Raw genomic sequence first — 72,089 nt, forward strand, 5'->3', positions numbered from 1 at the left:
GGAACCGGCCATTCTCTGATTGCCTTCACCTTTTCCTTATCCACCCGAATGCCCGTGGATGTGACGACAAAACCCAGGAACAATATGCTATCAGTCATGAAGCTGCACTTTTTTAGATTGAGGTACAGTTTATTTTTAGTGAGCACTTGAAGGACCTTCTTGAGGTGTTCCACATGGGTGGTTTCGTCTTGACTGTATATCAAAATATCATCGAAGTAAATCACAATGAACTGCCCAATGAAAGGTTTCAGAACTTGGTTCATCAACCTCATAAATGTGCTAGGCGCATTCGTAAGACCGAAGGGCATGACCATCCATTCGTATAATCCTTCCTTGGTCTTAAAGGCTGTTTTCCACTCATCACCCGACCATATTCGAATCTGATGGTAGCCGCTCCTTAAGTCCAATTTAGAGAATATTTTTGCACCCTCTAGCATGTCCAGCATATCGTCCAACCGCGGTATAGGAAACCTGTATTTTATGGTGATTTTGTTGATGGCTCTGCTGTCGACACACATGCGCCAACTCCCATCTTTCTTTGGAGTTAATAGAGCTGGTACAGCACTTGGACTCATGCTCTCTCGAATAAGACCCTTACGGATCAACTCCTCTACTTGTCCCTGCAGAATCTCGCACTCATTCGGACTCATTCGATAATGGGGACGATTCGGTAAACTGGACCCAGGGACAAAGTCGATATGGTGTTGGATATCCCGCATGGGGGGTAACCCATCGGGAAGGTCATCGGGCCAGATTTCTTTGAATTCATGTAGCAGGGGCCTTAGTATTTCAGGGATGTTGGTAGGCTCGAGTTCTTCCCCTTTTACAATTAATGCATAAGTTTGTCCTGTTTCCTTTGATTCTTCCACGAAGTCCCGTATGGTTAAGAGAAAATGACCCTCCACTCTAGAAGTTACATGTGGTCCCTCTGGATCCATAGGGGCCAATATGGTCTTTCGGCCGTCCTTGACGAAGATATATATATTATCTCGCCCTTTATGAGTAGCATCACGGTCAGATTGCCAGGGCCGACCGAGTAGTATGTGACATGCTTCCATGTCGACCACATCGCATACTACTTCATCCTTATAATGTTTGCCAATTGAAAAGGATATGGTGCACCGTTCAGTTATCTTTGCTTCGTTGACCTTCTTGATCCAACCAATTGTATATGGAGAGGGATGACGCTCCGTTTTCAATTGTAATTTTTCCACCATGACCTTGGAGACGATGTTCTCGCTACTTCCACTATCAATGATCACCTCACAAACCTTTCGATTCACCGTACACCTAGTGTGGAAGATGTTATGCCGCTGTGGATGCACTTCTTTTCTTGGCGCATATAATAGTCGCCTCACGACAAGCGACTCGCCGTGATCTTGCTGAATCCAACCTGAATCATCTGCCTCGTCCTCGGTGGTATGCTCCTGTTCTTCAATATCTGGATCTTCATAAGCGTTATCAGCACTACCATCATTGATGGCGAGGTTTGCCACTTTTCGCCGGGGACAAGTATTTGATAGGTGGTCTGATTGGCCACGATAGCAATTATCGAGCCTTGGCCGAGCATAGGGGTTCGAAATTCTACTTGGACAGTAGTCGATACGCGCCTTTGGGGTCTAGCTTGCCCACTTCCCGATCTTGGTTCTCAAACGTAGGAGGTTGAGTGCGTGCTCCTACGGGCTCCTTCCCTTAGGTTGTGTAGTTCCTTGGGCAGACCTGCCATCAGAATCCTTGCAGTAGGATAGGTCCGTGTGTTAGGACGCTCAAGTTGCGCTTCTGCACGAGTAGCCAACTTGATCGCATCATTCATCGTCCGGATGCATCTTGACCCGATCCTGGATAGCCATACGCAATCCACCATTGAATCGGGCGACTTGCCGCGATTCAGCTCTCGACCAAATCGTTACGCGCCAAAGCAGTAAAATTCTTCTGCGTATTCTCTTACCGACCGACTACCTGCCGACAATTTTGGTATTGTTGGAATAATACCCGATCGTAGTCGCCTAGGGAGGAATCGCACGTAGTGCTTCATCCGCTGCAAAGTGCGGATTAGTGCTTTCGTCTGCCTGGTTCGCGCGAGTAGTTGTTCCCACCAAGCTCAAGCTCCTCCTTTCAACTTGTAGGACACAAGCTTGACCTTCTTCGCTTCAGGATGTCCATATAGTCGAAAAATCGCTCAACTTCATAAAGCCAATCGAGGAAATCCTCAATGTATAGTTGGCCATCAAGCTAGGAATATCAACCCTCATCTTGAATTCTCGATCCGCTCGATCTACTCGATCGCCGCCATGTCTGGGGTGTTGGAAGAGTATGTCGTCGATTTCCTCCTCACTGGAGCCCCCTTCCTCAGGAATGACCCTTGGATGCACCGTCGGTACTATCCTGCGTCATGGCGATTAATTGGGGGTGGAGGATTGCCACCGGGAACACGGAATCGCCTTAGGTTTTCCGCCAAGAGATCCGCTATGCGGTCGATAGAAGCCTGCAGCTGCATGGCTTGTTGATTCTCTCGTTGCGCTACTTCGAAAGCTGACGCCGTTAAAGGTAAATTCCCGAGCACCGCCCATGGGATTATTGCCACCTGTCGTTAGAAGCCATCAATCCGAGGAGAAACCTCGCTTTGATACCAAACCGACGCAGGGGAGGACGTGAGGTCGAGCACCGTCTTCCTCAAGAGTATAACTATACTGAATCCACGTAACTTCTCTTCTCTGGACTCCTCCTAGAGACTTCTCGAATCCACGAGGAAAGAAAGCAAAAAATAGAAATAAATTCTAATAAATTCGAAATTGATTAATGAATAATTAAAAATGAGTTCACAACCCTTTAAATAAGGGTATCAAGCAATGGGAAAGAAATCATAATCAAACTACAACTCAAATTCCTAGAATCCGCGACTTACTATAAATAGTAAACTTACTATTTATAGACGGTCGTGATGTCTACTAGTGCGCAAGGTTTTCGGCCAAAAATAGTAAGTGTCCTATTTGGCTTCACCAAACCGTTCTCCTAATTATTCTAAGCTCTTTTCACGTTGGGCGCAACTCCTAAAGCCCAACGGATGAAGAGTTATAATCAAACTAAAACTTACTATTTATAGTAAAAACGAAATTAAAACAGGAAAACGACCGTCGATCAAGGGGTTTTTTGCAATTCCGGGCTGCGCAAACCGGCGTAGCGGGTTGGTTGGCTAAAGTAGCTCGTTCTACCCCAAAATCATATATTTTACATCATATAACTCATTGCTGATTGCGAGATACGCTCGATTTAAGGTCCGATGGTCCGGATCACTTCTGTCGTCCCTTCCTCGATCCATCTTGGCCATGAAACTCTGCGACCCGCTCTACATCAACTTCATAGTCACTTCATGATTAATTCTGATGATTCCCCTTCACTCCATGGTCAATTCAATTCATTTCACGGTCAATTCTCTTTACTTCATGGTCAATTCCGTGCATTTTACAGTCAATTCCATGCATTTCATGGTCAATTCCGGCGATTCTCCTTCACTTCAAGTCAATTCCATGTATTTCACAGTCAATTCTCTATACTTCGCGGTCTATTCAATGCATTTCACAATTAATTCCCTTCACTTCACGGTCAATTCCATGCATTTAATAGTCAATTCCCTTCACTTCATGGTCAATCTAATTCATTTCACGGCCAATCCCCTTCATTTCACGATCAATTCCATGCATTTCACGGTCAATTCAATGCATTTCATGGTTAATTCCCTTCACTTCATGGTCAATTCCATGCATTTCTCGGTCATTTTTGGCAATTCCCCTTCACTTCACGGTCAATTCCATGCATTTCACGGTCAATTCCCTTCACTTCACGGTCAATTCCATGCATTTCACGGTCAATTCCCTTCACTTCACAGTCAATTCCATGCATTTCATGGTCAATTCTTTTCACTTCACGATCAATTCCATGCATTTCACGGTCATTTTCAGTGATTCCCCTTCACGGTCAATTCCATGCAAAAGAATTTATAATAAAAATATCATAATATATATGAATGTTCAAAATCAAAGCAAGAAATACTCCAACCTAAATTCAAGGGAAGCGACCCAACGTATGTTTGCCACAAGATACAAAACCATGCCAACTCATAGATAAAACATGGAAGAATTTACCACTGTGGACCCCACCTTTTAACCACAAGATACAAAATCAACTTGAAAATTGCAATGTAGGTTGAGTCATTGCAAAACTCGGCCTAATTATGTATGACATTTACATCTTATTCTAAATTGTCATTGAAAAGTCGTGAGTGTGTGTGAAAAAAATAAAAATATATATATATATATATATATATATAAAGGAGTTTGGCATTAAGAAAAGCCGGGGCTATGGTTATAAACGGTACCATGTTCATAAATCCAGGCAATAACTGGGTCTGATATGCAATATTTGACCCTCAACAGTGAGCCCACCCTGATTCGGGTTTGATTATTAGGGGGAGGCGTTTATGGCTATGGATTATGATATTTATGGCTACAGTTATAATTCGTAGCCGAAGGTCTGACCGTAGTATAAAACATTACCATGCTTCTTTGAACGTCTACCATTGAAACCCTTTTAGGGGTCACAGAAGTTTTGGATCATTATGAAATTTATTTTTCCTCTTCATCCAGGTCTTTGTGACCTTATGAATAGATTGGATGGAAAATAAATGTTATGGTGGGCCCTACAAAAATTTAAACGGTGAAAATCAATTTTCCCGCTGCTCTTTGTGGTGTGGTCTAGTTGATCTTTGGATATGATTTTTTTATTTGATAATGCTCTGAAATGATCTCGAAATATGGATGAACTTTGTGGATATAATAAATACATAACTGTGGGGCCCATGTAACTTTGATCCCTTTTGAACCGTTCGTACAACTCGGAGTTCAAGGAGCATCAGCATTCGTCTTCAAGCACCAGCCGATCCGCTTCCGGAAGGAAAAGCAAGGGCATTTTCGACCTAAGAAAAGTTATCCGTACAGCTGGGGCTTATTCTTGTAAGGTAAAAGCAAGTGGGCATAAAAAGGTTTGTGGGCCATATGTGGGTCGTACAGTAGGAAATCTCTCTCTCTCTCTCTCTCTCTCTCTCTCTCTCTCTCTCTCTCTCTCTCTCTCTATATATATATATATATATATATATATATCTCTCTCTCTCTCTCTCTCTCTCTCTCTCTCTCTCTCTCTCTCTCTCTCTCTCTCTCTCTCTCTATATATATATATATATATATGTGTGTGTGTGTGTGTGTGTGTGTGTGTGTGTGTACATCGAGTGGTTTTATTTCAATCACTAATTTTTAAGAATTAGATGTTAGGATTGTTCACTCAACAAGGATGGATACGAAAATTTAGCCAGTTCAATATGAGTTAATATAGTATAATATAGTGCACATGTACAGTTTACAAATGCATGCTTGTTAGGCATGTTGCTTTGAGTATTGGATAGTTTGAAACTCAAAACCAAAAAGTTATTGATTTTGAGTCAATATGTTGTACTTTTAAACATATGGTTAGGGGAGTGATTTTTATTAGGGCTACGGCATGCGAAACGGTGTGAAAGCATGAATAAACCTAGAAATTCAAATGGTTCGACCTTCTTATATTTTGATTAACTTAATTTTTAGAGCATCCCATTGACCATGAGGCCTATGGTTATAAAATGTATAAATCCTTGAAAAAGCCATGATCCAACCACTAAAATTCCAATGTATCTTATTACACACATGGAAATGTACAGCCACTCTTTTAACTTCTCTTGAGTAAAAGACTGTATGCATGACTTTAGCTGTGTGTCTTAATCTACGGAAGTTAGTTGAGCAACAACATTGGAGTAAAGAGATGGGGTCTATATAGGGTCCATGATTTGATGGGCGAATGTTGTTTTTTCATGGTCACCGTCTAATCATGGTCCGTAGCAACAACAAGATGGTTGAAGGTTAGTTACAACAATCCGTCCAACTGACATTCCTTGCCACATATTTAATGATGGATGTATGTTGGTGTATTAGTGCATAAAACATGGAATAGATTAAGCCAAAACACAGATATGATTCAAGGATAAGTGAATAAAGCAAGCGGAAGACTTATAGAAAAATATGTGTACAAGTGTAAATCCTCAAGTACATATACAAACCAGTCGTATGAAAGTGTTACTTATCAAAATTGTAAGTATCAAGTTACATCATTTAAATTCCTAAAAATAATCCCGAAATCCCGCGCATCCGACCGAGGCTCGCTAGAACCCGTTTGAGCATATAAGAGAACGCAGCCTCATCATCATCCATCTCCCGCTCGCCTCGACGTCGCATCCACATCTGCAACATCGAACCTAAGACAGAGTCCGGTGGGTGTTTAACACCACCCGTAACGTGGGAGTGAGTGATCAACTCGATGGAACAAAGTATAGGTTAACATGTTATCGTTCAATCAAACAGGTAATGATAAAGTAGAACAAATAAATAAATCCTAAGTACTCATAATAATGAAAGTAAGTAAGCAAAATGAAGCGTCCACTCACGCAAACACCCTCACAGTCATCAACTTAACTTACCAATGACATCGCCTCAAAGTGCGCCACATCTACAAACCACATGCAAATGCGGTACATGGATATGATTACCAAGTTGTTATTAGTCCATTTCACACGGCAGGATTGGGAAGCTAAGATACCTTCCTCATATCACCATCCAAACAGGATCCATTCTAGGGTCGTCAATCCTAGACATCTCATACGATCATGTATTTGAGGTCGTAGTAAAGGGCTCGTTACCAATCAATGCACGCCTTTCACACCTTTACTACCACAGTTCGGCTCGTTACCTCATTGCGGTATCCAGGTATGCTCGAGGTCACTACAAAGGGCTCGTCACCAATCAATGTAGGCCGATAGCACGAATATAGTGTCCCATACCACCATAATCGGCTCACGAGTTTAGTTGCTCACTGGTCACTACGGGGAGGCTCGTCACCCCAGCGTAGGCCGACAGCTCGACCACGGTGTCCCATACCACCATGTCCGGCTCATGAGTCTTAGCGGATCAAGGTACCATGGTTAATAGGATTTCACTGGTAAGTTCGGTACCCTAGATTCAAGCAATAGCATCCATACATGGTGAACATACATCAGAAAATCAGGTTACTTGACGAACTCGACTAGCACGAGCGCACGTTGAGTTGAGCGACATAGAGTGCGCAAACACTCCGCGTGGCCAAACCACTGCCGACAACTCTAATACGGCTCGGGTTCGTCTCATACGTCCTACGTGGCGAAAGCAATCTCAGCCACGAACATAGGGTCAATTACCGGTTTCCTAGACTAAGGCATAGTCCCAAACACCTTACACTACTACAGATACTTATATGGATTGTAAAACAGTAATGGAACAACAACTTAAATCATGGTACATAAGCACTTGAGGAATATCAACTTAACATAAATGTAAGCATAGGTAATGCTTGAATTTAAATAACATGGAATGTAACTTGCATAAAGAAAATCATGCGCATCAATAGGAGTGTTAAGAATCACTTCTCAATGCTCACAATTAGTGTAATAAATTACACTTTAGATCATTCATGCATTTCTACAAACACTTAGAACACATGGCACAACATACATGACGTATGTTGAAACACATGCATCTAGACAATTCCTTTTACCAAGGAGTTGTCATACATGCATCTAGCATACATACATGACAAATAATCATGGCAACCACAGGTGCATATTTTATACATATACGGTACTTTATAAATACACATAGAATACACAAATCTCAATATAACACATGCATAACAGGAAAGCAACGTAAACACAACATTTGGCATGCAGAATCTCATCCATAACAAGAATAAATCATTCACTGGCATTGAAAGCCTTGAAAACCATAACCTATACAGTTAAAGTCCGCACCTTAAGCAAGGAAAGAAACACCGAACTGATTTAGACGAGTTGTCTTCGTCAACGGCGATAGAATACCCTAAAGCAAGGATAGAAATGAGATACAACAACACCAAGACTAATCTATGCTCTAACACAGATTAGGGTTAGGTTAACTTACCTCAAAGTGAACTCAGAACCGTCAGAATAACGATTCAAAGTGAAGGTTCAAAGATGAAGAAGAACAAAGAAGAATCCAAGATGATTCACCAACTTATCTCTCTCACTTTCTCTCTCTTTTCCACTCTCTTTCCAAGCTAGGGTTAGAGAAATTCGTATGGAAAAGAGGGCTAGGGTTTAAGGACTATAAATAGGCCTAACTTTGATGGAAATAACCCCAGGGACAAGGTGTACTTAGGTTATAACCAAAACCCGCCTCTTACGATCCAACGAAGCACTTCTGGTGGGCCTAAAACCACGAAAATACGGACCTAAGCTCATTGACCATGGATCTAGGTCAGGCTGAGTTTTCGTACCGACCGGCTCTTCAGATCAACCGTGGCGGACCACACTCAATTCAACAGTCACGGAATCTCGATCAGGTCCACAAGCACTAGGATATGCCTGGGCCACCTACCCTGATCAGAGGGTGAAATTGGGTCAGAATCCAACGGTCAGATTGCTTAAAATCGTCGCGCACACGACTCAGATTTCATAAAAACTTAATAAATATCCAACCGTTCTCACACTCTTCACTCTGAACTCAATCAAATCGACCCAGAACATCACATGGACTTGATTTTCGAGGTGATGGTCAAGCCCAACTCAGTGACCGCAATAGCCTAAGATCATCGCTATCGGACTTTCAACGCGCGGTCAGTCCGATCCAGATCTTCCAAAAATTCTCCGGAACACACCTGGATTTAGCGATGGATCTCGATTTCGGAGTAACGTAGCGCTAACTAATCTACAAGTTTAGAGCCATGCAGATACAATTTAAAGTGATTGATGCGAATTTCACAAGCAATCGAGTATAGCGCTAATTACCCCAAAAACAACTACTTAAGGAAAGATTAGCACAAAAATTTCCAAGGTCGTTACATTTCCCTGCATGAATGCAAAGGCCTAGGTGACCCATGAGATGCATAGCAACAACAAGATGGTTGAAGGTTAGTTACAACAATCCGTCCAACTGACATTCCTTGCCTTGGTTTCATGTTCAAGATTTTGAGTAATTTTTGTCCTCATTGAACATTAAAAATTAATTTTGGTGTACCCTATCTTTTATCATGTATTTGCATATCATTCAACATAAGTTGATATAAGTAGAAGCATTTAGAAATAATTTTAAAATTATAGTCATGGCATAGAAGGTATTGAAATCTAATAATCTAAATTATGGTTCCAAATTGGATGTATTATGGACAAAAATTCAAAAGCTTGTTTAGTTTTCTGAGAATGGGTTATGGCTTTTAGTAATTGTTGATGACCATTCATTTGTGAATGATGATATCTCTTAATGAATAAAGTATCATTTAATTTCGAAATAAAGTTGAAGAGATGTAATTAATAGTAGAACGAAGCCATTAATGAAAAGTCGTGACCGTAAAAAATGATATATATAAATGAAAGGCATGTACTTTTTCTTCTTCTGCTTCTTCTTTTTGTTTAAAAATGTTCCTAGATAATCTATATAAACCATTCTTTGGATAATTTCGAATCAGAATAGTAATTTCAATAATTTCCTCTCCTTTTTCTTCTTCTTTATTTTCATTTTGATTGTTTTGAAAAGTTACAATTTTTTCATGCATTATATTGCAAACAAATTTTTAAAGGAGTAAACTGCCAACAAATTTACAGCGAGTAAACTGTAATAGCATAAAAGTCTGGAGTGTACACCGCAAAAGTGTGTTCGAGGTGTAATTTTTCAGTTTTATAAGTTGAAGCTCATGTTTCTCTGAATTTGAAGAATAGGCTTATTATATCCTATAAGCAATTTGTTGTAATCCTCTTACAATTTTATTTAATCACCAGTAGCATGAGAATATCACCTCAAAGATAGTGACATCGAAACACAACTTATAACTATCTTTTAAGTGTTTTTCTATCTCTCCACCTCTATTATTATATTTTTTTATTTCAATTATTATCATGCTAAATTATTAATTAATTAATTGCTTAATTACAGTAATAAAAAGTCTTTTCGATTAAAAAGCAAAAATGACAACTCATTAAAAGTATATACCATCTTTAGTAAATCATCATGTCTTCATTACACATGCTATATAAATGGTTGAACTGCCAAGTTCTCAATCTCTGGGTTTTTTGCGACCCTCAGGAACAAAGGCTTTTAGGTTCGAAACAAACCACATTAAGCTCTAGCACACCCAACATTACACACGCATAATACAACAAAATTTCGAGCCAAACAGTAGCCCACAATGTTTTTTGGCCCATATGATCTTTATGATGTAACCCACCTATTCCACAGCTCAGATCTTATTCAAAAGTGACGTATCAACAAGAAATAAAACCATCGTATACATCGTTGTACATTGACATTTCCCATATTTTATTGAAATTTCTGCCTTCGATTTCTCGGAATGAGTGAGAATAGAAATATTCTGAGCATATTTTATAAATAATAGGAATAAAATAAGACCTTATTTTGTAGTTTTATTGTCATTTGAATTGTATTTATGCGGTGGGGTTGTAGAGATGTGTACCGAAGATATCAAAACTTACAAGCTTTGAAGGGGATTTTTAGGAAGGATAGACATAATGGGCAAAGATAGGCTTCTTGGGAGCATTTTCGTCATTTTCGTTCTACTTGGCTGCACCTACGCACTAGGTCTGTCTCTCTCTATCTCTCTCTCTCTCTGACAACTTAGGCTGTAAATGAGTCGGATTCGGGTCGGGTCCCGTAGGACCCGTATCGCGGCTAACTGGGTTTTGGGTCTTGCCCGGACCGAGTCGTCATATGTCCGTTCTTGTTTTTGAAGACCCGACCCAGATCCAATAGGGTCCAGTATCCTCTCGGTCTTTAGATCTAGTTTCTACTTGTTGTGGTTCAAATAACAGTATTTACACGACCGGGTCCAGTAGATGGCCCACGGTCATGTTTTTTGATGGCCCACTATCATGGTTTGAGAAATCCACTCCATCCATCTGTTTTTTTAACTCATTTTAGGACTGAGAGTAAAATCGAATGGTATCTAAGACTCAAGTGGGCCGCACTAAAGGAAAAGGTGGGTGTGGAAATTCCTACCATTGAAACCTCTTTGGGGTCGACAGTGATATTTACGATACCATCCATACTGTTAATAACAATGAACTGAGAACAAAAATATTAGATTAATTCAAAACTTCTGTGGCCCCACGAATATTTCAACCATGGAGGTTCAATCCTCACGTTTTCAGCCCACTTGAGTATTTTATCCGGCTGATTTTTGGCCTCATGTCCTAAAATGTGCTCACAAAAAGGATGGACGGAGTGGATTTCTCAAAAACATGACAGTGTGCCCCACCTGGGTTCCAAGCGCAGGAACTTCTTGCTAAAGGCTTTGGCAAGAAATCAGCGTCCTCCTTGGACTTCACCCGACTCGGTTTTAACCGGGTCCTGGTTGATGGACCCGACTTGAACCTGACCCGATCTGAATTTACCGGGTTTAATGGCACCCGTATCCTGATCAATTAGGTTCGGGTCTTGCCGGGTCTGAGTCCTCTTCTTTCCGTTCTGTTCTTGTAGACCCTGACCCAGATCTAAGCAGGTTGAGTACACTTTCTGTCTTTAGATCTAGTTTCTACGGTCAAATAAGAGCATTTACATGGTCAGGCCTAAAGATGGATGGCTTTATATTACTCATACGTGTGCTACTTCGACACATATGGTGCCTGAATGCGGTCCCTTGCTAGGTGGATTTGACCCGACTTGATTTTAGCCGAATCCTAGTTAATGGACCCGACGTGAACATGATTGGACCTGAATTTAACTGGTCCCAAAAGCTGAGATCCGGATCCGACCTGATTACCTAACAAGTAAAACATATGGGACCTGCACCTATTAAAAATCGGGTCGGGTCCATTGGGTAGCAGCGGATCCAGGTATACACATTTGTACCGCTGTCAGGGCCCACCTGCTGAGATGGTTCGGAGATCAGAACCGTCGACGTTCTGGATAAGATTATCATTAAAGCTTGATTATCATAGCATAGCTTATCTATGGTAGTGCAGAGAGAATAGACGGTTCAGATCATCTGTCAATTTCAGCATGTGGGCCCCAACTTACCAGGACCATTAGTCCGTTGAAAAACCTCTATCGAATGGTTCTGATCTTTTAATTGTGGTGATATTGTTTCCACATGCATTAATAGATCCCTCCAATCTAATGGTTGAAGTGGGGCCCACTTGCCCCATCTAGAAATTCACTTCATAGTCCATACTCCATCATGATTCCATAAACACCTTTGAAGAAATCCCAACCGTTGAATCATCCAGATGTTTGATCTCATGGGCCACTCTCCCATATTAGAAGTTCCCAAACCCTTTCATCCTTGTCTACAAATGGACAGCTGATTAAAAAAAAAAAACGGTGATGGTCCATAAAAAGGCTAAAAATCTGGTGGACAGCGACTTCAATCTAGAATCTTTTTGGATCTCCCACATCTAGAGTGTCCCATAAGATCAAAGGGATTGGATCAATGAGAAATGGGTCCCACTTTATAGTTATCTTGAGATTTTATAACCCTAACTGAATTACCTAATTTATTTTTATTGTACAGATGGGTGTGGGATCAGACAGTTCACTGATAAAGATGACCCAACAGGCAACGTTAATCTAAGCCCGTTTCGGCAGTGGAGAAGCGCTCATCAATGCTTGAAAAATGTAAAATTATCTTCTCTTTTTATAATTTTTTTTATTTAATACTCTGGCAGAGCATGACACTTAATACTCAGCACTAAGAAATTGTACACGCAGTGCACACCAACTTAATTTAAATTGACTAAATTGTGTTAGCAAGTCGTAGTCCCAAAATCAGATTGGCTGAACATTCATGACCTCTGATTAGAGGACACTTGTTTGTTGAATTGGGACCGTTGGATATTATTCATTTTGAACCGTTCAATAAATCTCCAAATGATAGATAAGAATTTTTATTTTTATTTTTAAGATACGCCGTAGCATGCACATTTTTTTTCTAAAGTATTTGTATTCCACGTGTGCAATTTTTAAATAATTTCTAATCGCATGCCTATCATCCATCACACTTTTGCCCGAGCATCCAAATTTATACCTTTTACAAGGGAGCGGATTTCGTACTGAGTAGACTATGTGGGACCCATCGTGATATATTTATTTTATCCACTCCGTCCATCCATTTTATGAGATAATTTTATGGCTTAGGGCCAAAAATAAAGAATATACAACGCTCAAGTGGACCACACCACAGGAAACAGTGTGAATTGAATGTCTACGGTTGAAAATTTCTCGAGGGCCACAGAAGTCTTTGATCAAGCTGATATTTGTTTTTTGCCTTCCATCCATGTCTGTGTGATCTTATGAACATGTTGGATGACAAATAAACATCACTGCAGGCCCTAGGAAGGTTTCAACGGTGGAAATCATTATTCCAACTGTTTCCTGTGGTATGGTCCACTTGAGCTTTGGATATGGTTAAATTTTGATTTCAACCCTTAAAATGAGGTGGAAAAACGGATGGACGGCGTGGATAAACCACATATACCCACGGTGGGCCCAAGCGTACTGAGTAACTCAGTACGCAATCCGATTTCATTTTACAAATTACAATAGCGTTTCATCGTTTGGTTGCACCAAACACCAAATGACACTGATTAATCATGAAATATCGTGATATTTGATGCACCCAAACGGTAGGCATTCAATGCCCACTGTGGGTAGAGCATATCTCTAAAATAACACTAATCAAGCAACCCATACTACCCAAGTAATGGCTCTTAAATGGATGGCTAATAGTAAATTAGTGAGTGGTCCAAAATAAAAATTAGACGGCTAATGTTATCTTCTCACTGAAATTTTCACAATATACTCCATCCACAGTTAGGTCATAAATTTGATCGGTTTGGATCTCCCTACAATCATTCCCCTTGTGCGGTTGAAGAGTCTCCACCTAACATAGGAGTGGAGTACGTACATTGCTAAGGGCAATAGCGTCTTTTTACAGTGCCTATTGTAATTTTATTTCTTGCAGCAATCGTGCAGCTGCAGTGGAAAATTCAATCTTACTGAAGCGGGGTGGGTGAAAGTAGAATTCGGTGAGACCATGGACTACTGTACTAAAGGTTGTGCGAACCACACAAGAGCGGTGCTCCTCTGCCTCCATCGGGTGCACCGTCACTACGAATTTCTCAACGGAGCTACCGTGAATGATATCAATGACACCATAAATGATGGGTGCGATAGAGGTATAGATTTCTACGTATGCATGCAATCATGTATTTATGTATAAGGGCCGGAATGGAAAGATCTGGACCGTGTTTAAGCATGTCCAGGTCAAGCCCATGATCTAAGAGATTCACCGTAGAATGGTCAGATCGTAGATGGATCCCACTTATGGTGGTTTTTATCAGATGCATGTGAAGGTCCAACCTAATTTGTTACTGGGCTCAAAAGTCGAGCCCAGATACATTCATGGGCTTCATGGTCCAGATCGATCAAGCCCAATTGCAATCCTAATGGCAGGTGCGCATGCGCATGTGCACGCTCTACCGGTTTGTGCTTGCGTTCCAATGTGATTATGTTTGTAGACGAGAAATTGACCACTCTGTACGCAACCTTTTACCCAGGGTCTTTTCCAAACGCTCCCAAACTTACTTTTCCAGTCTAAACCTTTCATGTACGGACAGACTTATTTTGAGGACGAAAATACCCCTGCTTTTCAAAGAAATTTCGTCCTCAAATTGATGGTTCGTGTACACCCCTAGTGGTGGGAATGTATGTTTGAGATACCTCAGAAAAGACGCTGTTTAAAACGTGGGATTCACAGTGGTCAATATCTCGTTTGTCGACGACCTTTATGTGAGTTTTGCACCATTTAAAAGAGATCCACACATCATCCTCAGTTGCGCGGCACTGATGTAGAGGTATGTCCACACCATATAAATGGTGGGTCCCATATTGGACAGGTGCATCTCTGAAATCACATTGATCAAGCATTCCTAACCATATATCATTGTTGAGAAGGAAAACACAAACGGTCCACATCCAAGTAAATGAGAAAGGCCCAAGATCAGTGGCTAGGATCTAGCAATCAAGGAGATTTTTGGGGCATGGGCCATCCACGGCAGCATGCATAAGACCAACAGTCTGGATCATAGAATCATGAAACCTATAGCTAGTCATGAATTAAAAGTTTAAAACTCCCTTTGCCTCATTTGGTTTTTTGTGCATGCAGGTTTTGATGGCAAAACAAAAGTCAGTAAGGAAAGCAGTGCATGGAAAATGTATGACAGCAAGATCACTACATTCATCTCAGCCCTTGCAGCTTGGATTTTCATTTCCTTCATGACCATCTGAGAGAGAGAGAGAGAGAGAGAGAGAGAGAGAGAGAGCGGGGAGAGAGAGATGTAGGGCTGTATGTCTTTTCTTATATTTATGAAATAAAACTTGCAAATCTACAACAGCTTATATTATTTATAAAATAACACAAATGGACAGAGATGGTTTTTTTTTTTTTTTTGAAAAACTTCAAAATCTGAAATCATGAAAAGTGCCTTGAATTTTTCGTAATTTTCAAAAGGTCGTCGGATGAATGGCACGGTAACCAAAATGGCCTTGGCCTTTTTTAAGTGGTGTGGTAGAGCATTGTGGGTTCAACGTGGTTTGTGCATTACATCTAGACCGTCCAAATGGTGCATCCCATTGTGATGATTAAATGCTGCCAAAAGTTAGTTGATCCAGTTATCAGGTGGGCCACATATGGAATTGGATGTTTTTAAGAGGTTTGTATTGTTTTTTATGATGTGGTCCACCTGATGATTGATTGGCCTGATTTTTTGGTAGAATAGTAATCATGGTGGGGTCCGTATGTTTGAACGGTTGGATGTCATAAACACATCACATGGGCTCCACAGTGCTTGCCTTTTTGGTCATTTTACATTCTGCCTTAACTTTTGAAAATTCTAAATAGTCTTAAGGTTTTTTCGATAAATTCAGCTTTATAGAGAATTTTTTTATAAAACCCCTTCTTTTGTTGCTAGATAGGACTGATCCATATTAGCACTACCACTAGCTATCATATGCACTCTACCCAAGTACACGTGGCATCCATGTACATGATCCAAACCGTTTAACTGATGGGCCTAACTTGGATAGCCATACCCAAAAAAAATTGTCCCCAGCCGGACGATCCTAGCCGAAGATCAGAAGACTTACATAAGAATACTCTTCCATTAGGCAATTAAGATCATCCAACCGTTGATTCTCAGGCTATGACCCATCCCATCAACCCCAAATGAATAAACAGCCTGGATCTCATACACGTATTCCACCCATACCAGGTCTATCATCTTATAGCTCATCATGGTACATGAATCCCTCAAGAGGATTCTTCTTCTTGCAACCCCAATGGCACTTCCAAGAGCATAAGGAATTGAAGAGCATGAGCCTTGTGGATTGGAGGGAGATGATGTTGGAGGTTGATGGGGCCTTTGAGAGGACAATGGCATATCCATCGTCCATGTAGTCTGTCCCATCTGGGAAGAGCTGCCAAAGGAGGCTGCCCCCACCACTCCCTCCTTTCCTTGAAGAGTCCAAGATGGTTTTATAGACGGTGTTGATGAGGTTGTCCCGGAAAGATGCATTGTAGCCGTTGTCTTTGGTGGACACGCCAAACTCGCCGAAGATGACCGGCATCCCGAGCGTCTTGTCGGCGTCGTCGATGTGGGCTTGCATCCATGACTTCACGAACTGGATGTGAGCGTCCGAGATCGATTGCGATATCCTTGAAGCGTGATGAGATTGGATGGATGATGGCCGTCAGGAATGCGTAGAGCGTATGTGATTACGTGTGCATGCATGTAGTTGAATGTATATAGGCAATCATGAGGCTCGTATACCTGTGATGGGCCCTACCTGTGATGTTTATGTAGAATCCAAATCATGCATCCGGTGGGCCACCATCATGTCTAGTCAAGCATAGACCCAAAGAATCGTCCCTATCTAAAACTCAGGAGCGACACACCGCAGGGAGCAATGTACAATCACTACTAAAAAGTATACATTCATTTGTTATGGCCCACCTGGTAAGACTCTTATCAGGTGGGCCACACATGATCATCAGTTTAAATCTGGCTGTTGGATTAATTCAGATCCGGCGATTCAGTTAGGCCTACTACAGTTGTGATTATTGTAAATAAGTTTGGGAGGGACGCTTGAACCGTGGTCCCTATACATGGTTATTAAGCCAGATATGGAAACCTACGGTGTGGAGACCCTAGATGGCAGAAGTGTGATGGATAAGCTTCTCTAGCTCTTTTCCCTATAAATACATGTCTTCATCCTCTCACCAATATAAGAGATAAAATCCTAGTCTCATTGAAGGTTCTCCTAAAGGTGTGAAGTGCAGAAGACAACTCATTAGCAACATCGAAGCATCGGGAATGTCGTCCCAATTAGATACCTAATATCTCATTGGCAACATCGAGGCATCGGGAATGTCTTCCCAATCAAATACGCCTTTAAATTATTGTGTTGAATCTTCATTATTAATGCATAGACAATTCGTCAATTCCGCAATACAGTTATACCACACCTAAGTTTGGAAGAACTTGAATTTAAGATTGTCCCTTAATCATGGTGGGGTGGGCCTGATGAATGAGTTCGATGACATATACAACACGCTGGACCCCACACTCCATCTGGAAGTTTCTATGCTAAGAATCCCCCTCAATGTCCCTCATTGTTCCCTTCAGTAGGGCCCATCAGAGTTAAAGATCAAGCTGATTTTGGGATCCATGGGGGTGGATCTAACAGACAGTTTGGATGACACACATTTAAGTGGGTCACATAGCTAAAACATAATCGAAGGCATGTGATCATTCCCCATGTGATCTGTGTATACTGTATGTGATGTATGACTGAATAGAAACACATTTGCATAGGTTTTTAACCATGTATGAATGTATGTATGTATGAACATGCAAGTTGTAAGGTCCTGAATACACTCACCAGGAATCAGCGTAGATGTGGACAGAAGCAAAATCGATGCCGAACGCCTGATGGTTCCTCATGAAATCGGTTCCTACTTGTGTTGAGAAGGTGTTGGGATTGAATTGAGCTCTGTCCGGTGTCGAAGGGCCGTAGAATCCTTCTGATCCAATCTCTAACAGATGGACTGGATCGATGGTCTTCACGTGGAGCGCCATTTCTTGTATCCATGCCTAGAAACACAATTCATGCAACCATACTTAGACTGGCCATTGCCAATGTTGATCTATGATCAGAGCAGCAAACTGACTGGACATATGGTGATGCAGGGAAGAGCATAAAAAGGTGAGGAGGAAGATCACCATCTTCCTCTAGTGATTAAAAAACCTTGAATCGATGTGAGGTTATTCTTGAATCCAAGAAAATGTAGGGAAAATTCGAAACTGTATTACTAAATAATATCTCAGAGTTTCTGATTACATCACTTATAAAGAAAAAGCAAAACTCTAATTCATAATTACCAAAAATAAGAAATTGCTATCAGAAGTCCTAATTCAACTAGAATAGAACTTACCCGAAATTGTAAGTTTTTCAAAAAATAGGAAATCCTAAATTAACTGTGTCATATGATTCCTAGCATGATTACAAGCAATTCCTAAGAAGATTGCATATACTAAAACTCTAAAATGAAAGAGAAGTATCGAAAATCGAAATTAAAAATTACTAAAAATAGTAATTTTTTCTTAAAATTGTGATTTTAAATCGAAAGGAAGCATTTTCTCGCAAAACAGACCGACGCAACCTGCTATAGGGGTCAGTTGACCCCGGATGGCGTGTTACAGTAAAGATTGATAGGTCGTGCATCCTGTAACGATACTGGATCAAAAGGTATGGCCGATTTACGATTCACACTTTGAACGGCAATTTCTCCCCATCCAATGAATTTCTTCGAACTAGAAACGCCCGAGGCCCAATTACGTCATGCCCTACATAGGACTACTGGCCCAGATATGACAGACTATGTCCGCTTCTGTTTAAACTTCTTTCAGTTCAGCTATGCTAAGAATAGGTCTGCAGCCCGCTCTACATCACATGGTGTGATAGGTCCTTGATTTGAACCCTTCATCGGTAAAGTCCGTGTTGTGGATGGACGATTGTATGCAGTTACCAGACAATCCTAACCACATACAATTTGTGGAACTGGGACTGTTAGGTTCATGGATTTAAGACATGGGGATTCCAGCAGACTCATCTGATCTTGAGTTGAGCCACAAGGCTAGGTTGATGAAGGTGTCGAACTCGATCGGGTGAGTCCGAATCATCTCGGACAAGTTGCATCCAACTTGTCCAAGTTGCCAATCCATGGTTAGGATTGTCCAATCAGCCAGATTGTCTAAGACGGCCAATGCATTGGGACCCACCTATGGATGGTAGGATCATGGACGGTCATGGCATGTGTCCAATTTAAGTGCAGTACAAGGGGCCAAGGTTCTGTCTCCTCAATAAAAATAAGCTAATGGCTTAGTGGTCCTTAAGGCACTAGGTCATTGATAATACCAATGGTATTGATGACGACGATAATGACAATGATGGTGGTGATGGTGAAATCAAACCTGTAATTTCTCCCCTGAGGGATCCGAAAGGCACCGCGGCTCATTCATCAACTCCCAAGCAAAAATTGTCGGATCATCCTTGTATGTCACGTTTGTGAATGTATTGACTCGAGTAAGAACCGTCTGCCAAGGAAAGACAAATCACAATCCATAAGTTCAAGATTCATCCAAACACATCACGGTGTGATCCCGGCATAGTTTTGTGAACAACCAAACTCAGAAATATATCCTCAGAAACTTGAAAATATGGTCAAATTCCAAATTTTCAAATTCATTCATTCAACAATAGGAAAATCTTGGTTTGGATGTTCTAGTCATATGTCCAAAAACTCAAGCAATTGACTAGAAATCATTCCGAGTTGACTCAGTTCCGGCCAAGCTTTCTAGGACCGAGTCCCAACTCCAATTTTACCCAAAATCCAATAGCCCTTTCATTGGATCGGGACGAAACTGGGCCATGTGATGAACGAAGCAGATGATCATCATCCATCATGCCGACTGGCAACTTTGGTTCATGACAAGTGAATCATCAGTTAACACCCAGTGCATGTTAGTACTTGTACATACTATTTAGTAATTCACAATAAGAGAGGGACAACAAGGCCATGTTTGGATGTTCAAATCCAATTGAATCGAGTTGCAATCATTCAATTAAAAATGAGGGGCTAGGACCCATAATGCAATTACTAGCACTTTCAAGTCCAACTTGAAGCACATGGAATTGCAATTAAGGGTTTGGATCGTCATTGTGGATTAAAATGGTCCACCTGCACCATGGGTCTTTCATCATTTTCTCTGTTCTGAATTGAATGGATTGTAATTCTGTTTAATTAAGCATATCCAAAATATGAATTGAATGGATTGTAATTCAGTTTAATTGAGCATATCCAAACGCAGACTAACGAAACTTGCCTTGACATATGCCTTGAAGTAGCTTTTGAGGGTGGGGTGGGAGAAGAAATCGTCGTCGTTGGTCAGATTCAAGCCGGCAGCTTTTCCCCATTTCACGTATTGTGCTTTCCCTCCATATGCTTCCCAGTTGTTGGCTAATGACAATATAAGCCTTATTTTTTGCTTCTTTGCTTCACTAATTACAAAATCCAATCCCTGAAAACAACCAAAAAGAGAGATGAATTCGTCAATAATCCGCCATTTTTTCTTGTTCATGAAGCTATTTTTCGGAGTTTTAGGGGCCATTTGGCACCGTGGATTTGGATTTTCTGAAGTCAGAATCCAAATCCTGAATTTTCAATCCCATGGAATACCAGAAATTATGTTTGACAGCATGGGAAGGGGGCCTTAAAAGAGAGAAAGGAGCAGAGTTATGACAGTTGGAGAGGATTGAAAATTTTGAATTTTGTACCCCAACTTTCTCTTGGATTTTGAAAGGGGACCTTTTGAGGGTTTTCAATCCAAGCTGGATTTGAAATCCATGATTTTGGTGATGCTAAACATGATTTGGATCGAAAATCCAGGATTTAGGATTTCCAATTCCTAACACAAAATCCATGCTGACAAAAGACCCATTAAGGTTGGAAATTTCTTCATCGCTGCTTATAAATAGACTATCATCAGGGATAGGATATGGCCCGACATTGCACTTATGGGATCATCCAAGCCAACTGATGGTGGCCAACCAGATTTTTGGCTTAAAGAAAGTGTTTGACTGTCCAAATTAAACTGGAAAGATTGAACGTTTAGTATCCACTCTGTGTGATGTGGGGCCACACCTTATACACATTGGGACCCACAATTTGGACGGTCTGGATTTATCTATGTATAATTTAAATTTACAATTTAGATAAGGTGTGGATCAACCCACTAGATGGTGGGTGACACAGAGCATCTGTACTGTTATCATGTGTTGACATGTGTCGTTGTAATCACATCCAGTCGAATCGAGTCATGCCGGTCACCCAGTCGGTCAAAGTTGCCTAATATTTCCAATTCTGAAAAATAGAGCCCATAGTTGAGTAATCCAATTCTGAGTATTTATAGGCCATCAATCTGGAAATTATTTGGATCATGGTCCATCCATTAGCACATGTGATTGCACATGTGTGAGGCCAATGGGTGGCGCAGGGAGGGACGTGATGAGGTCGATCACCGTATTTCTCAGGTGATAACTACTTTGTATCCACAGAGCTCTCTGGACTCCTTAGGGAGCTTCCTCGAATCCACAAGAGATAAGAGCAAGAATAATTCTTAATAAATTTGAAATAATTTAATTGATGATTAAAAAAACGAAATTACAACCCTTTAAATAATGAGCTCAAAACTAGGACGGACTTTTAGACTCCAACTCAAACACCCTAAAAACATGACTTACTATAAATGACTTACCATCTATAGATGGCCTCTATTCATACTAGACTTCATGGTTTTCAGACAAAAATAGTAAGTGTCCAATTTGGCCCAACCACGTTATTCTCCTAACTTTTCTAAGACCCTTTCATGTTGGGCGAGACTTCTACAACTCAAAGGATTAAAAGTTATACTCGAACTAAAACTTACTATTTATAGTAGAAAATGAAACTAAATGGGACTTTTGACCATTGATCTGATTTAAGGTTTGCGAGATACGACTGATTTAAGGTTCTGACGGTCCGGATCATTTCCACCTCTGATCGGGCCTTCTCTGGTCTATCTTTGCCATGAAAGTGTCTGCGACCCACTCTACATCAATGGCCTATTTGACTCAATCAAGACAAATCCCTTCTTCCCCTTTTAGACTTATCTTCAGCCCTTATGTATCAGTGATAGAATAAGGGCTGTTTCTCCGGATTTGTTGCAAGTAATCCAAGCATGAAAGGTTGATAAATACAGCCATCTGAGTCGATTGGTATCACTGAAAAATCCTACTCATGCTCATGGAAAATCTGACAAACCCAACAAACACCAGCCTCATGCAACTAGCACTAAGATCCGTATGTTTCACCATCCATGGCAATCCATAACAGACCAACAGTCAAGATGGCCCCACCCCAAAACCTGTCTGATTAACTCATACAAGTGGACCAACCTATATTGGTCCACCTAATGAACGGTTCAGATGTCCAACACCAACATGAGTAAACACTCACGGGCTTAGCAAAACTAGCTTTCTAACCAATCAAAACCATGGGTAGAACAGAACAGAGGCATTTATAAAGTGGAAAGTACCTTGAAGACTTCCTCATCATAAACAGAAGGAGATTTTTGAAGAGCTCTCCACCCTCCATCATTAAAGGCCCATGTCCTACATACAGTGAGGCCCACTGAAGACGCCTGCTGAAACACTTCAGTAACCTTTGATCTTGTCGATTTATCAACAGCAAAGACCATCAGCCAATAGGTATTGAAGCCATTAACATAGAAAGGCTGGTTTTTAACAATGAATTGATTTCCTTTCTTCTGCACCATACCCCATTCTTCATCTCCATCAACACCATCCATTTCATGTATTCTAAAATAAAATAAAAAACCCAATTAGCAAATATGTGACCACATACTCAAATGCATTATTCAACAATATATATATATATATATATATATATAGAGAGAGAGAGAGAGAGAGAGAGAGAGAGAGAGAGAGAGAGATTTTCAAGAAAAAAAGAAGAAGAAAATGTTTTTTTCTCTAATGGGTACCCATGATTTCTCCCAAAAAATGACAAATGACCCTTCAATTCATCTGCGATTCCTGTGTGCTGTTGATCTCCATTGAAATTGAAACCCTGGGATTTTGAATTCCGAATGAAAATCATAAAAATGGAAATTGAAAAAAGAGTTTTCAATATAAGAAATGGGGATAAAATGGTTTTTCTCATGTGCCTTCCCATTGTTTCAAATCGTTTGAACGGTTTTCTAATGTTTCAGAACCACATATATATACATATGCAAATGAAGCTTCTGTTGTTTTGAATAGAAGAGTATTGAGAGGGAAAAGATATCTATAGCTTTGAAGCAAAGACATGAATTGCTACTTTCTGTATTTGAAAAAAAAAAAATGTATAAACATAGAAAGAGGTAGGTGTGAAGTGGCAAGCATCACACTTCAAATAAGCTAAGGTTGGTTTGGTGGGCACCACTGTTCTTGAGAAAGAAGTAGGACATCACACATCTAGGGCCGTTCACCTCACCACGACATGTGGAGGTGGTTGTGAGGTGACTCCTGGACCCTCCATCCTTTGAGGTGAGGTGGATTACCTACAGCCTGTTGTATGCTAACCTGTCATGCAGCCCAAACAGTAGGCCTGTCCTGAAGATCATCCATCTCTACGATCAGGCTGGTCCACTCATTAGGTGGGCGGTGGGCCACATAATAGTGTTGAGTTACAATGTCGGTTATTGATTGGTTCAAATAGTGTGGCCCACCTGATGAGCAGACTGGCCTGATTCTTGTGCCTACATGGTAGGCCCCACCATTTGCATGGCAGGGATGTCCACTACAAGTAGAGGTGGGCATTGAGTCGAGTCTGACCGAGTTGGGGCTGATCTGACTCGATTTGGTTTTGAAATAGGCCTGACCTGAACTTGACCCAACTCGGTATCGAGTCCAGCATGCCTGACCCGATCCGAGTCCAGGTCTGGCCTGGACTAATCCGGGCTGAGTCCAACCTAGTCACAAGAACCGAGTCGGGTCGGGTGCAACAGGTATCCATGGGCTGAAATCACAACTCAAAACTTAGGTAGACTTGTGACAAGATCTGAAACGTAATATATATATATATATATATATATATATAGACACACACACGCACACACGAGTCGAGTTTCGGATCGAGTCCAGTCAGTACAGAGTTGGATTTCAGGTCGAGTTGAGTCAAGTTACTGGGTGACTCGAACTGAATCGGTTTGAGTTCAGATTGGACAAAGTCAACTCGATTCAGATCGACTCACCCACTCGAGTCGGATCTAAACGAATCGGATGAGTCAAGTCGTCCCGTGCCCAGCTCTATGTAAAAGTGGCAGGTTTTCATGAAAGATAGGGCTACATGACAAGTTAAAATACAGCTGGCTGTAGGTGACCATGCCACTATACAATGATAGGGCCTATAGTTGCAGTTTTCAGTTTTTATATGTGAGGCCCACTGGTTCACTGCTCAACGGTCGCTATCATGAGCCCCACTATGAGTAGTCTGTGCACCAAAAATCAAGCAGATGGAAAAATCATAAACATCTCATTAGGTGGCCAGTGAAGAGAAGAACATCAACAGCATCCATTCAACCAATAGAAGTAAAAAATATTCTATAGTTAGGATCTTCCAATTGGTGTGATTTTGGGTGCATGGGCCATCCACGGTGAGTCCCACCATATCAACGGTTTGGATTACTGAACATGGGCCCCACTTATACAAACTAAAAGCCCGTATGCATTCTGTAATATATGGGGCTGAGCATTGTATAATACCTCTCCTGTCTATGCTTTGAAGTGGGAGAAGTGTATCTGTGCTTAGCTTTAAAAATCTTAGCTTTAAAAATCATAACACCTCTTTAGCTTTAGTTTATGCTTTATGGAGAAGAGTGTGTATGCTTAGCTTAAAAAGTGTATTTGTATGGACTACTGTGTTAGTTTACCACCATCTGAAAAACAGTGGTGATTCTTAAAATATACACATGGCATGGTTGTAATGCAATCTAAACCGCCAATTTGCTAATCAAAACCAAGGATGGAGCATAACCCAAAACTTGTACTAGGAAGATAAAAATAACAATCTATTTTTTTACGTCTTTAATTTGAACTGCTCCACTTTTAACCATCCATTTCATAGCCCATGAATGGATGGTTAGGATTGCTTTTGGAGATATGCACCATCAGACGTGGATTGCATGTGAAGGCCTTTCACGCTAACTTCCTGCAATGCCAAGCTAGATGGGGCCCATTATGATGTTTGTTAGAAATCCACCCTGTCCATCCATTTTTCCATATCATATTAGGATATGGGACCAAAAATATGGCAGATCCAAAACTCAAGTCAGCTACATGAAAGGAAACGGTGAAGATTGAGGGTCCACCGGTGAAATATTCGTGGGGCCACAATAGTTTTGGATCAGGCTAATATTTTGGTTTTTTTGGTTCATCCGAGCAGGAATGACCATATGAATGATATGGATGGCATATAAACATCAAGGTGGACCCTAGGGAGGTCTGAAGGACATGAATTTCCTGCAAAAGCCTTCCGCAGAATTTCCTACGAAAGCCTTCAGGAAGTTCCTGCACAAGGATTTTGGGTGGGGCCACCGCAATGTTTGTGAAAAATCAACCCCGTCCATCCATTTTATGAGCTCATTTTAGGACATGCGACCGAAAATGAGGTGGATCCAAAACTCAAGTGATATTTTATTTGTCATCTAACCTTTTTGTAAGATCACACAGACAAGGATGAAGGGTAAACACAAATATCAGCTTGATCCAAAACTTCTGTGGCCCCCAAGAATTTTTCAACGATGGATGTTTAAGTCACGTTGTTTCATGTGGTGTGGTCCACTTGAGCTTCGGATATACTTCATTTTTAGACTCAAGCCCTAAAATTATATGATAAAATAGATAGACAGAGTGGATAAAATACATAAATCACGGTGGGCCCAACAGAGTTTTCTTGGTTCGCAATCCGTTTCCCTACACCCTGCTCTATCCACAATGGGACCCACATTTGGATTAAGACTCACGCAAGTCTGGTACAATTCGTATGAGTCTAGTCGGACCGACTGACTCGGTCTTACTTGGATGAGTTCATACCTTCAAAACCAATACGCCCTAGACACACTGAGCTGACTCGAATGACTCGTCAGGCCCAGAACTTATACAATGCATTCAGGTTTTTTGGGCTATGTTCCATCCAAGATGTGAATCAACAGATCAATGGTCTGGATTACCGAACCACAGGGCCATCTATCGAAATTGGGACTAGGGGGTGACTCGGACGAGTCGACTCAACCTGACTCGGCCGAGTGACCTCTACTCAACCGGTACGACTCAGATAGTTGTAGACAAGTGGAACATAGTGCCACGTGTTAGGAGGATGAGCCACCACCGTTTTCATGATGGTACTAAACTAACATAGTAGTCCAGACCTAGTTTGAGTCTGACATTTGAACCTCATCATACCAATCTGCACCGTCCAGATTGTGGCCCAATTGTAGATGAATCACAGATTGAAAATCACACCGATCAAACGATGTCAACCGTGTGATTTCGAGGCCCCAGCATGGACGCATGTCACAGCGTGTTACTCTGCGGCAAACGCACTGGGTTGGAAGCGGATTGCGTACTAAGTAAACTCTGTGGGGTCCACCGTGATTTATGTATTTTATCCACTCCGTCCATCCATAGTACCAGATAATTTTAGGGCCTAATCATAAAAATTAAGTATATCCAAAGCTCAAGTGGACCACACAACAGGAAAAGATGTGAATTAAACATCTACCGTTGAAAATTTCTTGAGGGCCACGGAAGTTTTGGAACAAGCTGATATTTCTTTTTTTTCCCTTCATCCATGTCTGTGTGATCTCACGAACAGGTTGGATGACAAATAAACATCACTGTGGGCCCTAGGAAGGTTTCAAGGGTGGAAATCATTATTCCCAAAGTTTCCTGTGGTGTGGTCGACATGGGCTTTGGATATGCTTCAATTTTGGGCTCAACCCCTAAAATAATCTGGAAAACCGAATGGACGGCGTGGATAAACCACACAAATTCATGGTGGCCCAACAGAGTTTACTCAGTACGATAAAAGCATACTGAGTAACCCATAGGATTATATTCCATACATTGGATTAGAAACTGGAAATGACACCGACATTTTTTTTTCCTATTAACATGTCATATGTAGAACATCTAATCCGTTAAATAGGTGGGCCAAATCATGATAATCATCCTATTTGAAAATCAGGCCGATCTACTTATCGATTGGAAAACAAATTCAAAATCAATGGAGAGCAGTAGTATGACTCAATGCAGCGATGTGGCCCACCTAATAAATTTATAGGCCTTATTTTCAACTCAACTGATAATCATGGTACAGCCCACATTTTTCAGGGATTGAATATTCTACAAATATGAAATGTGGGCCAGAAAAACTAGCTGTATAGGACTTATGGTACGGATGCTGAATCTGACCATTTCTCATCTAAAACAAGTACGGAATTCTAAGTTACACATGGGTGCGCGATACGCACACTTCGTTTATGCCGGCGCAGCATAGTACGGAACATCGTGAAAGATTGAGCTCCCAACACGCCATGAGAGAGAGGAGATATATGCCTAGCATACTCGGGCTTCCAGTTCGAACAAGTATGGCCGATAGATCAGTGATCCAGACGGTTACTCTGTTGGGCGATAGCTTAAGGTACTAATCCCTAGCATTTTTTCAGTGGATCGTTGATGTTTGGTGTATTTCACTTCTGAACCGTTTATCTGCGGACGAAAAAAATGTAAGGTAAGGATTGTCATGAAGATATTTTGGGCCATGGCCCATCGACGTCCGCCCAACAGACCAACGGCCAGGATCATTTCATATTTAAAACGGCAAAGAAAGGAAAGTTACCTGATTATAGGGATCCCCAGAGAACTCGATTTTCTTCGCGAGGAATTCATGTCTCCGTCTATTTGGCTTTAAATATGGGGAGACATTTGATACTCTGGCGGTCTATGATGCGTGATACGCAGGCATAGTACACATGTCATATGTTCACTCAAAGGAACCGTCGAATCAACAGTTGCTAAGTGTGGTTGATAAATGCCAACCTCTGATTCGCGGATACTTGTTCGTGGAAATAAGAATATTTGATACTTTCATTTGTGACCGTGAAAAAAAATGTCCACCAATCTGATAATCTGATCACCACATATTCGTAACTTTTTTTGTCATGATACATATAAATTGTTAAACCTGGCTTGTACGGTTTAATTTGGATTACTTGTTTGCCACGTATGCAATTTTTGAGGGCCTGCGTATCATCCATCACCCGGGTAGAGTGTCGAGGCTGGTAAGGTAAGTAAAAGGTGATGTCAACAGTAAAAAAATTTACCAGTGATGGACCATTATGCACAGATGCAGTCCATGGTTTGGACATACAGACGGTTGATCTTATGTTCCGTACTCTAGATGGTGGATTCCTATATAAGTTCTTATAGATTACAGGTTACTACGCCATTGATCACACGACTAGAAATAAAAGGTTAAGCTGAAAATGCAGAAACGGTATAGAAAGAGAGGACAAATATTTGACGTCCAGGATCTACGAATCTGGAAGGAAGTGTATCCAATAATATTGACGGTATGGATCCGTAAATTGGGGCCCACTTCTACGAAACAGGAGCATAAGGAATGGATGACGGCTATACATTCGTCATGGAGAAGAGAGTATTGAGTACATGAGATTTCCACGTGGAAAGCCACGATAGATGCACCTGGCCCTCCTTCGGTGGAAGTGGATTGCGTCCTACCCCTGCCCGGACGGTAATCTGTCCGGGGCAGAGCTCTGTGGAGGCTACCGTAATGTAAACGTATTATCCACTCCGTCCATCACTATTTAAAGATCATTTTACGGCATGAAACAAAAAATGAGGCGGAACCAAGATTAGGTGGAACACAAAGTGGGGATTGAACGACCACCATTAAAAACTTCTTGGGCGCTTCAGAAGTTTCGGATCAAGCTGATATTTGTGTTTTCACTTCATCCAGGTCAACATGACCTTATGAATAGGTTGGATGGTAAAAAAAACATCACGGTGGCCCTTAGAGAGGTTTCAATGGTGGTTGTCATTATAACCGCTGCTTCCTTTGGTGTGGTCCACTGAAGATCTGGATCTGGTTCATTTTTTGGATCATGCCATAAAATTATCTGAGAAAAGGTATCAACGGCGTGGATAAAACCCTTAAATCACAGTGGACCCCATAGAGCCCCGCCCGGGGGTATAAGCAATCCGCTTCCTGGAAAATTTTATGACTGATCCGACTCTATAAGATAACTCGCCAACAGACTAATCAGGTGGGCCAACCCGTAAGAAATCCAAAATACGCATTCCGTCACGTGATCTTGATTGTGCGGGCCAGGGATGTGCGTACATGATCGAATGGATGTGATCATTCGCGGTGTATACCGAATGCCGTGCGCAGTGTACAGAAGATACTACGTATGGAGGCACATCCACCTGGCCACAGATATTTCTATGTGCCCCAGTGTCCATCCCATCCGCCGACCAATGACAGGAAGCTCCACAGGATTTGGCTGTTTGCATTGATGTACAAGTGTGCCCTGATGTACGGTGGAAATTAGCCCCGCCATGCTGCAGCCACCGAAAGGGACACCGTGATGTCTGTGTTTAATCCTCGTGGTCCATCTGCAGCCCAAAATCAAAGTACGTCTAAGACCACGTTTTGCCAGCTCATTTTGGGAGATGGCCCAAAATTGAAACACATCTAAAGCTCAAGTGGACCACACCACAAGAAACAGTGGATCACACCACAAGAAACAGTGAAACAGTGGGATGAAGATAATGACTGCTCATAATTCACGTCAACCGTTGAAACTTTTCTCGGGCCCATAATTCAATCTAACATATGCGTTAGATAACATTCTTCATTAGAAACTCATGTTTCATGGCCTATCATGCAAATATCAACCAGTCAACATTGTTTACACAAAAATGGGTCCAATCAACCATCTGATCCATCTATTTATTAAGGCCCGCTACGGATTGATTCTGAAAATTCAGTGTAGTTGGTCATCATAAATCATTCCATAACTTTGACAAAAGATGCTACAGAAAATTGGACATGATCATCAGTGAAATTTTTGCATAATTCATGAAATATGTCCTGTACTCAATAGACGATTCGGATTGATTGATTTAACTGTCAAAATGGACCAATACAGTGCTCTAAAAGAGATGGAGCATTTCTCAATATAAATAACAACAAACAACGACATTCAAATCTGAATCCGGAATGAATTCACTCTTAATATAAGATTACCAAATGCATAGAAAATCGCAAATATGCTTACATTGACATCTCAAACAAAATTGGTCCACTCAAATCCAAAAGGCCAGCATACGACAATAATTAGTTTAAACTTATCATTGATGCTATGTATTGTAACAGAGAGAGAGTAATAGAAGGCACAATGGGATCATGTACCGGCCTTGCGACGTCCGACACGAGCCACAAAACCAGCCTTGATGGGTGCAACAGACCGTGAGCAACCACACTGGTAAGAAAGAGAACAGTCAGTCTGAAGAACAAAAAGAAAAATAAAAGCCTAGAAGAACCAAAAGAAAATGAAAAGGGAGAAAAATATCGCAACGTCGTATGTAAATTTACGACAAGGGTTGGGTTGTCCTGAGTTTGGGTTGAGTTGTCAGGGCCTTAGGTCGTGTTAGGGTTGAAAAACAATTACATTTGTTGGGCAAATTCGGGTCGGGTAAATTCAGGTTGGGTTAGGTCAGATTGGGAACGATCACATGTTTTTGGGTGAGGTTGGGTCGCATCATGATCAAGTATATAGAGATATTCACTTAGTTTGCATTTAGGCTGTGCACATTGGGTGGGAAGCCAAGTCACGTCAGGTTGCGGGTTGGGTCCTCTTGAGCTTGGCTTGTACTCAGGTTGACCCTCAACAATGCAGCTTGGCTTGTACTCAGGTTGACCCTCAACAATGCAACCTGCCAATGTTTTCTTCACCGCTGGCACCCATGTATGATGTGGGTTGCTGCACTATAAAGATCTTTCACCTATAGGGACCAGGGTGGTTCCACTCACCAGAAAGGGTATGCCATGCCACTGGTCCAACAAATGTATGTGCATGTGGAGCACAAAATAAATCAATTGATCAGATTCTCTACCCAATTGACCTTTATGGTGCGGCCCACCTTTTGAAAGGAAGGGATGTTGGCAGGAACAAAGGCATTGTACATGAAGGTTGTCATACACAAGGCTTGCTGCCAGATAATGTGCTTATTGAGATCAGTGAGAAAACAACACTGCTAGACTATCGAACGAGACTTCCATGCTATTTGATCGGAATGGATTGCCCAGGCTTGAGGGCATAATCCATGTGAGTTATTATAGCCTGCGTGGGCCCAGATACTATACGATACAGTTGGGGCCCACTGTGAATGGTCCATGCTCATTCACAGTGGGGCCCACAATATGAACACACTAGACGGAGAAATCCGGTTAAGAAAGAAAATACAGCACCAATAAGAGAAAAGTAAGAAAATGCAGCAACCATTCCCATTCAACCAATAGAAGGGTAACTATTCTTATCTAATCTAAGGGGACTTTTGGTGGACAGGCCATCCATTGCGAGTTTCATCAACTCAATGTTTTCGATCACTGAATTCATGGGCCCCACTTGAACAAATTAGAAAACCTGAACATGCCACACAATCTCTTGCCTGAGCATTCCTTCATTCGCAGAATTTTCAAGGTTAGCATGCGGGCACATAGCCGTGTCTTGTCTTGAATAATATGATCCACACGGAGTATACGTGCAGTATCGAGTCTTCATTTTGCACATGTGGGGACCACATTTAAGCGATCCAGATGGTGGAGCTGATGGGTCATGCGGTGGATTTCCCTATGAAAATCTCCAGAATTGGACATTCCTAATCCTTAGATCAGTGGTATGCAAATAGACAAAAAACAAATGATTCAGCAGCAGCCCAAAATGGGAAGAGCCAAAAGCAGTTCATGCCATGGTCCATGTGGACAACACAGCAATAAAAATGGGCCCGTTTCATCTCAAAGAATGGTACCAGCCATTCGACCCATGCCCAGCCATTTAGGATTACAAACGTGAGTTCTTTTAAGGAGGCCTCAGAACAGTCATAGATTCTTATCATGAATGAGAATCAACCAATGTAGGCAAATTTTGACAGATCATCACAGGCCCCATCAGATTTGGAGAGGAAACGAAAACCCGAAATAGATTCAAGCAAATGTATGAAAACAATAAAGTTTATTAGAATCACCTGCTCGCATCGGAGAAAGAATAGACGGTTCTCCTTTGAGAGTATGGTGTCTGGACTTTTGCAGCCATTGCATATGACGTATTCATCTGCAATCATAATAACAGCATGGTCAGAACTCTATTTTTCTGTCTTTTTTCTTTTTTTAATGAAAAGAGGGTGTCCTCGCCCATTTTTAAGGCAAGACTATTCCCTGCGGATGCAGGCAATCACCCGTCAACCACATGCATCATGTAATCCACGGGGAGGGGAATTGAACTCATGTTTGTGGGGAGCAAACCCACGACTCAAGCCATTCGCCCAACCATGACGGGTTGAACACGGTCAGAACTCGAATGGCTTATACTTATAAACAGGAGAGAAACAATATCCCTGGCAATTAAATGGAGCAGCTTTATCAAGTAATAAGGTTCAAGTAGAGAAAAGCAAAATACATGTGATAAGGTTCATGCAAGTAGAGAGAGGCAAAATAGTGTGGTAAGGATCATGCAAGTAAAGAGAGGCAAAATACGTGTGATAAGGCTCATGCAAGTAGAGAAAAGCAATATAGACCAGGGGCCCATCAGGAAGTACTCGTCGGATAGGGTTTCAGTCCCACCACTTGATCAGATGCCATCTGTTCCATGTTTGAGGCAGAGCATGGAAATAGCATGTGCTTGCTTGCCGAAAATAAACAGATGGTCCAGATTTAACATATATATGTTGCAATATACAGCATAGCAGCCACATTTCAAAGCTGTGTAGTTGTAATGGTACAACCCACCTGACAAATTATTATTTTTTTTGAAAGGTCTAAATAAGTTAAATTGTTTTTTTTTTCTTTTGAAGAAGATAATTTTAGTAAAGTTAAATAGTTTTTGAAGTTCACTAAGAAGGTAGTTGATTCGCATAATAATAATAATAAGAGATGCTAATTCCACATGGGCATATGACCTGTATATGTATATTATGTACACATCCACATGCAAATGTGAAACATGTTTTTGGAGATCTGAGATTTCACTGATGTTGGAAATAATTATCAAATGTTCTTCCTAGAATCAGACGATTTCATTTGTCAGGTAAGCCACAACATACAAAGTAAATTGACAGTTACAAAGATTGTTTCTAGCCATTCATCTGTTTTGATATGTTGTGGCCCACTTGGTAAATAGACATACTAGGAAAGTTTAAGGGGGGGAAAGGGTTCAGCTTTCGGGCAAGGTTGGGTTGGTCGGGTTTGGTCTGTCAGGTTGGACCCAGGCCTATCGTGGCCTCGCCCATTGCCACCCCTATGTGCACCTAACTAGGGACAAGCTTTCCTCGCCTTTGGTCAGGCTTTAGCCTGCTATGCTAGACCCATGCCCAGCTCAAGCCTTGGGTCTCAAGTGTCAGGTTGGACCCAGGCCTATCGTGGCCTAGCCCATTGCCACCCCTATGTGCACCTAACTAGGGACAAGCTTTCCTCGCCTTTGTACTGCTTCCCCTATTGGAAGCCCCTACAAAATATTAGCTAAGATCTTGAGTCCGAGGCTGAGGGTCATGCTTCCTGAGGTCATTTGTCCTTTCCAGAGCACTTTTATATGTGGGCAACAAATCCTCAACAATGCTCTGATTGCTCATAAATGCTTGGATTCGCATCATCAGGCGGGTAGGCAAGGAATCGTTTGCAAATTAGACTTGGAAAAAGCCTATAATCGTGTTGATTGATCCTTTTTGGACTATATGCTAGGAAGAATCGGGTGTGGGATTAAATGGAGAAACTGGATCAAGGCATGTGAATTCTCTGCTAAATTTTCAGTTCTTATCAATGGTTCCCCATTTGACTTCTTCAAAGCCTCAAGGAGCCTTCAGCAAGGGGATCCCCTCTCTCTGTTCTTGTTTGTCAATCTATGGGTCAATATCCTTCATCAAGTTAGTCACCTCCAATTTGCGGATGATACTCTCATTTTTGTAAGTCTATGGTGGATAGCCCAAGGAAAATTGTCATATGTTTCAAGGTGGTTTCAGGTCGGAGTAATTTTGGATAAAAGTGAGTTGTTAGGGATCCATTTGTCCTTGTCTGAGGTCTCCCGGCTGGCGGGTATCTTCGAGTATCAAGTTGGGTCTCTTCCTTCTACCTCGATCTCCCTCACCATGTTGAAATAAGGTGATTGAGACAATGGAAAAGAAGCATTCACCTTGGAAAAGTAAGTTTTCATCTCTTGGAGCCATAATCACCCATATTAAAGGCATCCATGTCCAACCTTCCTCTGTATTTTGACTCTCTTCCGTTGTCCTATGTCGATCATCATTAGGATTGATAGATGGATTTTCTTTGGCAAGGTGGTGTAACTTCAAGTAAATTTCACATGTTGAATTGGAAGGAAGTGTGTAGGCCTATTCAGAGGGGATTAAGCGGCTCAATTTGGTTAATATGGCCTTATTGAGCAAATGGGTTTGGAGATTTGGTGTGGATGAAGGTAGTTTCTAGAGGTCCGTTGTAGGCAAATATGGATACCCTTCTATGGGTTGGTGGATCAAGGACTCATCCATCTATCGTGCTTTTCTCCTGTTTAGAAGGTTGTCGCTAGGACAAGGTGTTTGATGGGTTGGGTTCTCTGTCGGGGATAGTGTTCGGATAAGGTTTTGGAATGATGTTTGGTGCAGGGAGTCATCGCTTAGATCAGTTTTCCCTAAGATGGCAGGTTGTCCTGTCTCTGACATTCGATGGCCTCGTAATTTTTCGGTCTCTAGAGATGGGGGTGTATGGTTCCTTCTTGCCAGAGAAATCTCTCGAATGTAGAGACCACGATTTGGTCCACCTTCTTTCCTGTCTATAGGGGCTCCAACCTAATCCAAGCATGAAGGATTTGCCAGTTTGGCATTTTCATAAGTCTAGAATTTTTTTGTTGAGATTGTTTTATTCTCTAATCTCCCTATCTATGATCCAAACTACCTGCAGTCATACTGACGTTGTGTGGTTTTATGGTGCTCCTCATAAAGTCATAGCTTTCTCTTAGCTGGCTAGAAAGAACAGGATCTTGACCATTGACAACCTTCACAGAAGAGATGTTATGGTGCACCCTAACATCTATCTTCTCTGCTTCCTATAGATTATCTATTCATTCATTGCCTCCTAGTAAGAGAAGTTTGGAGCAGCGTATGCTAATGTTTGGTGTACACTGGGTGATGCCTAGTTCTATTGTTGATTTGTTTTACTCCTGACATGCAAATGGACCGGGGAGAGAGAGAACATCAAAATGTAGAGTTGTTGTGCTTGCAATCATCTGGACTCTTTGGGGTGAGAGGAAAAGATGAGGAAATCCGAGCAACTTACAGGGTATACTAGAGGAGGACGAGATCAGCTCCAGTTTCACTTTGGCTTGGTGACCACTATATGGGCGCGGGTGGGCCACAGTGAAGACCCCATGTGCATGATCGTGCATCTTCGAAGACCCTACACTAGGAAGATGCATGTGGGTTGCTTATTGAGGAGTTTGGACCGTTGGATTACGAGGACACATCGATTGGACGGTTGGATCTAGAGAACGCTTTGATCACATTGATCGTAGACTTTGGGATGTTTTAAATTTATTTATTTCTATTTAGGTAATTATCCATGTTAGATTTATGTTGATATTTTATCGAGATTAGGGGTTAAGAACAAATGTTATTTCATTGAGCGTCCTTATGTGAGGATTGTCATCTAAGAACGCCTTTTAAAAAAAAAAAAAAGTAAAAAGTCCCTCTTGAGACTACAAAAGGCTTGGATGTCACGTTTTGAAAAAAAAAAAAAAAATCTCTTTTGCTTTGAGATAGAAAATCTATTGTGAATAGAAATTAATAGTGTGATGCCAAGGTGCAAAGCGAAATCTATCCTCTTTGTTTTTCATTGAAAAGGTATTATTCCTCTCGTCTTTCTCCTCTTCTTCTCTGGTTTTCATTGAAAAGGTATTCCTCTCGTCTTTCTCCTATTCTTCTCAAATCCTTCTTTTCTTCTTTAGACTCTAAATCCCTTTAGGGCCTGTCTAGGAGCGTGGATTTGGAACCCCTAGATTCGGGTGGCTGACGCGCTCAACCATCAATCACGAGGCCTGGTGGCACGGATGATAGTTCAACAGTGGCAAATGTTCAAGGATGTTTCAGAGTTTACCTTTGAGTGAAGGGGTCCATGAAGAATGGCCCCTTGCATGTGCATGCATGCAATGTAGGATGGGTATCAAACCACATCCATGGAGTCTTGGGGCCACCATCATCTCTTGATGGGCCCCACATACTCCAATATGAAAGAAGAGAGGGAGAATAGATACAATGTAAAGAAATTTAAAGATTTGAAGAACATGCACCTACCTCTTAAGGATCCTACTCTAAAGTTACATTAATATACTCTCCATGCTCCAAGGAATATGTTTCAATAGGTGAGATGGGTTGTTGAAGGCTAGATGGGAGGGGATTAGAGTGAGAAGGGGCTGGATAGAAGGAGAGGGTGGGATGTTAGGAGGTGTTGCTAGGAGAAGAGAGAGGAGAGAGTAGAGAGAAATGAGCGGAAGATGAGAAATTGCTAGAAAAGAGAGAGTCATCATGACTTCTCTCTCCTAGGGTAGGCAAATCCATCATGAGGCTATGGTGATATAAAATATGTTACTAGGCTAGAGTAGGAATGGGTAGTGGGTTGTGTAGGTTATGGGGGTTTAGGTAGTGTATGGGTGGCGTGTGTTAGAATTTACACAAAAGAGGATAACCACCTTGAAAAATGTGCCCTCCACACTAGGTGGGTCACATGATCATGATTAAAGGCTAAAAAATGAGATGCACACAACTTATAATCTACATATCGGATGATTGCACAAGATGCGTCATCGGAACTGCAACAACGATGCGAACGAGATGGCATAGGTTTCGGCTCGATCCGAGCTGGGTCTATATGACTAGTTTTAAGGATGACCGCAAATACTATCCGGGGGTCGAGGGTCACCGGAATTCGACCGGTAGGACCACAAGAATAAGAGAAATGAAATGCACACTCATACACACACATGCACTCGGGTTGGGTCTTACAACCCTCCCCACCAACAAAGAAATTTCATCCTCAAAATTAACCAAATTCAGGGAAAAAGGGAAGGCAGAAAACCACCATCATATAACAATCATCAAAGAGAAGATGATACAAACAATCATACATCAATCAATCATCAAACAAATAAGGATAACGCTCTCTAATCTCAGCCTCGCGTTCCCAAGACGCCTTGGCCTCCGAATGATGACCACACTACACCTTCACCAAGGGAATGACCTTGGTCCTGATAACCTGCTGCTTCCGATCAAGAATATGAATCGGCTGCTCAATGTAAGAAGCTTCCTCACAGACCTCTTAAGTCCGGTCATGAAGACCCCATTCGGATCGAGGCAAAACCTATGCCATCTTGTCCGCTTCGTCGTTGCGGTTTCGACGCCGCGTCTTATGCATCCATCCGACGCGTAGATCATAATATGTAGGCTTTTCATTTCTAGCCCTTGATCATGATCATGTGGCCCACCTAATGTGGAGGGCACAATTTTCAAGGTGATACCTACTTTTGTGCAAATTCCAACACACACCACCCATACACTACCTAAACCCCATCTTCTACACCACCCACTACCCACACACTACCCATCCCTACTCTTAGCCTATAAGTCCATGAGCATTGTTTATATCACCATAGCTTCATGATGGATTTTCCTACCCTAGGAGAGAGAAGTCATGATGACTCTCTCTTTTCTAGCAATTTCTCCTCTTCCTCTCATTTCTCTCTAGTCTCTTCTCTCTCTTCTCCTAGAAACACCTCCAAACGTCCCCACCCTCTCCTTCTATCCAGCCCCTTCTCCCTCTAATCTCCTCTCATCTAGCCTTCAACAACCCATCTCCCCTATTGAAACATGTTCCTTAGAGCATAGAGACTATATTGATGTAACTTTGGAGTAAGATCCTTAAGAGGTGGGTGCATATTCTTCAAATCTTTAAACTTCTTTGCATTGTAGCTATTCTCCCTCTCTTCTTTCATATTAGAGCATGTGGGGCCCATCAAGAGATGATGATGGCCCTGAGACTCCATGGATGTGGTTTGAAACTCATCCTACATTGCATGCATGTGCATGCAAGGGACCATCCTTTATGGATCCCTTCATGCTTTATCCTTCCTTAGCTCAAGGATCTTTATGTCATGTAAACCCTTGATCCTTAGTGGAGATTGGATCTCCACCATAGATCTCTATTAGATAAGCTTGATCATGTAATATGTGCATCGTATGGCAATGAAATCTCCTTATATGTGTGTGATGAAGGGAAGGACCTCAATGAGGCGGAGACCCTTCTCTTGTTGCTGATTGCTTCTCCCTTTCTTACTGAGAGTACTGATCATGAGTGTGTGGCCCACCTTGTGGACCAACAAGATCCCAACCATCCATAGAGAGGGGTTTTCACAGTCCCTTCCATTGAATGTGTGACCCCTAAATGCACCAAAAGGGGTGCACATAAGCTTGTTTTTGGTGATGGGATGGTTTGGATATTTGTGGGGCCCACTTGGGTGGACCGCACCATGATTTCCAGGGGTCAAATCCCCATTTAATTTATGTTTGCAATTTATTTTTGTGAAGTATATGTTGCTGTCCAGTCTGTCTGGATAGATTTTGGACCATTTTGGGGCTTGATTTTGGTCTTTTGGTGGGGACTTGGATGTCATCCAATGCATGATTCTTGAAGACGTATGTCCCACCTATAAGCCTACCAAATTTCAGCCCCATCTGACCCTGATTGAGGTCCCAAAGGTGTAGCCCAAGTGAGGTAGTTAATCTGTAATTTCTGCACTGTTCCAACAACATATTAGTGCGGAATTCTTTAAATATAAAATAATTTTTTCACTAGTGGGCCACATCCGTGGACCCCACTTTGTAGTACATATATGAGGCGACATAAAAACTAATTTTCCCCAATTTTTAGAGGCCTTTAATCCACCCCATTGGAAGCTCAGAGCAGGGCCTGTTTGAAATCTGCACTAAACAGATTTTTCTGGACAGTTTGTTTTCTTTAAATTAAATAAAATACTTTTCCTATTCCAAAAATTCTGAAATTTTTCAGTGAGGTGGCTCACCCATGGTAGGACCCACCTACCAATTTTTGGGGCTAACAGACCCCTGTGCAATTCGTGGCGCGGGCTAGACCGGCCCACCAGGCTGGGACGCCCAGGCTGGGATGTCCAGCCATGGTTGGCCGTTCACCCCCTTTGTGGGCCCACCTTGATGTGTTGTGTATCCTCGCCGTCCATCTATTTGTGGTCCACGTGGGATGTGGCCTACCTCTCTGAGGATTTGCCCCCGTTTTTTTTGGGACCTACTTGATGTGTAATTGGGCCAACTACCCAAGCCTATAGGACCATCCACCTTGGAACGCCCAAGCCCATTGGGCTGCTGTTGGACGCCCAGTCTAGTAATGGTCCACCTGATTTATGTGTATTGCCCTCTCCTCTCATCTAGTGGGACCCACAGAGATGTGTGTGGGTCACCAGTGAACATTTACTTAATATATATTTGTTATTGCTGGACTCCAGCAAGCCCAGAAACAGGTGGGCTAGAAATTCAGCAATAGGCCCAAACTGGTTACCCTTAGTGGCAGGTTTTTGGGCAGCAGGGCCCACCAGATTTAAGGATATTTATGCACATAATCTTGCCATTTCCTGATGTGCCTTTGGACTTAATCAGTGCACTCTTGAGGCCCACCCCAGTTGAGTCTTTATTAGATCAATGTTCATAACTATTTGTTGGATCTTCCAAGCCCATTTATCCTGGAACTTTCTAGATAGGCCCCTTGACCTTTGGGCCTATATTTACTACCTATTGTGATGGATTGTGGGCCATAATATGCAAGTAGTTGGGCCCTTAATTGCCCACCAAAATGACTATTGTACTTGGGCCAAAATATGAGGCCCAACTCACTTGAACTAAGTATAAGGATTGCCCTTATGATTGGATTATCGGGCTGCTCATTAGGCCCACCACAATATGTGGGTTTATAACCTTTATGGTTGGGCCCAAACCTTGCTTGAGGGCACACCATATTGCCCATGTGTTGGGCTTGGTGTATAGCCCACTAAGCCATGGATTGCTTAGGCCTTGGGCCTTGTTTCATATTCGAGTAGTGGCGGGGCACCTTTTGGAACCCAGTTGTGGTTGGATGTCCTCCTTGGTGGCCCAAAGGTAGGTCCATGGGTTGCTATAGGTGGTTTAAGGCCCACCATAGACCCTTTTTAGGACCGCTTATTCATTTAGGCTAATACATCGCCCTCCTTAGCTTTGTGGGCTACCCCAAAGTATTGGGCCCCCACTAGAGGATTGTTCCTTAGATTAATTGTCTAAGTATATAGACTTGATTCCTCCTTGGGAAGGAGTATGTTCTAAGTCATCATCGCCGTATGGCGCACCCTCATGACCTATATGCATCATGGAGTGTTTGGATTGCATGTGTGTGGTCATTGGGTTAATATGATAGAGGGATGGAGTTCCCCTCTTGTACACATTGAGTGCTTAGAGCTAGTGTATGATTGGTATGCGTGACTCGCATCTCATAGATATGATCACCCTTGCTTCACCAGGGCCTTCCCTCTACAGATACATCGTGGATGGCCATGATTGGACACCGAAAATGTTATCTTGAACATATAGGGTACATAGGATGCCCATGGGTGAAAATTTCAAAACTTCCATAGTACCAAGGATATCCCCCAGCGCCGTGACCAAGTGAAAATTATGAGTGCACAAGGGCTTTACACCATTAGGCCGCGACTTCCACTGTCGTGTAGCCGGTTGGGATGGGATGTGGCCTTACCCTCCTGTGAGGGAGGGGCATTGCTAGGTTGAGTTTGACCAGCTCATGAATGGGTCCACTACCGTCAAGCCTTGCTAGTGATTGGCTATCTGCAGGCAGGTAGTGAGGTCTCCTATGCTCATTTGACTGAGCGGATCTGTAGAGCGGCAGTCATCCTTTAATGCATTTGACCCCGGTAGATTCCTTATGATGGAACTATACTGATATGTGGATTAGAAATGAGGACTGGCATCACTTCGCATTGTATTTGCATCGGCTGTATAAGCCTTATATTGCATCGGCTTGGTATGGCGCCCAGTACTCATTACATTGTATAGCCTTGGTATGGCTTCCTACATTCATGGCTTAGCCTTGGTAAGGCTAATGATATTAGCACTGAGCATGTTTCCCTTCTGCATCCCCTATTATTCTTCTGCGCACCATTGTCACAAGCTTTCACCACCCTTTGAGCTTATGCACGTTTGATGCGTGCAGGAGATCCTAGGTCAGCGTCCTAGTAGCAAAGCTTGGATAGGGTTAAGCCAAGGACCCCAATGTTGCAGATTCTTCCCTCTTTCTTCTGTTATCATACGTATTTCCTTCAGCCTTGTATCTAAAGTTCAAATTTATAGTGGATCTTGCTGTGTGTTCCTTTGTTATTTCTGAGATTTACTTGTTGTGATCTTGGGTATGCTCGTATTGGAATGGATGGATGATTATAAAAATCCGCCTTATAGGATCCTAGGATCAGAACCTGCTTCAAGAGCCAAGAATGGAGTACCACGGAGGCTGTTGCGTCCAGAACCGGCAATCAGGTTCCTTGTGAGTCTGGTTACCGAGTCTGGGGCATGAAAATTCGGAACCCCCTGGATTTGAAACCCTCCTATTTGATTCATAATCAACTTTAATCCAAAAGTCGCTATGCATAGTATATTTACAGGGGTTTGAATTTAATTACTAAATCAACTTTAATATCTTTAATTAGTGAACTTATGTAATGTTTGACACAATGGTTGTAATAAGCCCGTTGAAATATATACTTTGCCCGAAAATGATGAAATTCTAAGTCACGAATGGGCCACAAGCACAAGATCACGTCTGAGTGACTAACCAACGATTTTTAACTGTTGATTTGCATGGACAATGTTTGGACGGTGCTGATCATCGTATTAAAGTAATTATAGTGATGCAATTGATAATCGAATTATTTTGGGATATCATTACTGGAACATGTGTCCAATAGATTAATAGTCTAGTGACGCACATGTTACACATGCAACTCTAAGAAGGATTTTAAATGTAATCTAGGCTCTTACCATGGATTTGAAACTCCCTGGATATGAAACTCCCAATTACTTTATGGTGCCAAACAACCAGAGGATTTGAAATCCCCCCAAATCCATGGTGCCAAACGATCCCTTACTCTTTCCTTCTAAACCTAAAGCCATTACCCCAAACCCATCTTTCATATTACTCACTACACCAAATCCAACCCCTCACCATCAAACCCTACACATACGGACCATATGAACTAGTCAGTTTGTACGACTATACGGACAAGTCCGTACAACCATACGGTCAGCCCCTTCTCTCTATTTTTCTTAAATTTCTTCAATCCGTTTTCCTATCCCTTAAAACCCTAGCCTAAAACCCTATTTCCTATCAAATCCAAAATTCTCAAATCCTTCCAAAGCCCTAATTCCTTTCAAATCCCTAATCTTACATACTCAAACCTTAACCCTAGATAATCATTATCCTTAACCTTAGAGAGAACAAATCAGCCCTTTTGAATTAGGCCTAAGCCTATGCTAAAGTGAAAGTTCTACCTTCAATTGATCCTCTGAAAGTCATGTTTTATATGGTTTAGTTATTGTGGGATTGTTATTTAGCTTGAAATCTAAATTTTATTGTTAAATTGATTTCTTAGATTTGTGGTGGGTTAGTAGAGTTTATGCTTTGAATTGCTCTTTAATCCGTTTATAATTTCTTTGCATCATATTTAGTCTAGATATGCGTCCTGCATTGGGAATGATCGTTGCTTCTAGAGTATGAGCTATTCTTCCCTAAGGGTCATCAGCAGGGTCAATCGGTGTATTCGGGATTGGTTGCCTTCAATGGCTTGTTGTATTTTTTCCTTTTTCCCTTTTTCCTTTCTTTTCTCTTTTCCTTTGCTTTCTCTTCCTTGTTGTTTTCCTTTTCTTTTGGCCTACTTGGCCTAAATAGATTAAGTATCTTTCCAAAAAAAAACAAAACATTATACATCGGATGTCCGAATCCACCATTTTAAGTTGTAATTTCACTTTATTTGTCAAATAACGATGCATCCAAAATGGAGCCCACCATTTGGACGGTTTAATTTTGAATTTACATGTTTTCTGCATGTGGTTGTGGGTGAACACTAAAAATGTTCAATAGTATCATTTTTTTCGTCAATCATCATCTTTGTCTCCATTCTTGAACGGACATTGAAGTAGGATCTCCAACAATTGAAGGGTGGTAGTGGTGTTAGGGTTTAGAGGGAAGAGAGGAAAACAATTGGTAATAAAATAACTAGCTAAAAAGAGGGGTGGGGGAACTTTTTTGTTTAATAAGCAGAAAACTATTAGCGAACCAGTAAATTTTATAACCAAAAAGGGGTCCATTTTTCTTCTTCTTCTTCTTTGACTTAAAATCTTAATGGATTAAAAACTTTTCCACTTCCCATGCGTTTATCAGGGTTATTTTGCATACACGGTTCAAGTTGAACTTAGCTGGTTATCCGTGTATCTGAACAGCTAGTATTTTTTTCCTTGGTATCCTAGCTTGCACATAAAATATCATTCCGCCTTCCTCAGTTTCCACGTGATGTGTACTTCTGTGCTTAAATTTAACAAAAGCAGTAGCTTCAAAATGCACATATCACTTGCATTCGGTTTTTTCCTACAAAATACAGTTACGGTTTCCAAGTGCATAAAAGCAGTCCTCTAGAAACCCACTGATCAATTAAAATATTTCACTTTCATTTCAGCAAGCATGAATTAACTGCAAACATTAAAGGGACTGTTTGTCGTACATCGTGTACGTCGATGCCCCCACATTTCAGGGGAGCATGATGTCTACCCTATCAGGCAAATAGCAGATGGATGGATGCGCTAGGCACTCCTATCTGCAAGGAGGGCCACAAAGATCTCCATATTTACATTTTGGGCAGCCAATACAAACAACAGACCTAGCATCTGATCATGATTGTAAAAACCACAAGCACGAAAAATAAGGTCAAATTATAAGGCAACGTACTATTTAATACTGAAAGCACAAAAAATAAGGTCAAATTATAAGGCAACGTACTATTTAATACTGAAAGCAACTAGAAATATGGGCTAGAAGGAACTTACTGACGTATCTTCGAAGTATCCCCTCAAAATTTTTAGGAGCAAACCTTCCCTTAACAACCAATCTTTGCTGCCCATCAAGAGATCCGCTCGTTCCCATTTCAGCAAGTAAGAAAGTCATAACATGCTCCGGCTGCCTATGCATCCTGTAAATCACAGTTCTGTTAACAACTTATATTTTAAGGAAACATAAAGATTTGAATTTCTTTTCCTGGGAGAAGAAACAGAGGGATTCTTTGTACACATCTTACAACCACAATGATAGAAAGTGAGCACAGACAAGGAAATGAACACAAGCCATGAGTCTTCTATATATCCTGAAAGGCTAACCACAGCACAAAGTCGCATTAACTGCCAAACCCTCCAGGATATTGGATACACAAGTTTTGATGTAAAACATAAGAGATGTAAACCAAATCCATCAATAAGAAATTCAATTTTTTATTTCCATCAACACCTGACTGGTGAATAGCATTCATTCTTCCATGAAAACACATCTAAAGGATACAAAAAGCTCCAACCAATAAAGACAATGTAATGTGGAAGGGATGCAAACCAACAGGTTGAAGGAAAGAGGTCCTTGCCATTTTATTTTATTCTCCAAACTGTCTCTAACATGGGTGTAAGTTAGAAATTCAACCTCCCCAAAAGACCAGCTTTTACAATCTTAATAGAAAAATCATACGGAAAGTCGTGGCCCTATTTTTCCTTATTTGACACTGATCCAAATGGTACCCTGGATTTTAAACTTTACTCAGCACCATTTCTACCATTTGCAATTTGACTTAGTAAACTCCGCCAACCATTGGCCAGGGATTTCTACCATTTGTAAGTTAGTGATGAGCTCTTAAACATAGTAGACACAGTTGCAAGAATAAATGCTACCATGTATATAAAACATGCCTATCAAAGCCTTAGTAATCTTTAAAAATAAAAATAAAAATAAACAAACAAACAAACAGGCAAAGCTAAATAATCTTGCAAAAAGATAAGCAAGTGGAAAAGATAAATCATACGTCTTGCAAAGATCCATAAAGTTCACAAAGACTGTCTTTTTTGTGCCTTCCCGGAGAACCTGTGGTGGCCTCATCACTGTCCTGCGCCTATCTCCTGCTAGCTCTGGATTATTCTCACGCAAGATATTGAACACTCTATCTAGGAGCTGCATGGATATTAGAAACACCAACATCAAAATCAACCCAATCACTACCAAGCACTGACAGCTCAAAATCCAACTGATTGGGGATCGAAAGTATAAATCATATTGGAACAGTGAGAGAGAGAGATTATATACATGTACTATGAGGTCGAGTATGATTCTTTTGTAAGCTCACTAACACAAGCTTTGACATCAAAGAAGAAAGCTTAAGAAATATAATTTTCTATATAATTTGCAAGTTGCAACTATAAAGGAAGTTGCAACTATAAAGGATGCAGTTGAGAATGCATCCCTCACATCACAACCAGAAGCATGTGAAATTGCATGATGACATAAGGCGAAATTGGAAGGCTTTCAAAGTATCTTTTCACATAAAAAGAAGATTAAAAAAAACTTGAAACTAGAAGAAAGAAAAAAAGAAAGAAAAAAGAACTGATTGTCAAATTTTCTTCTCTTTGTTTTTCCTTTTTTTTTGGGGGTATAGGTGGGTGGTAATGACATATGGAGGATGATCCTTCCAAGAGACCATAAGGATGTGAGAAATAGACATTTAAGCCTAAGCATCACCTGTCTGATTGGCTTCTCTAAGTGCATGAGAAGCCCTATGAGAGGGAAAGATCAGAGTTATTCTCCTGAGTCTGACAAAATCAGCTCCTCTCCAATGCCAATGTTTCAGGAGCAATGAACCAATATAGCCATGATAGTTGTAAAGGAATAACCCTCTACTGAATTGTATGGATCAGAGACTGTGTAATCCCAGGGACCTTTGACCCGAGTAAAAGCCCTCCTGCTTCTCCAAAACTATGATACTTGATACAAATTTTGATAAGATGACAAGTGGGGGATGTGAAACTAGTTTATTAAACAAGGAACGTTAATACATCCAGGCCTGCTTCTCCAGAGCTACAATACCCTGATACGAACATTGATAAGACATGAGAGATGTGAGAACTAGAGCGACCATATGAAACCAGTTTTATTAAACAAGGATGCAATGCAGCCAGGCCACCCGATCATCCATTGAGGCCCAAATATTACTGGTTGTGTGATTAGGCCCATTTAAGGGTTAAGATTACAGATCAAGCCGTGTAGGGCCACCCTCTAAAGCTCGGTCGTGCCTAATGACCGATTTGGGAAAAATAATAATAATAATAATAATAATAATAATAATCGCCAAATTGGACAGTGGGACCCACACCATCTAATGGACCAATCAACCTCTGGAGCCCATAGGGTCAATTGAATGCCTTTAAATTTAAAGGGCTTTGCGTGCAGCCTGTATAGAGTTTTAGACCAGTTGATCATCAGGCGGGCCACATTGCAAGGAACATTTGGATGGGTAGTCAACCATTAAAAAACCTCTACATTGTGTGTATGGGTGCATTGTGATGAGTGCAAGACATCTAATCCGTCCAAAATATGTCCCTTGATGATCTCCTAGGGCCCCGAAAAATAAGCCCATTGTAAGTTAGATATTTTGTTGGGGTTTACCACCCCAAGTTCTCTATGGGTGAATACCCACTTTATATATTGTAAACACTTTGCAAGTTGGCCAAACACATAAATTCTTTACCTGTAAATGCTTTACCAATTAAAAGCCAAACAGAATAGCATGTAATCGGTTTATAACTGAAATTCTTTTCTGGTGTAAAGTACTTAAAACTTAAATTCTATAGGTATCCAAACGACCCCTAGAGAATTCTAGGTCATTTGAACTTCTACTTATTTTTTTCTATTTGTTGATCCTTTCTTTTTGTAATGAGACAATTTAGGAAAGGTTAATTTTTGGACCAATAGAGTTCAAAACCCTGGATTCTTTCAACTTAACTGGGATTTTGTAAAAGCCTACATAATATATACAGCTCCTTCAACTTGAGTAGGATTTTGTAAAAGGTTATCATCATAATCATTTAAGCCTTATCACAAGTCAACTAACAGGGGTCAGCTACATGAATCTTGTTCCACCATTCCACTCTAGCAAAGGTCATAATTTGATTTAGACAAAGGTCATCAAAAGTTTTTTCTTACTACCTCCACCCACGTCCTTTTAGGCCTCTTCCCCTTGCCCTTTGAGAGCATCAACTTGTACCAACTTCCCCCACTACTTTTAGAGCCTTCAATTTGTACCCACTCACTCCTTGCTACCTACCTCCTTCCAGCTTGTAAAAGGCTATTTGGGAAGAAAAGAATGGAAGATGTTTTAATGGTATATCAAATTCAGTTGATTGTATTGTGCAAAGGGCAATCTATTTCATAGCGGAATGGACCTCTTTCGTTGATAAGTTTCAGAGTTGTAGTCTTTCCTTTTTGGGGTCCAAGCTTTTCCGCTACCTCAGCGGTCAAGTAGACCTGTTTCGAGTCCATATGTTTTTCCTTTTTCTAATGAAATTAAAGTTGCCGTTCAAAAAAAAAAAAAAAAAACTTGTAAAAGGCTATGTAAATCTTTTTAATGGTATAAAAGGTTTTAGGCTTTATAATAAAAACAGACATACTCATGAGACTATAGTCTCTCGCTCATTAGATGAGCTGGTAGAGACAGTGTAGTGTGTGTGAGTGATCCAGGGTTCAATTCCTGGTAGTGTTACCTTTCCCAAAAAAAAAAAATCACGAGACAATATGGAACAATGATATGATATTTTCTATTGAATGGAAGTTCCCATTTTAGGCGTATGAGAGTGATTCTCTTAGAATTCAGTGGTGAAATGCCTCTAGTTTTTCAAAAAAAAAAAAAAAAAAAACCTCCAAGCCCTATGGTGCGAGTACCTAGTTTTTTTTGTGGTAAGCAAGCCTTCAGTTCCCTTTGTTGGACTCCCTAGGATCTTCTTTCTTATGCCACTCCGCAAATGCATCATTTTTCCTTGGTTACTTTCTGGTGCAACTATCTTTAGGGATGTCAATGAGAGGCCTGGGTTTGTCTTGGGCCCAGATCTTGAACTGACAATCCTGGCCCTGTTCAAAATTTTAATTACTCTTGGCCTTGGACTATTCAAAATTTTTATTTTGCTTGGCCTTGCCCTGCACATTGGCACTCCTAATTTTTATCTGATCTTTTCCTTAACAACAAGGATACTTTATTTAAAACAAAGCCCAAATTATTTTTTTCTTATCTTTCTAGCATGGCCAATTTTAAGAAACTGTTAAGGTTCACAGAGTTCTTACAGTAAGTCTTTGGCAAATATTCTCTTGTTTTTTTTTCTGAGAGGTATCTGCAAACATTCCTTACATGCGTGAAATATGGATACAAGATTTTTTCTCAAGGATCATGATTCATGATGGATAAAACAAAGTTTCTAGGATTTAAAATAATGAACCTAATACAACAAGATTCAGTTACAGGTGCAACCTACCATAGTATCCTAGGAGTACCCTGTACTAGTACAGTATCTTAGTATGAATGACACGAGTCACAAAATATATCGAGCATACACAAGTATCTGGATATCATAGAGCCTTGGAGGGCCCAGCTACTCCATAGTTAACTAAAAGAACCGTAGGATCAACTAACTCATTGTCGGGGGAATTCGGCAAAGCATGCATAAACAAATGTTTGAATAAATGATCTTGAAAATAGAATCGAAACTCCACAAGTCATAGACATTTCACCAAGATCTTCATAGCCATAAATCCATCAATAAATAGCTCATGCAATATAAGAAATTGTTTGACGAATCTTCTACTACGATTTGCTAACCAACAAATGACATAATTTAGTTGAAAGTTTAAAATTTGAATTACAGCCATGAGATGAAAATATTATACTCTTAAGTACATAAGAACGTTATAACTCCCAAGCATAGATAGAAGAACACACCTCTTCATACTTATAATCCCGATCACTGCCTTCCCAAGGATATCGACTTTGCAGGACAATGCCCTCTGCTTCCTCTTCCTCTCCTATATGGTCTAAAAGATGAAGAGAACAACTCATTTTTTTAGTTTTATAATAGGATAATATCCTATTAGAAAGACAAAGCATTCCCACAAATAATAGACCCTCCAAGTTTTGAGTCCCTAGTGAAAATAAGTTAGAATGGAAGTTTGTTCCTTCTTCCTTTTTCTTTTTCTTTTTTTTGCAATAATCATATACAAAAAGGGAATTTCTTCCGTTGAAATAGTTAGAAATCTTACCATCAAGATCCTCTCCACCCTCCCCATTCTCCTCGTTCATGAAGTCAGTCTCCACCTGAAACAACAAGACATCACATGATTCATATCTTTCCTGGCTTGAGATGTTATTTCGGTAAAAAATATTTCATATTGCATGACGAGTTACCGGTTTCTTCTTCTTCTTCTTCAAGCCAGCAAAAGAAGATTCAAGCCCATCAGCAACTGAACAAGTGAAAACACAAGCATCAAAGATAATCACACGCTTATCAATGTCTTGTGCCAAGATCAACATAATAACAGATGAATGATACATTTATTGAAGGGTTTGGACGCTTGTTCAAACTAAATTGCTAGAAAATTCGATCTAGAAATTACAAAGTGGAGTCACCGTTTTCAGTTCATAACGATGCTAGCTTCATTTTGGTCATTTCCACTTTATAAAATCAATCGTTGCAATACAACTTAATAGAGCATCCCAATGCTGCCTTAGGCAACCACAAATGTCCTTCTCTTCAAAGATTACCTGACAAGCTCTCTGTTTTTTCAGCTAGTTTATCCACAGGATCATCAGCAGTTTCTTGACTGACAACCTTCTTCTTTTTCTTCTTCTTTGTAGGATCGAATGGGGCAAGCTGCAAGATAATGATCCATAAATGATATTAGATGTAAAAACTAGCACATGCACCTAACCTACCAAAGCTTGTTTTCCAAAAATATGCTGGTGAGGAAGTTAACAACCTAGAAGACACTTGCTCATAAATCTGGTAAGAGATTCCATCAACATACTCGGGTCTCCCCCCTAGTATTGGAAAACCAGCAAAACACACGATATGGTCCCAGCATGATGTTTCAAGCACATGCTAGGACAATAGATATACTCCTTGATAGGGTGTAATGGCCGGAACAGGATTCATGTAGCCAGCCCCCACATGTGACAAGCTGGCACGTGCTACGTCTGAGTTTCTCATCAGGTTGTTGCATTGTGTAGGCTCATCCATTCATCAGGCGGCCATAGAGTACAAAACAAATGTCTCTGATATAAATGGAAATTTTTATTTTAGCCACCATTTGTTTCATACATTGTTGCAGACCTGACGTGATGAGTGGACTCCTGATTCAGGCCAGCGCATCTGACAACGAGGCCACACATGGACGGCTCACATGTTCAACCATGCCACGTTGTCATTCGAGCTTGAGGGATCAGCAAACCTCCTACAGCCCATGAAAGATCAGAGCTTGCCAATCCCACACACTTACAGACATAGTCATATATGCTTGTCCAAACATGTTCATCGACTTGGGCAACAGGCGGGGCCCACCATGTACATGGACCAGCCCAAAAAACAGGCCAGACCACAAAAGAGCATCAAATTGGCCAGCTTCCAGCCATCGGTTGTTTACCCCCATCTACTCAGTGTGCCCCACATCTTGGAGGCTTGGATGCCGGATTCTCAAAAACATTTCAACCGGATTACCAAAGAAAGCTACAAAATTACCAAAAACCAAAAAGAAAAGGAGAATAAATGAAAAGACAAAGATCGTACATCTGCAACATCCTCCTTCAGCTCAATCGAAGCTTCTTCGGCCATTTTCCCCTTTTTCCGAGTCCACGCAGCGAAATCGAACGAAACCCTAATTTCAGTAAAGGGTTGAAAAAATCAGAAATAGATTCTTGGAGAGACTGAAAGATTCAAGAAATCAAATATCAGTAACCAGAAGGAAAAAAAGAAAAAAAAAACTAATAAACAAAAATTTCTAGAAAATATTATTCAGGATCGCTACGAATTTAAACAACAAAAACAGAAGAAAACGATTTTTTCTCCTTTTTTTTCGCTTTGAAAGAAAGCAATCAAATATTCTAATAAATCACAAAAAATGGAGATAATATAAAATAAAATTCAAGAAAATGAAGAATCTAAGATACCTCCTCAGCTCAGAGAAAAAGAGGAGGATGAAATGGCGTTTTCTTTCAGCTTAAAAGAGAAAGGGGCTGTTGTGCGGTTGTATTTATATGGAAATCGGATTACGTACTGAGTTAGTCAGTGCGCTTTATCCTACGGAGTAAACTCTGCTGGGCCCACCGTGAATGTATATCGTCTATCCACTCCGTTCATCCGTTTTTTTATCTTATTTTAGCCGTTGATCCAAATCTCAAGTGTACCAAACCACGTAAAAAAGTGACAATTATGATTTCCACTGTTGAAACCTTCCTAGGGCCCACAGTGATGTTTACTTGTCATCCAACGTGTTCATAAAATCCCACAGACATGGATAAATGGAAAAATCAAATATAAGCTTCATCTAAATATTCTATGGCCCCTAAGAATTTATCAACGGTAGCCATTTAATTACGCTGTTTCCTGTAGTGTGGTCCACTTCAGCTTTAGTTATGCTTTATTCCTTATTTCAAGAACTTAAATTATCTATTAAGATGGATGAACGGATTGGATAAAATATATAAATTAAGGTGTGCCCTATAGAGTTTACTCAGGGCGCTTGGCGTGCGAGTTACACATTAGGCAATTCCTTTCGGCATTCGGACGCGGATTGCGTCCTACCCCCGCCCGGACAGTAATCCGTCCGGGCAGGGCTCTGTGAGGCCTACACAGATGTAAGTGTTTTATCCACGCCGTTCATATCTTTTATCAGAGCATTTTAATATATATAAAAGAAAATGAAACAGGTAAACAGCTCCAATAAACCACATTAAGGGAAGTTGCAGTGATAATAACATCCACCGTTGAAACCTTTTTAAGGGCCACTGTGATTTTTTTACTATCCAACCTATTCATGAGGTCATGTATACGTGGATGAAATGAAAAACAAAAATATCAACTTATCTGAAACTTCTCCAACTCCTAAGAAGCTTTTAATGGTGGACGTTCAATCCCCATTTTGGAGTCGACTTGGGGCCTATACCTGCTTAATTTTCATTATCATGCCTTAAAATTATATGAGAAAAGCGATGAGCAGCGTGGATAAAATACTTACATCATGTTGGCCCACGGATCCCTAACCGGACGAATTACGGTCCTACCGCAATCCGCGTCCTCGGCATTCATGATTATAGCGGACAAGGATTCCATGGAAAGGCCTCTAGGAAGCGAGCCGGAGTAAACCGTGATATTAGTTAGAAATCCACTCCGCCCATACGTTTTCTGAGACCCTTTTATTACATGATACCAAAAATGAACTGGATCCAAACTGGTGTGGGCCATACGAGAGAAGGAAAACTGGAGAAAGAAATTCTCACTGTTGAAAACTTCTTGTGGCTCATCTTGATGTTTATATACCATCTAAACCCTTTATAAGGTCACTCCCGCTGGGATGAACTGAAAAAACGAAAACGTTAGCCTGATACAAAACATCATTGACACAAGAACGTTTCAACGAGTTCAATCTCCAATGTTTCCTCTTATATGGCTCATTTGACTCATGGATCCGGATCATTTTCGTTATATGTCCTTAAATGATCTCTCAAAATGGATAGACGGGTGAATTTCTCACAAACATTATTGTGGCCCACATAGCTTCCCAGCCCTGGACCTATTCGCCTTTCAAGGAAATCCGAGTCCAGTGACGAGTACTTGTAGAATAAGTTTATATTCTACAACTGCTGTAAATGGGGTCCAGTGGGTTGTTTTTACAGAATCCAAACCGTTCATTACGTGACCCCATCATTAATTTTTATACAATAAAAAAATCAGGCGGATACAGCCATCATACTTCCCTCGCATTATTTTGGAGATTTTTGGATGGTTGTCGATTGTTTTCTTAGATAGGTCCCTCCGTGTTGTTTGCATGCTATCCACGACGTTCACCATGTGAGACTCATGGTGAATATGGGATTCCCAAAAAATCATGTCCGTACAATTGTCACGTTAATCACGCCGTAGAAAAGAAACGGCAACCGTCTGAAATACTTCAAGCTTATGTGGTGGCCCATTTGACGGTTGGATCGGCCTTATTTCCAACGGTACTGGGGAGACCCTGAAGGACGGGTTTGATGTCATACAAATACCCAGTGGACCCTACACGCAGTCTTTGTAAAGCTTAGGGCCCGTTTGTGGAGCCGGGGCAAGGCTTAAATGACTAAAATGCCCTTACCGTTGATGAGAGTTGGCTTTCAACTGGGCTGGAAGTCCTATGGGTTGGGTTCATACGCTTTGGGTTCACTTCCATTTTAGGCAGTGACATTGAACAAGTCTTCATTTCTTGATTTTAATCACATGGGGTCCACTCTATGTAAGTTGCCTTGGAGTTGAGCTGTTTGTGGCCTGCTGTGATGTGTGTATGCCATCCAACCCATCCCACATGCCCATCTACTGACACTACAAGAAAAGAGGGCTTTAGCAACCATTAAGTGGGCCACGCCATGCAGATCAATGAACAAATACCCTAGAGCTCTAAATTCAGTGCAAGGCTAGCCATGGTGTGTGAGGTGCACTCAACAGTTCATGGGAAGATCCAATAATTGGGCTTTAAATCTTCAGTTGTGGCCCACTGACTGAATTTAAATGTTTGATGGGCAATTATATGTGCCCCGGTCTGATTATTGGTTTAGCTTGATCTTTGATTTGTATGAACGTGGTGCGCATGCAAAAAAAATCTGCAGTCCTCGAGCCTCATGATGGTACCAACAATGGAAAGAAGATGGAAGTTTTGTGTGCCCATCATGATAAATTTATTATATATATGTCTATCTATTTGGCTAGATTATTTTAGGACATGTGTCCAAAAATAGTCATATCCAAAGCTCAAGTGGACCACATCATAAATAGCCGCAGACAATGATTCACTATTAAAACATTCATAAGGGCTACTATAATGGTTTTTTTTTTCCCCAATTAATCTATTTATAAGGTCACATCAACCCGGATGAAGAGAAAAAACAAATATCAAATTGATTCAAAACTTATGTGATCCCCAAGAAGGTTTCAATGGTAGATGTTCAATCTCTCAATGATTTTCTATAGTGTGGTCCACTTAATCTTTGGATCCATCTTATTTTTAGATTCGACCCTTATAACAATCTCACAAAATGGACAGGCAACTTAGATAGGACATGTAGCTTATGGTGGAGCCCACAAAACTTGATGATGTCAACACACCAATGAGGTGGCTGATGCGCAGTGTACTAGCCAATCCACTTCCCCATAAGGGAGATTATTTATGGCCACTCCTACTGGTGGACCTACCTAGTGCCTTTTTATCACCATTGGTGCGATTCGATCAAGTTTACTCAAATTCAACACTACCTAGTCTGGTTTAATACGATAATTGGTTTTTAGATTCATCCCAAGCCAAGTGCAACTCAGTTGATCCATCTGTGATTCATCACTACCAAATTTTGTTCAATACCATGAGTCACCTTTCCCTCCTTAAATCAATCTCGACTCTACATGCCTAACCCAGGCAAGTTGCAACTCAACTTAAGACTAGAACAGTTGATGTGCATCTTCGAATCTAAAAATCATACATTATTTACATTGTTGATATTAACTATTGTATAAGAAATCACATTGATCAAATAATCCGAACCATCATTGTGAACATTCCGACATTGAATGTTGTATACTTTAGCTTTAATAATATGATTAAAGTCCTCTAATTAAGCGGTCTCTATCATATTAAGAAGATTTTGTTCCTTTAAATGTCGATCCTCCAACACAAATATGTGCAAACTCTCTAATCGAAGTTTTCATTGTTATTGTAAACGTGGTACTCGACTCCGGATATTTCGGGTGCCGCTTATGCTTTGCGGAAGCGAAATTATATAGTTCGTTTTACCTAATATTTGAGCATTAATATAATACAAATAGACTATGTGATATACCATGAAATAAACTGTAACATCCTGGATTTTCACTGTTTTGGATTTTCAAAAATCCATCAATTTTTATATTTTTTTATTTTATTTAATTAATCTAAATATTACTTAATATCGACCCTAAAATCTCATCGACGTCCTGCATGTGTCCTACATTGGCCCACCCAATAGCTGGAAGTACAAGAACTCCTCTGAGTCTATGTGACCCTCCTCTAACGCATCGGACTCCATGGTACTTGCATTTATAACGGTGTCTAATTTGTGTTTTAAAACACCGTTCCAGAAGTGGGAGTGAGTGATCAACTCAGTAGTTCTATTAATTCTAAGTTACGCATGTTATCAATTCCACTAGCACAAGTAATGATAAAAAGTAACTTAAACATCAAATTCGTATTAGGGTTATCCAAATTGTCTGGCCCGGGAGAACCGTAAAGCCGATCCTCGATTCGTATTATAGATTCAATTGGTCGTTATTGTAACGCCCTGAAAATCGGGGGTCGTGCATATACCTGACTCCCGAGTTCCCGAGGTCACTTATAGCCAATTTTCATTAATATGCGGTCCAATCTAAATGCGCGGCCTGGGAAATCTTCTGGAATATGAAGTACATTCACACAAGTCCACTGAAATGGGCCTCATCAATACAAATATATATATATATATATATATACATATATACACATGTCCAAAGAATACATGGGTCGCACAAGATACTACCCAACAAAATCACAAAAGAATAGTAACTCCAAAAGGGAATAAAACTGACCCTTGCTCAGCGATCCAATCCCACCTCTCAAGCTGGTGGAGAACCGTCCACATCTGGAAGTAGGATAGCTCGTCATCCTCGTCCAGGCTCGACTCGCAGGCTCCTCCAGTCCCGAGTCACCCGCATCTATGAATGGGTCTCGGTTGGTGTTTTAAAACACCGCCCCAAAGTGGGAGTGAGTGATCAACTCGGTGGGTGCTATTAGTCTTAAGTTATCATAGGCATCAATTATAATATGACATTAATGAAAAGCGGTCAAGCTAAACACCAAACTAATCTTATTAATGCGCATGTATGCAGTATGACATGATGCATGCCCTCACCACAACGCTCCCTCGTGCGACACCATCTCACGATCGCCAATGCCAACACTCCTTCAGTGCAACCTCGACTGCCGAGTCGCCACCCTAACTAGTGCAATGTAATGATCATGTTAGCCGTGTGATTAGTTAGGTCCATTCAACCAGCAGATTTAGGAATCTGGTACACCCCACGAATCAATGCCCTAAACGGGTTACGAGGCCAAGACCCCCCAATGTGTGAGGCCGAGACCCCGCGGTCTGTGATCCCGTCGGGTTCCTCATCCCCGACTTCAAGCACATGAGGAGTGCCATGAGAAAGGGATCGCTCGCGGTCACTACGGGGAGGCGCGGTACCCCAGCATAGGCCGACAACTCGGACACGGTGTCCCATTCCACCATGCCCGGCTCACGAGGCTATGGACCAATTTCAAGTGGGTTATTGATGAGCTACAACGGTTGTAAGGTGTTCCAAGTTCCATACAAGTGTGAACAAGTAGGGTTAACAATCAAGGTTGGTCGAACAGTAGGCAGACCACCCGAGTCGGCGAGCATGAGGCGTGTGACATAGGGCACGAGGGTCCCATGTAGTCGAACTACAGCCCACCCGAACACACCCACCCAAACCCACGGGTCTAGCCATGGCATAGTTCTTCCGATGGGACTACCGTCTCTCCTCAAGTTCCTGACCAACCCAGGGGTAGGAATAGGGGCTCGTAGCATGCCAACTACCAATGTAACATCAAGCATATTCAACACCATGTTCTCATGTAGCTCAACATACAATTCAAATTTTTCTAACAAGTAAACTATTAACATCATGAATAAAGTGTATGTGTGTGGTGTGGGTTGGTGAGGAAGTTAACACTTCCTCCATATTGAGAAATCATATGCACAAGGTTATAAATCATACACACAAAGCAACACCACATGTGAGGAAAAGAATCAAGCAACCATGGGCACACTGTCAACCATACATCAAGTCATGTGAGAGGCAAAATCAATCATCATAAGAGTCAAGCAACAATTTCATATTATTTCAACAAACCTACAATTCCTAGGGTTTCTCTAAATTCTCCAAATATGACATCTAAGCAACCAAAATCATTAATCTCATTTTAGAATTAGTGCTAGGCCACCTAAGAACAATAGTCCGCACCTATGGATCGTTGAAGACTTGGAAAACGACCTAGGAGTGTGGATTTTGGGTCGATTGGCCGAAATCCCTAAAGCATACGTTTGTATGTTAGAACCCCATGTAAATCTCTTCTTCACTCAAGGGTTTCAAGAAAAAAAATGAATGATCTTACCTAGACGATCATGGAATGAATGGTGTGGTTGTGGTGGAGAGCTTTTCCTTGAAGAAGAGATAGGGAGTTGTAAGGTTGAGCTTTCTTGGGCCCCACCATCAACAACACCCTCCTTCACTCTCTTCTTCCTCTCTCTTTCTCCTCATTTCTCCTCTTTCTCTTCCCCTTTTTCTCTCTTCTCTCTTCCTTCTCTAGGGCAAAATCGTATGGGGAGAGAGAGAGCCCAAATGAGGCCCTTTTATAATGCCAGATTTGGTGGAAATGACCCCAAGTGTTGGGTTTTTACTATACTAGCCCTATGAGAGGGTCTTTTTAACCTCTAGGGCCCACTATGGGGCGTACATATCGATATACACCATAGCATAGTTAGCCCTAATGATGATCTACTTATGGACATGATTAGCCCACCATTTGGATGTGCCGATTGACAGATATGATTAGAAGTCTATTCAACGGTCATCGATGGTCGATCGGGGCCGCGGCTATACGGATATGAGCAGGGAAATATCCTTACTCCACGTGTGAAGTTTAGTCGTAAACCGACGGTCCGAAATCCTCAACTTTGCATAAGAGTGGACGACCCAATTCACTTAAGTTTCATATTCTTCCTTTAGGGTATTTGCACTTCTCATGCACTCGTCCTTTGGCTCAAGTTGAGCAGTTCTGGACACTACCCACGTCCGACTCTTGCGATGGACGTCGAGCCCAATAAGACGGGCATTATTCTATAGTTTTGGAACTAGCGGCCCACTAACAAGCGGTCTAGAGATTGTTTAAAAAATTGGGGCATTTCTGGTGGCCCTCTGGTCATGAAACTTATATGATAGGTGCTCCATGGCCCGTTGAAGGGCCATGCAAAATTTGAGAATGATCAGATATGGGGTTTGGTCGCACGGGTCTGATTTGCGATCAATGGTCACCGTGCCATGATCGGGACCCATATTTTTGTGAGCGGGTGTAGAAAAATACATTAGACCTCCCCTGAAAATGTAGAAGAGATCTGACGGCTGGATAGCCTTGTATCTCAGCTTCATTTGCGAGCACCAGATTCCGGTCCTGGCATAAGTAGGGTGCATTTAGTCAGTACCAGATCTTTCTGGGTGTCCACCGGGTCTGTGGTCCGCGATGGTCTACAAGCCCGGTGAGATTTATGGTTCCCTTTATTTTTAGAATTTTCTGGACCTTCCTGTGTCACGGTATAGCCCATACGGCTATCGCTAGTGTAAACGGCCATTCGCTTGGAGGCCCGTGCAGTTCTATCAGACCCGTCTGGCCAAATCAATTGGGCAAATCTTGGTCTAATTTATTTATGATATCTCACTACGAGTAGCTTAAACGAACGGTCTTGTGGCAAATCTTACGTGGACGCCTCAGGACACGCTGGTTGGGCGGGACGTTACACTACACCGGATGTTTACGTGATCGGCGAATTCATTGGCTTCCTATGGTGATTAATCGGAGTGCGGTTCTTATCGTACCACCCCTGTATACACTAACATTGAGTGTTAATGGTTATAAGTAACATTATAAGTTAATTAAAAAAAAAATTAACGAAATTTTGGAAATCCAAAACAGTGAAAATTCAGGATGTTACATGCTTTCGAATTGAAAGCACAGCCAATGATACTGCACATATTTGAGTTTCATTCATACTCGAGAGGCATCCGCGAGATGGGGCCTAGCAGGGATCATGTAACGACCTTGGAATTTTTGTGTTAATCTTTCCTTAAGTAGTTGTTTTGGGGTAATTAGCGCTTTACTCGATTGCTTGTGAAATCCGCATCAATCACTTTAAATTGTATCTGCATGGCTCTAAACGTGTAGAATAGTGAGCGCTATGTTACTCTCAAAATCCGGGATCCATCGCTAAATCCAGTTGTTCGGGAATTTTTGGAAGATCTGGATCGGACTGACCGCGTCGAAAGTCCGATGGCGATGATCTTAGTTGCGGCCACCGAGTTGGGCTTGATCTTCACCTCGAAAATCAAGTCGATCCGATGTTCGGTCGATTTGGTTGAGCTCGGAGTGAAGAGTGTGAGAACGGTTGGAATTTAATAAGCTTTTTTAAAATTGAGTCGTGTCGCTTGCGACGATTTTAAGCATTCTCACCGTTGGATTTCGACCCAATTTCACCCTCTGATCAGGATTGTTGGCCTAGGCATATCCTAATGCTTGTGGACTTGATCGAGTTTCCGTGACCGTTGAATTGAGTGTGGTCCGCCACTACTGATCTAAGAGCCGGTTGGTATGAAATCTCACTGACCTAGATCCATGGTCAATAAGCTTAAGTCCGACCTTTCGTGGTTATAGGCCCACCGAAGTGCTTCGTTGGATCGAGAAAGGCTTACTTTGGTTATAACCTAAGTATACCTTGACCATAGGGTTATTTCCATCATTTTAAGGCCTATATATAGTCCTTAAACCCTAGCTCTCATTTCCATACGAATTTTCTCTAACCCTAGCTTGGAAAGAGAGTGGAAAAGAGAGAGTTAGTGAGAGAGATTGGTTGGTGATTCATCGTGATTCTTCCTTGTTCTTCTTCATCTTCGAACCTTTACTTTGAATCATTCCTTTGACAATTCTGAGTTCCTTTGGGGTAAGTTAACCTAACCCTAACCTGTGTTAGAGCTTAGATTAGACTTGGTGTTGTTGTATCTCATTTCTATCCTTGTATTAGGGTTTTCTAGCGCCGTTGACGAAGACTACTCGTCTAAATCAGTTCGGCGGTTCCTTCTTCGCTTAAGGTGAGGACTTTAAGTGTATAGGTTATGGTTTTCAGGGCTTTCAACGCCAGTTAGTGATTTATTCTTGTTATGGATGAGATTTCACATGCCAAATGTTATGTTTACATTGCTTTCCGATATGCATGTGCTATATTGAGATTTGTGTATTCTATGTGTATTTATAAAGTACCGTATACGTATAAAATATGCACTTGTGTTTGCCATGATTATTTGTCATGTATGTATGCCAGATGCATGTATGACAACTCCTTGGTAAAAGGAATTGTCTAAGTGCATGTATTTCAACATACGTCATGTATGTTGTTTCACATATGCTAAGTGTTTGTAGAAATGCATGAATGATCTAAGTGTAACTTATTACACTAATTGTAGGCGTTGAGAAGTGATTCTCAATACTCCTATTGATGCGCATGTTTTCCTTTATGTAGTTACATTCCAAGTTATTTAAATTCAAGCATCTCCTATGCTTACATTTATGTTCAGTTGATATTCTTCAGATGTGTATGTACCATGATCTGAGTTGTTGATCCATTACTGTTTTACATTCCATATGAATATTTGTAGTAGTGTAGGATATTTGGAACTATGCCTTAGTCCAGGAGATCGGTAATTGACCCTATATTCGTGGTTGAGATTGCTTTCGCCACGTAGGACGTATTAGACGAACCCGAGCCGTATTAGAGTTGGCGGCAGTGGTTTGGCCACGCGGAGTGTTTGCGCACTCTATGTCGTTCAATTCAACGTGCGCTCGTGCTAGTCGAGTTCGTCAAGTAACCCGATTGTCCGATGTATGTTAACCATGTATGGACGCTACTGCTTGAATCTAGGGTTCCGAACTTACCAGTGACACCTATTTCAACTATGGTGCCACGATCCGCTAAGACTCATGAGCCGGACATAATGGTATGGGACACCGTGGTCGAGCTGTCGGCCTACGCTGGGGTGACGAGCCTCCCCGTAGTGACCAGTGAGCAACTTAACTCGTGGGCCGATTATGGTGGTATGGGACACTATATTCGTGCTGTCGGCCTACATTGATTGGTGACGAGTCCTTTGTAGTGACCTCGAGCATACCTGAATACCGCAAGGAGGTGACGAGCCGATCTGTGGTAGTAAGGGCATGAAAGGCGTGCATTGATTGGTGACGAGCCCTTTGCTACGACCTCAACTATATGATCGTATGAGATATCTATGATTGACGACCCTAGTATGGATCACTGTTTGGATGGTGATATGAGGAAGGTATCTTAGCTTCCCAATCCTGTTGTGAGAAATGGACTAATAACAACTTGGTAATCATATCCATGCACCGCATTTGCATGTGCTTTGTAGATGTGGCGCACTTTGAGGCGATGTCATGCGTAACGTAAGATGAAGACGCTGAGGGTGTACGCGTGAGGGCACGCATCATATTGCATTCATACTTGCATTAACAAGAGTACTTAGGATTTAATTACTTATCCTGCTTTATCATTACTGTTTGATTGAATCGATAACATGTTAACCTTAGTGCCTTATTGTTCCACCGAGTTGATCACTCACTCCCACGTTTCAGGACGGTGTTGCACACACCAGACTCTGTCTTAGGCCCCGATGTTGCAGATGTGGACGCGACGTCGAGGCAGAGCGGAGCCGGATGACGACGGCCGCCTTCTCCTATATGCGCTGACGGGTTCTAGCGAGCCTCTGTATGCGCGGGATCTCTGGGATTGTATTTTTGGGGACTAAATGATGTAACTTGATATTTAAATTTTGATAAACAACACTTTTACACGATCCGGTTGTATATGTAATTCAGGATTTACACTTGTACACATTTTACTATAAGTCTTCCGCTTGCTTTATTCACTTGTCCCTGAATCATATCTCGTGTTTTGGCTCAAACTATTCCATGTTTTATGTAATAATACAGTCAAAATACATTCATACTTAACTATTTTGAATAAGTGATTTTTTGGAACTCGGTAGCTGAGTTATGCTCGACCCCGAATTTCGGGCGTTACAAGTTGGTATCGAGCATGATCTGGATTAAACCGACTGGGTTATGGTCACACACCGCACGTTGTCGCCACTATAGTGTCTTTGGGTGCGGGTCTATCATCGCTTTGTGTTTGTGCTCCGTAGTTTCTATCGGCGAAAGTCTCTTGAAAACCTTTGCCGAGATCGAGTCTGTACTCTTACCTGATCACACACAGTGACCCGAAACCTTTCCTAGACCCTCTATCAATGAGTGTAGACGGTCTATCTTCCCCTTTTTCATTGTTAAACCTTCCAGAAATCGCTATTTGAACCGGATTTCTGTCAGAATGACCCGATAGGCCTTAAACTATGCAAGGGGCCATTTGGGGCATTTCCAGTGGGGCCCAGTGGGGGAACCACATGTTTTGGACCAAGGGGGACCAGGAGGGCCTCGCCAAATCGGCGAGGCATCGCCGATATGTCCAGAGACCGGCGATGCCATCGCCGGTTCGGCGAGGGATCGCTGGTTAGCGGGCTTGGCGGGCCGAGCCGACGCAGGCCGATCGTCCCTAGGTCTTGTGTGGCCCACCCCTCCACGGTTTTCATTTTAAAACCTCTCCTTTTACCTATTTCCTTCATAAAACCTACCCACAAGCTTTCCTTTTCTTCCAAAACCTCTCCAAACTCTCCCAAATCTTCATCTTCCTTCCATTTTCGTGCAAACCCATCACCCCATTTTCAAATCTTCCATTCCATTACTGATTTCTTCTTTTTTCCTTCTCATTTGAGCCCTTTCATTCCCTTTTTGGCTAATAGTTGTGTGAAAGCTTCACCATCTTCCTATTTCTCTCTTTCTCTCATTTCTCATGGCCCTCTTTGAGATTGTGACGGCCATCTTTTCCATTTCTTCCCTTCTTTCCTTGATGGGGAAGAAGAGAGCGCCCGTGGATGAAGCCGGCCGAGTCGCCCAACCCGTGCACGGAGGCCGAGAGGTGCCGCCGCTAGCACGTCCGCCACGCGCGAGTTCCAGAAGAAGCGAGACCTCGATCCTCGAGCTCCTGTCAGTAGGACCTTGTTGGCGGAATTGTCGCATGGAGTCTATGAGGGGCGTAGAGTCCTTTTGAGGCTCATGTTGATCCGCGGCTCTTTGGTGAGTTCTTCTTGTTTGAGCGCCTAGAAGGGGCTGGTTGGGGTCCCTTGTTCGAAGGCGAGTATCGCGCGAATGCTAGCACTGTTCGGGCCTTCTATGCCAACATTCTGGAGCCTTCGCTGGATCCTCCAGTTCAAGATTTCCTGTGGTAGCGGTCGAGTTGGAATTGTCAATGTTGCTTTGATATCCCGACTCTTGAAGGTGCCACTAGGGGAAGTGCAAGCCAGCGAGAAGAAAGTGGACACTTAGCGCGAGAGGGATCGTCGCACCCGATTCTTGTGTGGTCGTGTTGTCGAATGGCGGCCGAATAGGAGTCTTGGCTTCTTTCATGACGGACGACTTCCGCTTTGCTTCACCACATCTTTACGTTCAATGTATATCCAAGGTGGAGCAACCGCAATGAGTGTACGCGCCGATGGTAGATTTTCTATATCGATGGGGTGATGCGAAGTTGTGTGTGCCGACGTACGTCCTGCGTCAGATTATTCTCATCGCTCGTTCGAGTAGACGGACCGAGTCTCTTCCCTTTGGCCGCCTCATTTACAAGATCGCACATGAGTTTGGCTATAGGCTTGGAGCTGAGAGGCCGGTCCCTGTTCGCTATATCGACTTGAGGACCCTTAAGCTGATGGAGTTTGGTTCTGGTCGGCTTGCCTCTGAGGGTGAGGCCGGGTCTGAGAGTGGTGATGATGAGAGTTATGCTGCAGGCGGTGCGGAGTCTGAGGAAGAAGCAGAGCAAGACGAGGAAGAGATTGAGGCACAGGATTCGAGTGATAGCTCTCCTCCTGTGGTGCCAGAGCAGGGCACAGAGCAGGTTGCCAGAGATGCCCGTCTTACACGGCTTGAAGAAGGGCAAGCTGCTTTACGCCAGGAGATGGTTGATCTTCGAGGCTTTGTTAAGCATAAGCTTAAGAAGATGTCCCGGACCTTGAAGTCTATCCTGTGTTGCTTGCAGGATAAGGGTGCTCCGCCTCCATCTCCTGATTCCGACGAGTAGCATCGCCGTGGCCGTCTTTGCTTTGTTGTGTTTTTCTTTTTGTGTGTAGCCGTTGTTGGAGTTGTTTGTAGTTGTTGTAGTTGTTGTAGCTGTTTGTAGTTGTTGTGGTTGTTTGAAGTGTTAGATGTTGTTGTTTTCATGCTTTCCTAGTCGTGATTCATGTATTGCTGCACTACTTGTATTGCGACGATTTTGATTAATGGAATGCAAGTTGTTTTTGGAGTTGTGTTGTGCTGTGTTGTTGTTGTGTGGATGGATTATGTGACTTAGAATCTGACAGGTTGCATCCTTTGATTTAATGTAGGGATGCCTCCTAAGGGTTCGAAGACTTCGGCCCGTCTTTCTCTGATTGAGTCGCTTGCTGGGGTTCCTCCCTTGAGCGATAGCCAGTCAGATCCACAGGCGGGTCCATCTCGGGCCGGTGTTGGGTCGACACCGATGGCTCCTCCAGTCACACCCTCTGTTCCTGAGCCGAGCCATGCACCTTCTTCTGCTTCACTTGTTGATAGGTTTGAGTAGATGATGTTGTTGATGCGGCAAAGAAGCAGCAGCAGCAGCAGCGGCAGGAGTTCCTCTCCTCCATGGTTGGCATCTTTGCTCAGTAGGGGCGACTCCAACTGTTTCACCTATGCCTCCATCTGGGAGTGCCGGTGCCAGTTTAGCGGCACATTCGAGCGATTTCAGGCGCTTGCGACCTCCTACTTTTGCGAGTTCTCATAGACCCGAGGAGGCCGAGTATTGGATTGACCGCATCTCTAAGATGCCGAGGCCGCTTCTCTGAGGTCGAGCAGTTGAGCTTGCCACCTTCATGTTTGAGAAGGAGGCCGGTTTGTGGTGGGACAGTGTGTTTTCGTGTCGAGGAGGACTTCGTGTGGTCGTGGCGGGCGTTTGAGGCGCGCTTCCACGAGAAGTATTTTCCGGTGACGTCGACATGAGAAGGAGAGTGAGTTCCTTCGCCTCCGCCAGGAGGGATATCGGTTACGGAGTATGAGAACCGGTTTCCTGAGTTGGGGCGGTATGTTCCTTTGATCTGGGCGATCAACCGATGAGGATGCGGCATTTTTCTCAGGGGTCTGCGAACTGAGATCCGATCGAAGATTTCCTTGTGCTAGCATTTCTTCATATGCGGAGCTAGTGAGCATGTCCTTGCGAGTAGAGCAGACGGAGATAGAGCGTCCCACATGCGAGCACCGATGCCTCCTAGGCCGCGACCGGATTTCCAGTGGTGCACCTTTCCTCGGCAAGAGGCCGCGAGTTGATTCTCCTCCTAGGCGTTCGCCGCCCGCCAGCAGATGAGAGCTGATCTGAGATGTTCTTATTGTGGGAAGGTGGGCACTTGGACCGTTTCTGCTTTTCCGTATGCGAGGCAGTGGTTTTACTCCACCGCAGAGGGTTAGCCGTCCGATGCCTCGGTTATTTCTCCTCCTCCTCTTCGATCGCCAGCTCATCCATCCTTCGGACCTGCAGTTCCAGGTTCAGGCCACCTCAGCCGCCCATGGTTCCTCCGCCGAATCGTCGGCAGAGCTCGTGTTCATGCGCTTTCGGTTGAAGCGCTATGTCTGACTTGGTGCCGAGGTCCTTTGAGGTGACAGCGCATATTGAAGGTATTCCCGTTTCGTGCTAGTGGATACAGGGTCCACTACTTCTCTTATTTCTTATGCGACCTTAGGCGTTTGGGTTTGAGATCTGTTCCTATGCCCGGAGTGACGCTTACTACCGCTACGGGGATGTCCTCTACCTTGGGCAAGCGTTGTATGGATTGTTTGGTCGATCTGGGAAGTGGATCGATCCGTGTTGATTTGCTAGTCGCACCGCTTTATCACTACGATGTTATTATGGGTATGGATTGGCTCACGAGGATGCAAGCTGAGATTGATTGTGAAGCGAGATCAGTGACGATCCATGGACCTGAGGGCGAGACTGTTACTTTCCCAGTTCAGGTCAGTTACCCTATTCGTATTGATTTTTATTCTTCTCTGTTGGAGAGTTCGGCCGAATTGGCGTTGGTTAGTACGCCGGTAGTTCAGGAGTTTGAAGATGTGTTTGAGTCGATTCCTGGATTACCTCCTCAGCGTGAGATTGATTTTGCTATCGATCTTATGCCTGGTGCGACGCCCATTTCTTTACCCACCTATCGGATGCCTCCGAGTGAAATGGAGGAGTTGAGGAAGCAGATAGATGGTTTGCTGGAATTGGGTTTTATTCGGCCCAGTGTGTCTCCTTGGGGAGCACCTGTTCTGTTTATGAAGAAGAAGGATGGTTCCTTGCGATTGTGTATTGATTATCGCAGTTGAACTTGGTAATCGTGAAGAATAAGTACCCTTGCCCATGATTGATGATCTATTTGATCGGTTGAAGGGGGCACGGTACTTTCTCGAAGGTTGATCTGCAATCAGGGTATCATCGCGCGTCAAGGATGGGGACGTGCGGAAGACCGCTTAGGACCAGCTCCGGTCATTATGAGTTCCTTGTGATGTCGTTCGGTCGATGAACGCACCGGCCGTGTTCATGGATCCGATGAACAGGGTGTTTGGCCATTTCTGTTTCGATTCGTCATTGTCTTTATTGATGACATTTTGATTTATTCGGCGAGCCGGCAGAGCACGAGGAGCACTTAAGAGCGGTTTTGGGTACTCTTAGGGAGCATCGGCTTTTCGCACAGTTCAAGAAGTGTGATTTCCGGAAAGAGGAAGTCAAGTTCTGGGACATGTGGTGTCCAAGGAAGGGATAGCCGTCGACCTTGCCAAGGTAGGTGCAGTGCAGGACTGGAGCCTGGTTCGATTTTCGAGGTGAGGAGTTTTCTTGGCCTTGCGGGGGCTATTATCGACACTTTATTCAGGACTTCTCGAAGATTCAGACCGTTGTCGCAGGTGACACGGAAGGATTTGAAGTTTGCTTGGAGTGAGCGGGCGGAGCTTTTCAAGAGCCGAAGGACAAGTTGACGTCCGCCCCTGTGCTAGTATTGTCGAGCAAGGGGTTAAGTATATTATATATACCGACGCCTCTCGCGTTGGTCTAGGTTGTGTCCTTATGCAGAAGGACAGGTGATTGCTTATGCTTCGCGTCGATTAAGGAAACACGAAGAGAATTACCCTACGCACGACTTGGATTAGCAACCGTCATCTTCGCATTAAAGCTTTGGAGACATTACCTCTATGGTGAGGAGTTCGAGCTCTTTTGCGACCACAAGAGCCTTAAGTATATTTTCACGCAGCGTGATTTGAATATGAGGCAGCAGATGGATGGAAACATTCAAGGACTTCAAGTTCGATGTTTCATACCATCCCGGTAAGGCGAACCTTGTGGCGGATGCGCTGAGTCGCAAGAAGGCTTTGAAGTTTGCGCTCGCTGATGATAGCAGAGTGAGAGATGTTGGAGTTCGTGCGCGATTTTGAGCGTAAGCTTACGGTGGTTGAGCCGTATGAGGTTATCGCACACATTCGTGTACCGGCTATCGACGAGAGGATCGTTGCGGCTCGGGCAGATGATGAGCTTTTGGTGAAGATGAGGCAATGGGTTGGTACAGATGAGAGCTCCGACTGGAGTGTTAGTTCTGATGGGGGCCTACGTTTTCGTGGCCGGTTATGTGTTCCCTGACATCCCCGACTTGAGACGTGAGGTTCTCGAGTTAGCCCATAGTTCTAAGCTTGCGATGCATCCCGTAGCACGAAGATGTATCAGATATGAAGAGGTCTTATTGGTGGGACAATATGAAGGTCCAGATTCGAATTTGTTTCTCGTTGTCTCACGTGCCGGCAGGTAAGGCACAGCATCGCCGACCTCCTGGGTTGTTGCACCCATGCCCATAGTCGAATGGAAGTGGGATTTCATCTCTATGGATTTTATTTCGGGTTGCCGAGGACGAGAAAGGGATTTGATTCTATTTGGGTGATCGTCGATCGATTAACAAAGTCGGCGCATTTCTTACCGATCGAGTCACTTACTCGCAGACGAGTTGGCTAGGTTGTATATCAAGGAGATAGTGCGCCGCATGGAGTTCCCCCGGAGATTGTGTCCGATAGAGACACACGTTTTACATCTATCTTCCGGACTCGTATCCAGGAAGCGATGGGTGTGAAACTGAAGTTCAACACTGCGTTTCATCCGCAAAACAGATGGGCGACGGAGCGCGTGAATCAAGTCCTGGAGGATATGTTGCGAGCTTGTGTTTTGGATTTCAAAGACAGTTGGGATGATTGTCTTGATGCAGAGTTCGCGTATAATAATAGTTTCAATAGTATCGGCATGGCTCCCTACGAGGCGTTGTATGGTCGCCGTGCGAGCACCACATTGTTGGGCGTAAATTGGTGAGCGTAGTTTGTTTGGCCCGAAGTTGGTGCGTGACCTCAGAAAAGGTTGACATCATTCGACGTCGACTTTTGAGAGGGTTGTCGAAGAGTTATGTCGATACGAGGCGTCGACCGCTTGAGTTTGTAGTGGGAGACCATGTTTTTCTGAAGGTCTCTCCTATGAAGGGAGTTCTGTGGTTCGGTAAGAAGGGGAAGCTGACGCCGAGATTTATTGGTCCATTTCAAGTTCTGGATCGAGTGGGAGCGGTAGCTTACCGCCTTGTTTTGCCCACACCTCTTGCGGGCGTGTATAACGTATTTCATGTTTCTATGCTAAAGAAGTACGTTCCTGATCCTTCGCAGATTATCAGTTGGGAGCAAGTGCAGTTAAGTGAGGATGCCACTTATGTACTGCGACCGACGCGTATTCTCGACAGGAAGGAGCAGGTGTTGCGTAGCAAGGTTATCCCTCTCGTGAAGGCGCTATGGACGCATCATGGTGTAGAAGAGGCTACTTGGGAAGCCGAAACTGAGGTCAGGAAGACCTATCCTCTGATCCTTGAGGCTTATATGAAGGTATGAATTTCGAGGACGAAATTTTCTTTAAGGGGGGTAGATTGTAACGACCTTGGATTTTCTTGTGCTAATCTTTCCTTAAGTAGTTGTTTTGGGGTAATTAGCGCTTTACTCGATTGCTTGTGAAATTCGCATCAATCACTTTAAATTGTATCTGCATGGCTCTAAACGTGTAGATTAGTGAGCGCTACGTTACTCTGAAATCTGGGATCCATCGCTAAATCCATTTGTTCTGGGGAATGTTTGGAAGATCCGGATCGGACCTGCCGCGCGCCGAAAGTCCGATGGCGATGATCTTAGGTTGCGGTCACCGAGTTGGGCTTAATCTTCACCTCGAAAATCAAGTCGATCGGATTTCCGGGTCGATTTGGTTGAGCTCGGAGTGAAGAGTGTGAGAACGGTTGGAATTTAATAAGCTTTTTTTGAAATTGAGTCGTGTCGCTTGCGACGATTTTAAGCATTCGACCGTTGGATTCTGACCCAATTTCACCCCCTGATCAGGATGGTTGGCCCATGCATATCCTAGTGCTTGTGGACTTGATGAGATTTAGTGACCGTTGAATTGAGTGTGGTCCGCCACTACTGCTCAAGAGCCGGTCGGTATGAAATCTCGGCTTGACCTAGATCCATGGTCAATGAGCTTAAGTCCGACCTTTCGTGGTTATAGGCCCACCGAAGTGCTTCGTTGGATCGAGAAAGGCTTACTTTGGTTATAACCTAAGTATACCTTGACCATAGGGTTATTTCCATCATTTTAAGGCCTATATATAGTCCTTAAACCCTAGCTCTCATTTCATATACGAATTTTCTCTAACCCTAGCTTGGAAAGAGAGTGGAAAAGAGAGAGTTAGTGAGAGAGATTGGTTGGTGATTCATCTTGATTCTTCCTTGTTCTTCTTCATCTTCGAACTTTCACTTTGAATCGTTCCTCTGACAATTCTGAGTTCCTTTGGGGTAAGTTAACCTAACCCTAACCCGTGTTAGAGCTTAGACTAGACTTGGTGTTGTTGTATCTCATTTCTATCCTTATTTTAGGGTTTTCTAGCCGTTGACGAAGACAACTCGTCTAAATCAGCTCGGCGGTTCTTTCTTCGCTTTAGGTGAGGACTTTAAGTGTATAGGTTATGGTTTTCAAGGCTTTCAAAACCAGTTAGTGATTTATTCTTGTTATGGATGAGATTTCACATGTCAAATGTTATGTTTACATTGCTTTCCTGATATGCATGTGCTATATTGAGATTTATGTATTCTATGTGTATTTATAAAGTACCGTATACGTATAAAATACGCACTTGTGTTTGCCATGATTATTTGTCATGTATGTATGCTAGATGCATGTATGACAACTCCTTGGTAAAAGGAATTGTCTAAGTGCATGTATTCCAACATACGTCATGTATGTTGTTCCATGTATGCTAAGTGTTTGTAGAAATGCATGAATGATCTAAGTGTAACTTATTACACTTGTTGCGGGCGTTGAGAAGTGATTCTCAATACTCCTATGGATGCGCATGTGTTCCTTTATGCAGTTTCATTCCAAGTAATTTAAATTCAAGCATCTCCTATGCTTACATTTATGTTAAGTTGATATTCTTCGATGTGTATGTACCATGATTTGAGTTGTTGATCCATTATTGTTTTACATTCCATATGAATATCTGTAGTAGTGTAGGATATTTGGGACTATGCCTTAGTCCAGGAGATCGGTAATTGACCCTATATTCGTGGTTGAGATTGCTTTCGCCACGTAGAACGTATTAGACGAACCCGAGCCGTATTAGAGTTGGCGGCAGTGGTTTGGCCACGCGGAGTGTTTACGCACTCTATGTCGCTCAATTCAACGTGCGCTCGTGCTAGTCGAGTTCGTCAAGTAACCCGATTGTCCGATGTATGTTAACCATGTATGGACGCCATCGCTTGAATCTAGGGTACCGAACTTACCGGTGAAATCCTAATAATCATGGTACGATCCGCTAAGACTCATGAGCCGACATGATGGTATGGGACACCGTGGTCGAGCCGTCGGCCTACGCTGGGTGACGAGCCTCCCGTAGTGACCAAAGTGAGCAACTTAACTCGTGAGCCGATTA

At 42.2% G+C, this 72,089-nt stretch overlaps 2 protein-coding genes, 1 long non-coding RNA gene and 1 other non-coding gene across 6 annotated transcripts; 1 reads left to right on the forward strand and 3 right to left on the reverse strand.

Moving 5' to 3' along the window:
- Positions 1–16,278: 16,278 nt before the first annotated feature.
- Positions 16,279–28,320, reverse strand: LOC131253642 (mannan endo-1,4-beta-mannosidase 6). Its single transcript, XM_058254729.1, has 8 exons — positions 28,213–28,320; positions 27,845–28,082; positions 23,315–23,400; positions 22,850–23,132; positions 20,600–20,794; positions 19,688–19,810; positions 18,096–18,307; positions 16,279–16,869 (listed from the first exon to the last, which is right to left on the reverse strand). Exons 2-8 carry the CDS (start codon positions 27,878–27,880, stop codon positions 16,437–16,439), a joined length of 1,368 nt encoding a protein of 455 aa, XP_058110712.1. The 5' UTR covers positions 27,881–28,082; positions 28,213–28,320; the 3' UTR covers positions 16,279–16,436.
- Positions 28,321–30,600: 2,280 nt separating this feature from the next.
- On the reverse strand, positions 30,601–52,098 carry LOC131253643 (eukaryotic translation initiation factor 2 subunit beta-like). Of its 3 annotated transcripts, none has more exons than XM_058254730.1 (10): positions 52,004–52,098; positions 51,624–51,711; positions 50,603–50,711; positions 50,246–50,301; positions 50,101–50,155; positions 49,784–49,875; positions 45,830–45,975; positions 44,817–44,959; positions 32,646–32,731; positions 30,601–30,880 (listed from the first exon to the last, which is right to left on the reverse strand). In XM_058254730.1, exons 2-10 carry the CDS (start codon positions 51,666–51,668, stop codon positions 30,803–30,805), a joined length of 810 nt encoding a protein of 269 aa, XP_058110713.1. In that variant the 5' UTR covers positions 51,669–51,711; positions 52,004–52,098; the 3' UTR covers positions 30,601–30,802. The 3 variants fall into 3 exon arrangements, with proteins under 3 accessions (XP_058110713.1, XP_058110715.1, XP_058110714.1); XM_058254732.1 differs by having other exon boundaries at positions 51,624–51,686; positions 52,004–52,083; XM_058254731.1 differs by having other exon boundaries at positions 51,624–51,760; positions 52,004–52,069.
- LOC131253645 (uncharacterized) lies at positions 31,156–31,410 on the forward strand. The gene is made up of 2 exons (XR_009175270.1): positions 31,156–31,277; positions 31,314–31,410. It is a non-coding gene; the product is annotated as an uncharacterized LOC131253645 (long non-coding RNA).
- On the reverse strand, positions 32,484–32,567 carry LOC131254647 (small nucleolar RNA SNORD34). Its single transcript, XR_009175770.1, has one exon. It is a non-coding gene; the product is annotated as a small nucleolar RNA SNORD34 (small nucleolar RNA).
- Positions 52,099–72,089: the final 19,991 nt, after the last annotated feature.

Source organism: Magnolia sinica, chromosome 8 (assembly GCF_029962835.1).
Source record: "Magnolia sinica isolate HGM2019 chromosome 8, MsV1, whole genome shotgun sequence".
Lineage (NCBI taxonomy): Eukaryota > Viridiplantae > Streptophyta > Magnoliopsida > Magnoliales > Magnoliaceae > Magnolia > Magnolia sinica.

Bases quoted from the DNA above. Each gene is read 5' to 3' on its own strand.
- LOC131253642 (XM_058254729.1), bottom strand. From the start codon at position 27,880: ATGTTCCGTACTATGCTGCGCCGGCATAAACGAAGT. The intron at 23,133-23,314 runs GTACCCATTAGA...ATTTTATTTTAG, and splicing joins TTTTTTGGGAGAAATCATGG to AATACATGAAATGGATGGTG. The intron at 19,811-20,599 runs GCAAGTTTCGTT...TTTCCTTGGCAG, and splicing joins ACTTCAAGGCATATGTCAAG to ACGGTTCTTACTCGAGTCAA.
- LOC131253643 (XM_058254730.1), bottom strand. From the start codon at position 51,668: ATGGCCGAAGAAGCTTCGATTGAGCTGAAGGAGGATGTTGCAGAT. The intron at 50,302-50,602 runs GTAATCTTTGAA...TCACTTGTTCAG, and splicing joins AAAAACAGAGAGCTTGTCAG to TTGCTGATGGGCTTGAATCT. The intron at 50,156-50,245 runs GTAACTCGTCAT...TTGTTGTTTCAG, and splicing joins AGAAGAAGAAGAAGAAACCG to GTGGAGACTGACTTCATGAA.